This window comes from Ammospiza nelsoni, chromosome Z (genome assembly GCF_027579445.1).
Source record: "Ammospiza nelsoni isolate bAmmNel1 chromosome Z, bAmmNel1.pri, whole genome shotgun sequence".
Taxonomy (NCBI): Eukaryota; Metazoa; Chordata; class Aves; order Passeriformes; family Passerellidae; genus Ammospiza; species Ammospiza nelsoni.
Genome location: NC_080669.1, coordinates 50374767 through 50446855, shown reverse-complemented (window position 1 = coordinate 50446855; position 72089 = coordinate 50374767).

Genomic DNA, 72089 nt, shown 5'->3' with positions numbered 1-72089 from the left:
GCTTTCCACCTCTGAGTCATCAGTCATCCAAATATGCTCAGCAATTGTTGTTATTCCCGTATAATTAATCTGTGGTTGATTTGAAATGAATTTGGGAATTCTCAGTCTGTTTTTTGCTTCAGAGATTCATCACTCTGCTAACACTAATTAGCAGAAAGATCAACAGCTTTATGGACCATGAAAATCAAGCTGTTCTCTTATCCATAGGTTGGCGTGTGCTGGCAGGACTTGGAAGAGGTTTTTCCCGTTCATACAGAGGAGCAATTGGCAGTAGCAGAATTTTCACAAACATTGGGCTGTATAAATTATCATGAATATTGTTGAAAATGGAGATTAGCTCATGAAGTCTCTAGTGTCAACTAGACTAATTGACACTATGTACCAATAGTGTCAGCCATTTGGTTCAAGTTGGTGAATGGGGGAAACTGAACTTGTACAATCATGTGACTTGTACCTTGAAACCTCTTTGGAACTGAGACCTTCCCATAATATGTAACTGCCTGTCATAGTCATGATATGATTAGTTTAATGGCAACATTTAAAAAATGGGTTATTTCTATTAATGATGGCCTTTTGGTGCCGATACGAGAAAGTGTTCTGTATTTACTGTGTACACAATCAAAATTTCTTCCTGCTATGGAAGAAATTATACATATTTACACCAGGAATATATGAATACAATACATGATTACAGCCCTTCAGAAAGAACCCTATGATTGCAAAGCTGTCTCTGGGAATGCGGCTTCGTGGCCTCTGTTGGCCTGTCCCCAGCCCCAAAAGCTGGGGTGCTGTAGGATGTGGGGTAAGAATGACTGCCCGTGCCAAAGCTCTGGCATCAGATGTGCCTTCACTAGGAAATTTTACTTCCTGCATTTTCTTCCCTTCTCATATCAGAACAGAAGTATTTCAAAATGGCTTTCATTGTGTCGTTTCAGGACTGTTTAGAAAGCCCTTCCAGGTGCAGCTGCCTGAGGGGGAGCAGCAGCCCTGCACGGGTGCTGACACCCAGACTGGGCTCTGGGCTGCAGAGGTGGGAGGGTGCAGCAGCCACGTGTGCCTGACAGAGGCACAACATGCTTCATTCATTCACTGCCTACCCAGAGCATATCTGGCAGTCTTTTCAATGGCCTTCCTCAAAGGTTTCCTTAAAGCACTATGCCATGTGTTAAACTTATTCCAGAATTAGTAGATAGTGGCAATCTATTCTATAATTACATGGATGAGGAAATGCAATGTGGAGGGTTTTTTGTTTGTTTTTTCAGTGCATTCAGTACAAAGCTGTCTTCTCCAGATGAAGTAAATATATTCTGCTATAAAATAGGCATTTTTAGATGGTTCTTGGTGTGCTGGTGTTTGACATGACATTAGGTTATGTTTGTCATTGTCAGTTACTTTCATCATTTAAGGCTTAAATCAGCCTGTGTAGTAGAGTTGATTTTTACTTCCCTGTGTGCCTAGCAAGATAATTTCCATATTCTTTGACGTGTCTGGAGTCTGCACCATGTAATAGAATGTGGTGAGAACAGAAGATATTGTATTCCTGTCTCATTATTTTGCCTTTAACTCCTCGATTGCTGCTTAATTGTGCTTGTATCATCAGAACATGAGAAGTTGATTGTTGTTGAGATCAAAGCAAACTGTAGCAGTAGAGTGCCTAATTAGCAGATATGTTTGCAAGCTGCCAGTTTTGAAGGAGGGAGAAAGAGAATTTAACCCTCTTTGGGACACTTATAAAAGCAGCTTGAAAATTGTTAAGAGTCATTTGTCATAGTGAAAAAACAAAAAGTGTAGAAAATTAATATTCATGTTAAATTTCTGAAGTTTGAGTTGTAGCTCCTTAAGAAGTACCCTAAGAGCTGTTGAATTAGCTGGTTCAAGTATGCTTAGCACTGAAACTGTAAAAGCATGGATGAAAGTCCAGTCCACATGCCTGGACTTAGCTATATGCTTGTGTTTAATCATCTGATTAACTAAATTTGAGGTTTGTGAGGCTGCAGTCCTGTTGTTGCTAGTACCTGAGCTTATTAGTGCAAAACTGACTGCAGCATATTTATAAATAACTATAATTGCACATCAGGAACACGTGATCTATAGTCCTAGAGACTTAAGTCTTCCTGTTTTCTTCCCTGTGGTCTCTCTCTAGTGGATGTTGTAAAGCAAATGATTTCACCACATACTTGCTTTATCCAAGTTGGTTGCTTTAGCAGAAATTGAATGCACAGAGAAATATTTGAGAAGAGGGAAAAAACACTTCCTCTACCTAATCCTTAGAATGAAGGTTGACACTTGAGTAGAAAAATTTATAGATGTTTTCCAGTGAAAATAGGAGCAGGATTTTCTATTGGGGAACTCTACCTTTTGAAAAATTACTGTAAGTGTGTCAGGATTTAATTATGGGGCATATCAACATATACATGATACAAAAGAAGGGGTCACAGTGGGTACTGTAGAGAAAATAGCAAGTTAACACATAATTTCATATTTATTTTAATGTCAGTTTTGGGTTGCTGGGTATGTTCTTCATAGTGCAATGGAAGATGTTTATTTCGTACCATAAATTCTGTCAGCAAAACCCCAGACATTGAGCTGGTGAAGAATTGTGAGCCGAGAGTACTGGCCACTGATTGAAGCAGTTGTTCACATAATGTTTGAATTGAGCAATAGTGAATTTTTGAGGTCCTTTGTGTTCTAGGCACAGTTTTGGTGTAGGTCTGCCAGTATCAGTTATCTCTGACCTCTTGGTATGCAGGATTCTTGTTTTTGCAAAATATACTATATGTTGAAAGGAACTGTTTCACATTATCACTTGAATGTAGTTTAGTGTGTTTGTGTAGTATCATGTGTGCAATGTGAACCTTAACTGTGTGTTTTTCTTATTGTTATCAAAGTTACAGAACTGGACCTTGAAATTTTTCTAGAGCAGATGTAAGCTCTAAAAAGGGATGAAAGGGATGCAGTAATATCTGTATATTATGTTTGTCTTATAGAATGGACTCGCAGTTTATAAATTTTGGAACTGCATGTTAGAATTATGGGAAAATAACCTATTTAAGATAAAGAAAAGGAAGCAGTAGAGTGTTCTATCTCTGAGCTCACTGATAAATATTACCCACTAATTATTTTGCTAAGTTGTATTTCAGTAGAGCTGTGAGATAAGGAAGTAGTGTCATGAATGACAACTTCAAACTGTAGGGTGTTTTGTCATGTAGTTAGTGTTGTCATTGGTTGGCTAACACTGCTATTGAGTTAGGTGTGTTTGGTATGGAAAACTTTAAAAACCCAACCAAACAAACCAAACTGAAAACCCCAAAACTATCCTTATCCTCCAAATGCAATTAGAAGTTTAGGAGATTTGATTGTGATCTCAAATGCATTTTAAATATTATATTGCTGTCACAGTACTTCAATAATAAATTGCAAATAGTCAATATAGCTTCACTGAGTATCTGTTAGCAAGGGAACTATGAGTAATTTCCTGATCAGCAAAATTTTGTACCGTCTTTTAAATGACTTTCAGTGAGAGAATTTTGTTCCAAGCATGAACCATTATTTCTGGGGTGTGATGACTTATTCCCGGTAATTGATTTATAAACAGGCTTGATTCTGCATGCCTTTGTAGTTAATGGAGGCTTCATTATATATGTATATATGTATATGTGTATATGTGTATATGTATATATGTATATATGTATATATGTATATATGTATATATGTATATATGTATATATGTATATATGTATATATGTATATATGTATATATGTTTATTTGGGTACAGATCTAAACAGATCTAAACCTTCATCCTGCTAGTTTGTGGTGCAAAACTTGATATGTCCTTTTCTAGTTCCAGTTCTGCCAATATTGGTGAAATTTTAAGGTAGGTCTACTGCAGTTTTTTTGTGGTTTTTTTTACAGTTCATAATCTCACCCCAAATTTTTGCCTTTGGTAGGCCACATTTATTTTTCCTGCATTGTCAGCCAGAATCATAGAATCATACAATGTCCTGAGTTGGAATGGACCCAGAAGGATGAATGAATCCAAGTCCTGGCTCTGCTCAGGACAACCCAAAGAATCCTACCATGTGCCTGAGGGTGCCACTGCTTCATCTAATTTTAGAAAGTGAAACAAATACAGAGCATTTTAGGAGATTTATAATACGTCAAAAAGTAAAACAACTATGGTGAGTGTAATAGGATTTTTTGCAAAGGCTTCTTCTACAGTAACAAAAGAATTTGTGATTGAGTCAGTTGTAATTATGGGTGTACCTGAGTAATGTTATGTTTAGGGGACAAATTGGCTGAAACAAAAATTTCACCTCCTCCATCAGACTGGGAAAGTGGCATTGTTCATTAACTTCAACCCTGTGTAGTTGAGTAATATGCAAAACGTGCTCCTTTAAGTTCTGGGCAGTAAATAAGACATTATTAAAATGGTAATTTATTGGGTATTTTGCTTGTTGGTGATTTGAAATTTAAGTAAAATTTGCTGATGTAGCTACAGTAGAAGAATGCAAAATACTGTGAAGTTTCCTAGTGAGGACTTCAAATCTGCCCACTCTTTTCTGGTTAACAGCTAATGGGAATGATGGGCTTTAATTCCACCTCTCCTCCCTGCCCCCAGATGTGAAAATACACCCTAAAATTTGCAATGTCCCCATCATTTTCTCCAGCTGGGATGTCTGCAGGAGTTCAATATGAGGCAGTAAAGCTAAGTGCCCTAACTTGAACCCTGAAGGTGGGAGGCTCTGCCTTTCACCTGGCAGGTGTCTGAGCCTGGAGTGAGGCTTCACTTACTTGTGATGGTGAAAGTGGTGGTACATTGCTGCCAGCTTTGCTCTTCACTTCCTACTGTACAGGAAGTTTGTGAGTGGCAGTGGTGTTATCAAAAATTTGGTAAAATATAGAAGTTATTAACACCAATATAGCATTAAGAACCAAGCATTCTTTATTTGTCCAGATGCACAGGGGAGTAGCTTTTCCCAAAGCCATGCAGTCTGAGTACAGGGAAGTTCCTGTACTGTATTTTACATACATATTAATTGATTGTCCCAGATTATGATAACAATTTCCCTGAAATCATTAATGTGTTTTCCTTCCCTATTACACACATATTCTTCTGTCCTGAGCGTCTCCCTGGTGGTTGTGGATCCCGCTGTTCCAGTCTGCCTGTGAGAGTTCGCAGGGCACAGGGGCTGCTGAACTCGCAGTTCTCCTCCTTACACAGCAGACATTCTGCAGTTCCATAGGCCAGTAGTTTTTGGAGAAGAAGCATTGTGTTAGCTCACCAGGTGTAGGCAATTTATCATCTGGTAACGGTGGCTGCTTTGGATGTGTGGGGACTGCTATTGTTTCTCTGGTGACCTGGTGGCAAGTGGTGGCTTCAATCTTCTGTTCACAGCAAGACCTGTCAATGAACCCAGCTCTTTGGGGGGTTTTCTGTGTTTGAAAATATGCCAGGGGTAAGAAGAGGGAGCAGTACCCATCTTTGTTTCTTTCTAGAACATTTTTATGATCGAGAGCACTCTGCAGAAGAGTACAGTTTTCTCTTCTGCTGTGGCTTGTTGCTGTTGCTCTGAGGTAGCTCACGCTCCATAGGCTCCCCAGAAAGAGGTGTGGAGTGAGTAACTCACTTGAAACTGTGCTTGGCAAGTCTGACTTGTCCAGAGCATAGGTTCTTTAGATAAGATCAGTTACATTTTAAAGTAAACCAGTGAGGGAGAAGTATCTAGCTTTCTGTATTTTTTTAAAAATATTCTGCACTTACATAATAAATACCTTTAGTGGATTTAACAAGATAATTAATTGAAATAAGCATTTTTTGGCCCTTGCCTTAAAGATGTCCAGATGGCAAGAGGCTATTTTGAAGACTGCAATTTCACAGCAGCTAACACAAACACATTGATGCTAGCTTCTGGTAAGTCTGTGGTACACTGTAATCATATGCACAGCTTTGCTTTGGACTAATTGTGTCTGTAGCTGCTGTCAGCCCCAATTCAGATTCTTCCATTTTAGCAAAGTGCATGCCCGTGTTGTTTGCAGTATTGTAATAGAAATCTGCTTCTACTATTTTAACAAAAAACATTTCTTGTAAAAACTTTCAAGATGCTTCCTCTGTATTTATTTTTACATTTTGGCTAGCTACAAATCAGACTTTCTAGCAGTGCAATCTAAACTATCCTAAGTACTTTTGTAAAGGTAAAATCTTACTTGGATGCCAAAACATTTTTTTAATAATATGCAATTGCCTAATTATCAGAGACAAAGTTATTTTTAAATTCTTAACTGAAACTGGAAGATTTGTAGGTATTAGATTTGAGCTCATTTAGTAGTTCTCATCTGTCTTATTATGATATGCATTTGAGAGGGACAGAGGAAGGAAAGTAGAACTTCAGCAGTAGGAAATATTTTTCTATTTAGAATAAAGCAAAGCCTGTCTTTTGTGACTGATTTTTGTGGAAGTATGTGGTTTTAATCTCTTTGTCCTTGTACAAGTAATTTTTAATTATACAGTATGTCATATAACAAATTGGTGCTTGCTGAACATAATATGAATTAATGATTATTCTATTTGGACCTTCAACAAATACTCATTACAAATGAATCTAGATATACAAGAGGCACATTCAAGGGGAAGATGCCACTGAACTGCAGTAATGTGTTACCTATGTTCACCAACCATGATGTAATACTATTAAATAATGCTAAATTATTGCCCTTACATAGTCAACTTAAACCACCCTTCATCAAAATGTGTTTTGATAAATGTGCTGGACTAACAAGGATTGCATTCAGATATGGGAAGTGATGATGTTAGTTTCTGTGTAGCTACTTGAGGCTGTCCTGATAGTTTCAAGCACAGAAAGCGAGACAAAGATACCAGCAAAGCTTCTGCAGAGGAACTGGAGGAAGTCAACAATGACCATTTTGGAAATGAAGAGGACAAAAATAGGGGACTTCTATCAGTGGACGACTCAATATCAACAGCTTATGAAAGTAGTATGAACATTACTGCCAGTGTATCAGTGGTCTGGGTGCTGGCAGTGTTCTGTGCTTTATATGGGCCAGAATACTGAATTAAGATGGAAGGGTTGCGGTGGAGTTGAAGCCTTCCTCTCAGTCCCTCATGAATGCCTCATGAATCAGTTCACTTAAAAAGGAAAACGGCTGCTCGGAGAATTAGGCTTGAAGGCAGACATGAATGCAGTGTGAAAATAATAATGTATTTCAGGTCAAATGTTTTGTGTAATATTGGCATTGAAGTCACTTAATAAGGGGGAGTGTGGATATGTATAAAATCAAGGGTTGTCAAAGAAAATGTAAAAGTAGTGAAATGCATACAATTATGAATGAAACTACAGTAAAAAAGTGTAGGAGTGCTATAAAGTCAAGGGAAAAGGGGAGTGGACAGTATGAGGGGTTTTGAAACTTTTTTTTATTATTGTTGGAGGAATTGAGGGAGAGTTGATGATTAACTCAGTTTAGGCAGGGACTGTTTTATCATGTAATGGTTAAATGCAGTAGGTTAGCTCTCTTCTCAGATAAGAAATTTATCTCTTAACATCTTTTTTTCTAAGGCCTGGCTAATTTTGACTCCTTAGAAAGCATATTTCTTATATGCCATTTCTGTGTTTAAAGGCCTGTGTACTATGAAAAGAAGAACTGGAGTTCTAGACAGTCTGCTTACCTTAATTCCAGTATTTTGTGAAAACTGTGATACCTTCAAGGCTCCTTGAGGGGGAGGGATAATTTCAGCATCACACATGCTCATGATTTCACTGGTAATTTTGATAGTGTTTACTGCCTAATTTATCTTTTCCACAGACACATCCCCAACATTATTTTAAATATTTCTTTATGCTAATCATGCAGGAAAAATAATGAAATATTAAGTGAATTCTTGCAGTGGAGATACTGACTGTATAGTGCTGAGTAAGTCCACTCTGCTTTCTTGTGAGTCAGGCAAAATATTACAGTTCAAGGAAGGCTTAGTACAAGATTCTGTTGTTGTATAGGATTGCATCTCCTCTAGCCTCTGTATCAAGATATCTTAGACTTTCTTTCAGACCTCTGAGCAAGATAAAAACAGAGTGAAATATAGATCACTGTAAAGGGAAAATAGTAAAGGTGGCTGTTAGAATGCCCTGCACTGATAAGATACAGACAATATTAGCTCTCTGTGTTTTGGATCTGGTGCACATTTACACAAAAAGTAAGTACAAGCATTAATAATAACACTTATTTCTCATATATCTTTCTCCTTCTAGACTAAATACAATTTTTGTTATTTAAACCTTTTTGGCTTGTTTTGACTTAAACCAATGTTAATTTGTGTAATAAATGCAAATGATTGCCTTCCATCATCTTTCTTGGGAAGCTCAAGTGGGATTCATATGAAATGAAAATTGCTGCAGTGTGGGAAGGGTCTAGTGTCCTAGTTCCCCCTGTGTCCTAGTTCTGGCCAGGACAGAGTTAATTTTCTTTGCAGTGCCGAGTGTGGTGGCGTGTGCTGTAGTCCTGGCTGCCAGGGCAGCTGAGCTTGCTGGATTGCTGAGCCCAGGGGTCCTGGGCTGCCGTGTGCTGTCTGGGTGGGCAAGGCCAAGACCCGAATGTTTCTCATTACCTCCTGTCTCATTGTTGGGGAGGTGAGGGAAAGGGTCTCTTTCTCTTGCTAACAAGAAGAACAGGGTTTCTTTCTGATCCTGGAGAAAGTGTGGTGGGCCGAGGGTCTGTCTGCCATTGGTTTTTCTTGTCCTGGACTCACTGAGCATTTTTGAATGTAAATAATCCTCTCTTTGTTTACATTTTTGTCTTTAGCGTTTTTGCTGTTGTTGTTAATTTTCTAATCACATTGCTGTTTCCATTAAAAGTCCTTGCCTCAACCCTTGATCTCTGCCTTTCGTGTGTCCCACTAGAGGGGGAGGGGAACAGCTTACAAGTTTATTTTTTTACTGGGAAAACTAAGCTTGGGAATACCATTCCTAAACCACAGCACTCTATGAGAAAGTCACTTGTTAACCAAAGAGTGATGATGTTCCCAACCTTTTCTTGAAAGGATCAGGTGAAGACTTACTGCTTTTCAAATATTGATTTCTATGAGGATAAAATGCCCTAATATTATGCTGCAGTGATGAAGTTGAAATTATTTTACATAATTTTCCTTATTGCCTCTAGAGGGGATTAATACAGAGTTTCTGAAGGAGTTATGCGTATTGTGTGTCTACTTGGCAAAATTGCCAATGCTTGGCAAAATTGCTGAAGCATTTTTATGATGGCTTCTTTGGAGCTGTCTGGATGTTACTGGAAGTCTGGAAACCTATGGATCACAGCACTAGGAAATGTTTGATTTCACCCTTCTCAGAGAACTTCATCTCACCAGTGTCTGACAAGTAGAGTAAAAAAGGAAGGAAAGAAAAGGCATAGACCTCTTTTTATGTAGAAAGCATTAAGGAAGCAAAACATACCTATTTAAATGGAAGGTTTGTATAACTCAGTTTTTTGCAGTCCCTTCCTAATTCTCTTTTTTCTGTCCAGATGAGAAGGAATTAACCTTTTGAGGTGACAGATATAAAGCTCTCTCTGACTGCATATGTCACTGGTATATTTGAGGATTGACATAAATGGAATATCAAACGTGTATATTACAATCAATGTCTTAAGCTCTTTATGGCACCATTTTAGTTGACCATGATAGGAGCCTATGCTAAAAGGGAACCAAAATTTTGTATAAAGAAGCAGAGAGAGCAGATGGAAAGTTAATTCAGGTTTTCCAGTTCTGGGAAATGTTATCTTAGATAAATGGGCAAGAAACTGCAGCTTTGTTGTACATTTTTCTTCTAGATTCAGGCAGGCTGTTAGCAAATTGGGTGCAAAAATGTTTATGGGTTCCGCTTTACCGGTGTAACAAAGAACAATAGCACATTTGGAAGACTGATTGGGAAGTGTTAAAAGACTATCCTGTGCTGCTGCTTGGGAACTTCTAGCTTCCAAAAGAGTCCCAGAGACCTCAGCAACTCTCTGTGGATCTACTGTTAAAATAAAATGATGAAGCTGAGGCTTTTGTTTTCGTGGCAAACCTGTGCCAATTTACCACGGTACACATCCTGTGTCAGTGGTCAGGCGCATAGCCACTGCATAGCTGTCTTAGATGACAAGCATAATGAGGTGAGGTTTAATGATTTCAGGAAACAAATGTTTAGCCCATGTGGTCTGGGGATGTTTTTCATTTGATCTGTTCAGTCAAGATCTTGCATTGTGTTTCTAAATTGAGATTTGATTAAAAATAAGATTCTGAATTGTTGCTTTGCATCAGCTTGTTGGTCTTCGAAGAGAAGACAGTTGCTTTAGTAATGTGATTGTCCCACTTTTGCACAGTTTGCAGAGATAAGGAAGAACTTAAGGTGACATATTGCCAATACCAGTATATAGCTTGTTTCTTGCCAGTGGCTGAAAGTAAGCAGAAATTAACAGTGTTGATTACATGCTTGTCATCTAAGTACAGTTCCTTGAATATTCTCCTTGCTGCTAGCTTGTAGCTCAGGCTTCATGAGCTGGAGATGTGGTCTGCCTCATTAGTACCTGTAGGGAGGCAATTCTGAGTGGTGTCACTCTGTGATGGGGAGTGTGGCCCTGTGGCCTGTGTGGCCCTGGGCTCGCGGTTTCCTGCCCCCAGCCAAGTGACAGCTCTGAGCAGAGAGCACGGGCACTGAGAGCCTGTGAGCACTCCTAAGGAATGGTTGGCCTGCACCTTGGTCATGTCCCCTTACTTGGGACACTGGATGAAGATCCTTGGGAATTGAGTGGTATGAATTAGGTAGATTATGATGAATCTGGAATAGAAGCAGAATAGTCCTCACGCACAAAATTGTGTAATTGTCCACATGGTAAGTGTCTTATTCCAATAAGTCTCATTTAGTCCCTCAGACTCAGAACCTTATTTCTTCAAGGGGAAAATAGAGGAATATTTCTTAATGTATTTTTCTTGTTTTCATTTTTGACTAGCTTTCAGATTTTAAGTGTCAGAACTAGCACTCTAGATATTTGCATCTCTTGTTGCTTTAATTATGTTTCTATATAGGAAAAAGATACAGTTTTGAGAACAGAGAACTGTATCTAGTGGAAGGATGATGCATAGGACTAGCAAATGAATGGAATTCTGTTGGAATCAGCTCTGGTCAGGGCTGCAGTGAATGATGTTTCCCGGTGGCAAGTGTGTTACAGTGAACCATCCATTGCATTGCCTCAACTGCAACATCTCATATTTTAACTTACTCTTTCTGAACTTGACAGGCAAATATTTGCTTCCCAGTGCAACTGGACAGCAGCTGTGGCAACCTATAGAAACCACTAATCTTGTTCGGATGCGCTACCAAACATTTGGACAGTCAGCACCTTCACTCACTGCTAGTTTGGTAAGTAACTTTTTTCAATACTAGATATGTACCAAAAATTTTTTATCTCTGTGTCTCTTGGTGGGAGGGTGGGGTTCAAACCAAAGTCTATTTCCATACCAGCCTCTCCTCCTTACACTGCTTTTTTGAAGAACTTAATGCTTGCCTACACACATTACTTAATATGTTGAGTGTGGCTGAATAACATTTATGGTAGCAGTAACTCTGAATTGGGTTACTGGATTTTGCATAAAGCCTGAGCTGAATGTTGCATTAATATAGCTGCTAGCATTTAAATAGTTTATTTCCTTAAAAAAAGGCATGCTATTGCAGGCAACTGTCCTTTCTCCTGAGCATTCTTTTGTATCAATGTCTGTTTCCACTTCTGAAAGTACTTAGTCCTCATGACGACACAGATGTGTGAAGCAAGAGTTAAACGAAGTCTTTTGGATAAAAGTATAAGGGAAGAGAAAGGGGCAGAGATCCATCATACACTTGACCTTTCAGCTTTTTGGTTTCAGGCATCTGTTTCATGCTTTGTGTTTCTGTGTATTAATATCTTAAGAAGTATTGGAATTTAATGCAGGGCCCTGTGTACTAGTCTATACTTTTCTTTAAGGAGTTGTGGTAAAATGTTGCTCGTATAAAGAAAGAAAAAAATTATTAATGCTTTGCCTCCCCTGTCTCTTCCCTTTAGCTGGTCATTAAAACTTTGTTGATCTCTATCTACTTTCTAGGAGAAGCTTATTTTGTGATTTGTTTTGGATGTTTTTTGAACGCAATATTCAGGTTGAAGGCAGCTATGGTCAGCCAATGTTGAAGAGATACCATCATGGCTCTTTTTCATATAGTATTGATAGGTAGATGGCTGTTTTCTCCATGATCTATCTGAAGTAGTATTTCACTTCAAATGCAACAAATCTTCACTTATAAATCCAATCTTGGTTTCTGCTTGGTGGTGTTGGTGGTGCTGTTTATGGCTCTTTAGGGCAGATATGGCTTTTAGACTCCACACTGACAGCAAACAGTTAATTCTATTGGAAGTGCTATGCTTTGAGTCCTAATATTTTCCAGGGAATTAAGTGTCAACCTATGAATTTTGTTAATTGTGAATTTTGTCAAGGAAGTATTTGGATTATGTGTAATTGAAATGAAAAAGAAAGTAGATGAATGGTCAGAAATGAATTTAAATTGCATTAAACCCACATTTTTTCTTGTTTTCTGTATTTGGGAATAAAAAAATATTTCTTCCATATTAACTGCATTTAAAAAGGGCTGTGTTGCTGTTTGATGGTCTGTTTCTATCTGCACGACTATTAGGGGGCATGCTGCTAGCAATATTGTGTTTTTGTTGTGCTGTGATGCTTAAACTAGAGGAAGAGGAATATGCAGCACCATTTTGACAATAATGACTTTTATTTTTGACTTTAAATGGTCATAAAACAGTAGACTAATGAAAAATTCAGTGAGCCTTCCTTCCTTAAGGCCCTTTAACTCATCACCTATATAATTTTATGGCATATCTGTCTGCCACAGATTTCTTCCTTCCTGTCTCTCCACATCTTTTATCTGTGCCTGACTGCAGTTTCTTTCATGCTGATGCAAAAGCAGGCAAGAACCGTCTAAGCAGATCTGAGCAGATTGTGCACAGGGTGGAGGTGCAGGTTTCTCAGAAGTGTTTATTTCTTATCGGGAACTGCTGATCAGACTTGCCTCCTAAGAAGGTTAATGTTATTGTCACATAGGCAGAGCTCTTCTCAAGCCTCCTTTGACAAATACTTTGCTGTCGGGTTTTGAATGACTTTGGTCTTTGCTTAAAAGGGGCCATAAGTTAGGGCCCCTCCTTGCATACTTTTCTTTTCCCCTTGATTCCATGATTTGGTAGAGTTGAATTTGTGAGGCCTATTGGTAGATTCTAGTAATTGGAGCTTTTACTTTTAATCATGCTTAGGAGAGAGTTTACTCTTATTTAAAAGTGATTTTTATGAAGAATTTTCATGTAGCTGGTCACAGTCTGAGTTGAAATTACTTTAAATGTATTGCCTTGCTCATCTGAAAAATAATGAACCTGTTATTAGTTCTTTTACCAGACTGGTCATTCTCACTTGGGTTGATACTCAGCTGATACGGATCTGACTGAGTAGTGATTATGAGCCAATGCAGACAAGAATGACAACTGAACAGGTCAAAGATACATGGTAGTACTTAATGCAGTTGCAAACAGGGTACAAAAAGCGTAAATTTTTTTTCTTGTTCTGTCAATAATTTATTAAAAATTCACAAAATCTCTCACTGGTTCACAAGTGTAAAACCTTTCTGTGGGAAATTATAGATTTTTTTTACAGGATATTGATTAAAAATGGGCTGTAGGTTGTTGCTTTAGATACAGTTCAATAGCTATGCATGATTTACTCCTGTAGTATAGGCAGTTGGACTATAAATTAAAAATACAGTTTCTGTGTAGACCCACGGAGCTAGTTTAAAGATGTATAGGAAAAGGCTGATTTTGTGATGAGTGGGTAGTGTATGGCATTTGATGTGGACCCTTCATTCACAGAATCACAGAATAATCTGTGTTGGAAGGGACCCAAAAGGATCATAAAGTCTAGCTCTTGGCCCTACAGAGAGCAACGCCATAAATCACACCATGTGCCTGAGAGCATTGTCCAAATGCTTCTTGAACTCTGTCAGGCTGGTGCTGTCACCACGTCCCTGGGGAGCCTGTTCCAGTGCCCAGCCACCCTCTGGGTGAAGAAACTTTTGCTAATGTCAAATCTAAACCTCCACTGTTACAACTTCAGGCCTTTCTCTCGGGTTCTGTCACTGGGCACCAGAGATAAGAGATGAGCGCCTGCCCCTCCTCTTACCCTCATGAAGAAGTTGTGACTGCAGTGAGGCCTCCCCACAGTTCAGAAGCAGCTCCGTCGGAGTTGTGCTACTCTTCAATTTCTCTCATGAGCATTTTGAACTCTCCATGACAGACAGTTCTCTGGTGGTGACACAGACAATGGAACTCTGCACAGAGAATTAGTGTGGGCTTAAAAACATTAAGAAAATGATGCAGAATATCTTCAATGCTGAATAGAAATGGAAAGCTCAGTTGAGGAGTGCTTCTGCTTTAGGCTGTTTTTATGGGTCATGTTGGTCTGGTCGGTCTCTTCCTCTCCATGGTCAGAAATAGTTGCTCCTGGAAGGCAATTCAGTGTGCATCTCAACGCTGAGTTTTGCAGGAGTGTAGGAAAACTGTAGTAGAGCTAGTTTATCTCATTCCTTGCACTGTAGGTTGTCAGTCATCTCACTTTACTTCAGGCATCTTTTCAGGGTAGGATGGATTTGAAGTTAAAAGGAAGTTGCTGCCTCCTTCAGTGTCCAAAGTTTAGGGGTCAGCCTCCTGTTCTCTACCAGTCCCCTGCCACTCCATAAGTATTTTCAAATATTGTTTGTAGACTTACTGTTTTGACTTTTCCATTCATTACTGAGAGGAATTTTTGGAAAATGCTTCAAAACAAATTGAAATAAAGGCAATTTTGTTAAGTTCTCATTGTAATAAGCTGATATGCTTAAAGTTATGGTAACAAGTCTGAAATTCAGCAATTAATTACTCTTTTATAGGCATAAAGGTATTTTGTGGGACACAGATTGAATGAAATTCTTTAACATTTTCTAGTTAGCTTCAAATATAAAAAAAATAGAAAGCATATGTCTATGATACATAATGATAAATGTGTAGATGAAAGGAAATTAATTTGCACAAATTAATTGGGAAAAATTTTTCAGATTTGGCTTTGTCATTATTTACTGTAAACTCCTTATGGACTTTATTGATTTATTGCTTATTTGGCTGTATGGTGGTTTTTTTTGCTAATTAAAAAAATAGTAATCTCTTACTTTAAGGAGCAGGAAGTCTTGCTTTTTGTTTATCTGATTTATATAAATTAAAAAAAATCCTTCGTGTCACATGAAATGTTTCTCACAGTCCAGAGAGCTTTCTGAGAGAGCATATTTCATGAGTACTTTATGGTAACTTGCTCTATGAAATATTAATTTAATAAAAATACTATAACAAAGATCCTCAAATGAAACATGTAGATTGTAATACACTTGGCTTTTAAATTCAGTCAAGACTGAATGTGTGATTTCAGTGTTATGGCAAGTATTGAGCTTAGGTTGGCTATTCCTTCTGTTGTGCGAGATGAAGTAGGTTAGACTCAGAAAAGCATATGGTTTCTTCATGGAAATGTGAAAGATGCCAATGAAATAACTGTTAGTTTAATAATGGATCGTCTTTTAGTACTTGGAAATAATTTCTAGTAACATCAAAACTAGAAAAGCAGTAAAACTGGCCTTTGTGAATGGCTTATGCCCTTTCCTACTAAGAAGTGAAGAGATGTTTTGTCTAGATATGACTGGAAACATTTGCTACTTTTTAGCATATTACTTACTTTGTATTTTACAGGGTTTACCTCTTGATTTCTTCCCCCTCCAAAACAGACATTCCTCTGCAAACTGCCTTCCCCAAAACAACAGAAGACTGAGTTTGGAAACATCTATACTTTGGTTGCTTTTTATTTCCATTTTGTCAGTGTTAATTTGTAAGAATGGTCTTATGGAAACTGGAGGGGGCTAATTATATAAAGTACTTGTTTATAAGTTGGATTGCTGAAAGGAAGAAACATAAGAAATGTCCAGTGTCTATGAAGAACAGTTCTACTTCTTCAGAAAGAGCTTTCCCTCTTCCTCTCTTTTTAATAGTATAATACTGAAAATGAGTAAGTGTGTCTTTGTTAAATATGCCATTAACTTCAGCTAAATTGACATAATGTTGACAGTTATTATGGGAACTGTTTCAAAACTAATTATGCTAATTAGAACTTAACTACCACTAATTGCATGTATTCAAACAGCACACCAACACCCTTTTGTGTGTTTTATTCCCCAGATGTAAGACAGCCATTTGTTGTCTGAGAAGCTGCAAGATCACTGCATAGATAATAAATGATAGTGAACAAATAAAATACATTCTTTAGAAGCACTAATTGGTTAGATAAGTGAGTGACAGTATCAATTGTGCTTAGCAAACCCAAGTAATTTAAAAAAGGCTTTTATTTAAATGTTTTATTTTGGAATTGAGGAAATTTTTCAAATTACTAATTGTCTGTGTTCAGTTTTATATAATGAATATCAGGTGTAGCTGAATTTATTTTTAAGTAAACTTCCTTGAAAGCAAAAGGGAACTGCATCTGAAACTTGGGTTTCTTTAGTTCTTCCTGTCCAGGGGTTCATATTTTCAATGCTTGAGTGTGAGCAGGTAATTAATACTCTGACAGTTAATGCAGTGCAAGTACAAAGATGGCACAAAGTTTTGTGAGAAGCACAAAAACTATATAATATTGCCAAAGTAGCCAGTCTTGGTTTGTTATCTCTAATCTCCCCAAAATAGTTAGCTAGGCTTCAGAAACACAGAGTCTGAACTGAGGAAATAGCTTGAATGCTAAACCACTGTATAAAGCTGAAAACCATATTCTTATTTAACTTAACATAAGCTTAACATCTGAGAGTAATTACTGAAAATATTTTTAAAATGTGAGGTTTTTATTCCTATGAAATGCTAAAATTGTCAAGTAATGATAGCAGGTTTTCTATGCTTCAGTTGCTTCTAACTTTTAAGACTAGAGAGCTGTTCTCCCTTGTGCACTTTATTCCATTTATTCCTTACCATGAATATGTCTTTTAACAAATACTTAATTGCAGTTCTAATCCAGTAGATACATCTAATTTAGTAGTCGCAAGAGGGAGGTGAACATACATCTTCATAGAAATGCCTATATGATTTGTATTTGTACACAACAAAAGGCCAGAGTAGACATGGTCCAGAGCTGTTAAACTGTAATACTCTGATGAGCTGATGCAAGAAGTTGGTGACTGGGTATTCTCTTCCATAAATACAAGTATATCTCTACTTGGCTCTATCATTGTTTTCAAAATAGTCATGGTGTACTTAAATTTACTACAAAACTGTAGATTCAGCTGCTTGACAGAATTCTAGATACCGAATCCTTTCTTAAGTCATCTGTTTAAAATTAGTGGCTTTATTAATTCTTATACTTTCTTGCTTGTTCTTTGGTGTGGATAGAATACAGATGTAATGACAGCTGGGGTTAACATTTCTCCCAGAGAGAGCTTGTGATTTCTCAGAGTTGAGAACTCTGAGATATACTTTGTGCTGCAAATTATCATTAGTTAAAGAATAATGGGAAAAGTAAGTAAAATAATAATCTCTCAGAGAAGACTATCCTAGATTAAAAAGTCCTGTGAGCATATGCAGTGCGTTTTTCAAAAATACCCCCTTAATAGGTCACTTCCTATCAGCCTCACTTAGCTTCCAGCTGTCAGGATGTACTGAGCATGAGAGAGAACTGAAAGGAGATATTGCACAGTTTAATAGAGGTGAGTGTAGGTATAACCCTCTTCTGTATCCTGTTAATGGTACAGAATGAGTAGAGAGCAAATACATGTAGGAGCTAAGCAGGACATCCCTGTTTTGTATGAGTTTTCCAGATGTCCCATATAGTAGTCTTCTTCCTTCATGAGAGACTGAATGGTGAAAAGGCTCACTGGGACCAGTTTCTAGTTTTAGATAATCAGCCTAGGGCTGTTAAAATTTTTGTTGGCTGAGGATATCTTTGTTCTTCTAGTGTAGGACCCACATGGTTGAGATCTGTAAGCTAGATTAAATATAGTGCATCATCTCTGGAACTGAAGGGTCTGCTGTGTGTTAGTAGTGCTCTGAATAAGGGCTTATTCTTGTCTGCTGTAATATTTGAGTTGTCTCTGTGTGGTGTTAGTGATGGTTATCTTAAATCTAGAATTGTGTTGCCACTATCACTTAGAAAGTGGGAAAAGTGGGAAGTGTTACCAAAATGAGGCTGTGAACTTTTCACCCAGGTAGAATTGGCCACATGAGAGACAAAGGGGTAGTGGTGTTTTGCAGTAAACTATATAACCAGAAGAAGTCAATGTATAATCATTTATAGTGTTTGAAGTTTAAATTCCTTTCTGGGAATAAAACTTCCTCGGCTTGTTGTTGGGCTTTACTTAGGGGATAACTGCGCAAAATGATAACCTGTGATTAACAAGGGACAAAACTCAAGAATATAGTGAATTTCTTTGACCTTAGACCAAAAGGTTCTGCAGCTCCTTAGAAGGTTTATAGATGTGGAAATGGAAGGGGGATAAAGAGGTTGGGAAGGACATGGAGAGCAGGAAGAAACTGGAAGACTGACTGACATTTGGAAGGATCGAGGAAAATTTAGCCACAGTACTGTCTCAGGTTCCATGCTGTCTTCTGTTCCCTCTGGTCACAAAAAGCAGACTATTGTGAATTCATTGTCTGTCAGTTAGCATTTTAATTGAAACACTGATACATCTACAGTTTGTAACATTTAATGAGAAAATAGTAAACAACAAGTTGCAAGGAGATCTTCCTTTGCTTGAGGAGTTCTGTGCTCATGTACGAATCTAATTTGATTGGTCTGATTTCCAGTCTCAGAAGTAGATAATGGAAGTTTAAAATAATTTCAATCACAGCTCTGTTTTTAAGATAAACTGAGATAAAGTGGGCATGGGGAATAATGTGATGAGTGTAGGAAAACTGCTGTCTATACTTCTGTCTGCATTCAGGATATGAAGTGAGAGGTGTTGGTAACCTCAGACTTGCCTGTGTGGTGTGGGTGAGTGTAGTAGGTTAGGGTATTGTTTGGTGTTCTTATAAGGCAATTATGATATCTTTGACTGTTCTTAGCAGTCTTAGGAATTTGGTACTCATGCATAATTAGAATAGGTTGATTAATTAAAAAAAAAAAGGTGGCAGAGGACAAGATACTGTTCCACTGACCTGAATTTTAATAGCGATACTCTATATTGTTAAGAAACTTAATTTTTAACATTGTAAAAACTTTATTGCTAGTGCTGCTACTGCTATGAAACTTGATCCCTATTTTGCAGTTTCAGTTAACAAAAATGAAAATACTAAAATTCTTTGAACTTCCTAGTAAAGTTTGGCTTTTTAAAATGATGGGATTGTTTGGAAGCTGATGAGATGTATTCCTGTCTGCTAATTTTTTTTGCTGTGGGGCTGCGTCCTTATATTAAAGGATAATGAAATAGGACACAATTCTAAATTGGTTAAGTAACATTTTTATTTCCCTTCCAGTAAGCCGACATGTTCTTATGCCTGTGGTACTTGCAAAGTGACTGTAATGTAGCAGAGGATGGAAGCAGACAGTTCGGAAACAATATCTCTCATTCCTCAAGCTGAAGTACTCCCATGGTTCTGATGATAGCTGTAAGTCTCAAAACAGAGAGACTCAAACTGAGTTGAATGACACTGCTGACTTACAGGCACTGGAGTAGGGTGGGGAAATGTATTTTTTCCAGATCTCTGGTGGGAATGAACATTCCTCCACATTTATTTATTTAGTTAGTGTTTTTTAAGTTCCGCAAAGGTATCTAGCAAGAATTTTTCTGAACACAACAACAGAGTACTTTTGCATTGGATGGTGCATTGCTACTTTTGATCTCTTACAGTTTAAGGTTTAACAGCAGCTGCTGTTTTACTGACCTGAAACTTTAAGTGGGTTGACCACCACAGTTGGCTTTGACACATGCTGCTGGGTATTTGTAACTCTGGTTTTTAGTCAGAATGTACTTTCGTGTACATTCATGTGAAACCAGATGTGTTACTGTAAAATGCACTTTTGTCCTGTGGAGGCAGATGGGAATGTGGACTTTGGTATTTTTTACCACACCTTACCTCTTAGTATTCTTGCAGTCTCTCCCTTGTTCTGGTAAATGGTGATTTAATTGTTCTGGCTTCACTGGTGTGATGCGGTCAGTGCGTTTGCTTACCTCTTCTATACCCTGCCACAATGGACTGATGGTTTTTAGCATGAAATCTGTTGTCACCTCAGTAAAACTAGAAAGTATTGTTTGGGGTTTTTTTCCTTTTATCACAGTATGCCCAATTGTTGTGCATATGTCTCTATCCAATTTATTCAGATTTTTAATAAATAATAGTACAGTAAGATCATTGCGTCTATTAAGAATTTTCTTTCGTGGTGTTGTGGAGATTAAGAAACTAGGTAAGTGCTCAAGTTGACCCAATGTCACTTTAGTCAAAGATACAATAATCAGCAGGAGATTGGTTAACTGCTACTCTCTCATGGATACATTTAACCTCTTGATCATTGAGAAAGAGCTGCAATTATGTGGTACAATGGAAGATACTTAGTATTTGGTCAGTTAAATTCAGAAATGATGGTTGGCTTTGTAAGCATGGAATAATTTCAAAGTAATAATATGTACTTGGCTGATCACAGATTCCTTTTGCTATCTGTTGAGTTGTCTATTTGAGAGAGGAAGAAGGTGGTAAGAAACGAAGTTGAATTATGAGATTGCCTGCTGTAAATGAGGGAGAAAAAAGGAAATTAAGTAAGAGAGCTAGCCTACAGTGAATTTGGATCTCTGTGTATTTCATTATTCTCATAAAAATTTTTCTTTCCAGTAAGAGCATATCCTGTACAAGCATTCCTAGCATGAAGTTGCTTTCCCAGAAAGTTGTAACTATGAATAAATCTTTTTGGTATGCTTGTTATATGTCCTCTGCCTATTAAATATGGGATTACAACTTGTGATCATTAGGAGAAATTCCCTTTTATTCCAGACTTCCTTACTTTGCTGATTTGTAATGGAACTTCTGTCCATAGGGAGTCAAGACTTCAGCAACATAAACTATCTTCTGAATTAATTTGAATGTTGAAAAGTTTAACTATTGCTCTCTAATGAAGGAGAATGTTTTTGTGAAGCAGCTGGACCATGTATAGTGGTAAGTATTGAATCTTATAGTGGAAAAAACAGTCAAAACACACTAAGAAAAATTATGTGTCCTTAAGAGAAAGTACATTAATTATTATCTCATTGAGAAAACACTGCAAGTGTTGAGATTAAATACTTCTAAAAATGAAAAAGGGACATCAAAATAAAGGAGACTAGGTGCATCATTGTTCAGGGTAATCCCAGAACAAGAACTGACACCTTGCCAAAGTTTGAGAATTTTGGTTGGAGTGCAACTTGCCTACTATTGATTTCACTTGAGTATTAAACTTCTGAGTGTCTAACAGGTATTATTCTGAATGTAATTGCTATTACTGTTTTGCCATGATTTTTTTTTTAAGAATTTGTTTCCTTTTCCATTTACAGGATGTGAAATATTCTACTGAGCTGATTGTTAGAAAAGCCTCAGCTCAGAGGGTTTTTTTAACTCTGAAAACATAGCTTTATCTGTGGCACTTCAAATTCTAAGATTAAAAATGGTGTAGCTTCTGTATGTTTGATGTAAGTTTTTTTTTGGGGAGATACTGAGACAAACAGTTCAGCAATTATTGAAAGAAAGAGAGAACATTATATGTGTATTTCAGTTCTTGTTGAAAGGAGACCCACAAGAGATGAGTACCTATGAGTACCCGGACTGTACTCGCGATGTGTTTATCTTTTCAGAAAGAAATTTCTTTTATGTTATTGTGTAATTATGGAAGATATAGAGAATTGGAGGGCTGACTGCCTTTTTTAATTGACGATCTAGCTATGCATTTTCATGGAGTAAGAAACAGTATTTGATGGAAAAGGCAAAATGGATGAAGCTGGCATGTCTGTTGTGTACTGTCTTCTTGTATGTGTGCTGTCACTGAAAGAGGAATTGATTAACTTCTTTCAGTAACTTGTTTGAAAAATTGGTTTTCTTCTGCAAAAGTTATTTTTCTTGTAATATTTTGATGAGGGATTGATTCCATGGGGTAACAAATGAGCCCCTCCGAGTGAGTGAGCCCAGAACAAGTTGGTGCAAGGAGGATTTTGTCCGGCAGGTGGCAGAGGACGCGGTGTGTACCTGCTCTCCATGTCCATTCCTGCGTGTGTAAGGGGGACTGTTGGCAAGGCACACCTGCTTTCATGGGATAAGTACTTCATTTTCAAGAACCTTAAAGTACAAGTAACAGAATCAGTAATGTTTTCTTTTATTAAGAAACAGCAGCAGTCAACTACTTCCTTAAAAGTAATAAATTGTTCCGCCCATCAGGTGTGGTTTGCAAGTTGTGTAGGTTTATCAGCTCTAGAAAAAGAGAATTAGTGTCTTGCTAACTGAGGAATCTTGAATTTTCCCTGCTTGTGATATGTATCCTTAGTAATATTCAGTGAGCATAATAAACTGTCTCTTAATGGAGACATGAACCTGGTAATTGGAGTGCATCTTGGACTTTCAGGAAGCCAGTCTGTCTTACCTGAATGTGTGTTTGTGTAATGTGGCGAAGTGAAACACAAATTAAATGGTGCCCTATTGATCCATGCAGTGATTATTGCTCAAAAGTCTTTACTTGTGAAGTATAGAAGAGATGTAAATGGAGTAATACATTTTGTGTGTGTGGGTAGGATTGTAATATTGAAGGAGGATAGAGGAAAAAACTGGTGAGAACTCATGGTTTTATTGTCAGGCCAGCAATGGCTCGTCAGTGCTGTAGCTGGGGACTCAGAGGTGCCTTGAAAACATTTGGCTGGTGGAACATGTCTGTTTTCTTCTGCGAAGCAGTGGGTTAACATGTTGCACCCTGAAAGGGGGCTGTTGGCTTCACATGGAGCATTTATTCTGTACTTTTTATAGGCCCTCAGAAGGAACATCAGGCAAATGTATGCAGGAGCAAAAAAGGCTATATAGATGGAATAGTGTAACCTTTCCACTTTAAATAGTCAAAATATGTATTGCTCGCAGTGTCTAAAATTGTATATGAGTTACTGGGCCTTGTTAGTAGTTGATTGTGACGTTGGGGATGTAACATGATTCTGTTAAATTTATTAGTTTCTCAGAATTTCAATATCAATAAGTTGGTTTTATCAATCTCAAATTTAGGCATGGCAACTTTAGCTCCTAACATTCTTAGGTGTGAGAATTGCTTTCTCAATTTCTTAAAGCAATGTCCAGTTTCATATGATATCGTTGTACAGCTTCTGTGGGTAAATAAAGTCTTGGAAAATAAATAATGAAAACTGAGTGGTGGATTTTCATTACCCCATTCAAGAAGTTTGTGATGAAGCTGGCCTATATTCCTGCACTTACTGAATATCTTAAAAACACTTTCCTGTTAATACTTGTTAACCTTGTCTGTGGTTGTATAAGAAAATTCTTGAAAAATAAATTGCAGAGCTACAGTTCTGTTTTCTAGTCTAGAGGTACAGACTGAGAAGGTATCTGTGGCTTTGGGTGGATTTCAGCATTGCTTGCTTGGTGACGGTGTTAAGTGTTGGTCTGTCAATTTTTGCTGCTAATTTTGATTAAATGTCTCACTTCTGGTGCTGTAGCCAATTTCAGTGACAGTTCACAGATAAGAAAACTTCCAAAACTTGAAGGAACAAGAGGCAGATGGATAGGATTGTTTCCATAGCCCTTTTCTCCTCAGGTAACATCAAGAACATTGCATTAAAGAAAACTCATGGGTTGTGTAGAAGTAGAGAGTGACACTATAATCCTTTGACTTACTTAAGATGGTTAGATGTTGAGCTGTATAGAATTCTTTAAAGGTAATCTTCATTTTGTTTCACTTCCCTTCTGTTTCTCTTCTATCAGATGGATTTAAAAAAATATATGTTCATCTCTCATCTCCCAGCACCACACATGGATTTCACTTTCATGCTTCTGTGACATCCTGTGATGATGATCTGGTATCCATTAAGATTCTAATGAAATCCCTTTTCCCCAAAGCATTGTGAAGTGACAGTATGGATGGTTTGGTGTGGATATATATATGGGACAGTTGAAAACTTCTGGGTGATGTTTTTAGAGATTTTTTGTATGTGTGTGTAATAGAAAAAAAAAATGTACTGTGTCTTCATAGGGTGTTCAAAATTCAGTGTAAAATACTCAGTGTAAAATTCCTTTAGGAACTGAAACTATTTTCAGAATACTACAGAACAGGAATGTTGTCTACATTATTTCTTAGTCATATGCAGAGTATGATTGTGGAACACAAAAGTGGCTCAATTTCTTCTATGACCATTCAGAAAAATAAACTTGAGCTCCTTTGTGGAACTGTACTGTTGTCTTCCCTTGACAGTTTATTCTTTAAACTACTACAGAAACACAGAATAACATGGCTGGGAAGGGACACACAAGGATAATTGAATCCAACTCCTGATCTTGTGCAGGATACCCCAAGAGTCACACCATGTGCCTGAGTGCATTGTCCAAACTCTGTCAGGCTGGTGCTGTGACCGCTTTACTGGGGATACTGTTCCAGTGCCCAGCCACCCTCTGGGTGAAGAAACTTTTTCTAATATCCATCCTAAACCCTTCCTGACAGCTTCATGCCTTTTCCTCAAGTCCTGTTGCTGGTCTTGAGACTGAAGAGATCGGTACTTGTCCCTCTGCTTCCTCTTGTGAGGACATTGTTGACTCTCTCCTCAGTCTCCTCCAGGCTGAACAGGCCAAGTGCCCTCAGCCACTCCTCATCCTGCTTCCCCCCAGTGCCCTTCACCCTTCCATGCCCTCGCTGGACACTCTCCAGTGCTGTCCTTCTTACACTGCAGCACCCAAAGTGCCCCCAGCGCTGGAGGTGAGGCTGCCCCGGTGCAGAGCAGAGCAGAGCAGGACAATCCCTCCCTGCCCGGCTGCTGATGCTGTCCCTGATGCCCCACAGGACACGGGTGGCCCTCCTGGCTGCCAGGGCACTGCTGGCTCATGTTCAGCTTGCCATGGACCAGGGCCCCAGGTTCATTACTGTGGGCCTGCTCTCCATTCAGAACCACAAAAGCAGTGTTTGCAGGAGTTAGTCTCAAACCCATTGTAACTACAACATCCAGGGGAACATGCTATGGTATACTCTAATAGTTCTCTCATCTCTAATGTGCTTAGAAAAAGGCTGCATAAGAATTAATGTTAATCACTTCCAGGTATCTGTAGTTGTAGTTCACTTACCTTGACTTGTGAAATTATGGCAGTTGAAATACTTTAATTTTTCTAGTAAGTTAGTTGAATAGCTTATCAGTGGACAAAAATACAATGAGAAGCTCCCTTTTTACCTGTGCTGGAAAAAAGTTCTGTTATTTTGGGTAGCAGGTTATCAGAATAGAAGGAAATTATTTCATTGCTTGTTATCTATTCTAAGCATATGAATTCTCACATTTAGGAAGAAAATAACTATTTTTAAAACTCAGTGATGGTGATTGCATGCTGTAGAATATTTAAGGTATAGGAAATAGCCCTGACAGAGATAGATTTAGGGGCAGAGTACAAATGAGTTTTTTCATGGTGCATAATTAATATGATTTATCATATGCTACCACCATGTGTAGTATGTGAGTGGCAGCCACACATGGGATATGTGTATGCATAAAATTAAATTTAAATGAAATCTGCATTGTAAAACTCTAGTTACATATTCATATATAGTTTTGCATGCTTAGGTTTTATCTGGTTGATTGGCTGATTTCAGTAATTACAGCGATTTCTAAATTTTCTTGTTTTGTCAATCAGTATTATTTTTAAAGTGAAGCTTTATGATTAATGCAAAAAAGTGGCAGTTGAATGAAGATAAAAACTTACTAGATTTATGTAATTGTCCTGAAAACTGTCCTCTACCATGCTTCTTTGCAGCTTTAAATAAACATGGGCTTAGGAGTATGTGTGTAAATTAATTCTGAAACATCCTTCACATTTAATCAGGTCAAATGCTTCATTTATAGGGGAGAAAAATTTTTGGCAAAATTGGAAGTTGATTACTGTTGTCCTAAAATGATTTTGCCTTTCCTGATGGGGGGAAGTAAAAAAAAGTTTTTTCATTCACTGTATACATTTTCTTTTGTGGTGCATGTACAACGGAATTGTGCCTTTCACCTACAAGTGATGTGAAAGAATATGTGAGGTATTTTGCTGTATTTCATATATATAAATATTAGGATAATTATATTAAAATGTTTCAAACAGCATGGATTTTTCTTCTAAAACACAAATTCTTATATGCCACAGTCTTACCTGCCATGGTTTTGATGGTGAATATAACTGAAATAATAGTCTGAAAATAATGAAAACCTCCAGAAAAAAACTGTGCTATATGCATTTTTAAACATGAAGATGCACTTTTGGCAATAACTAAAGATATTCATAAATTGTGAGAAAATTCAGTGGATGCTTTCCTTTTTATGTACAAACATCTGCTTTCAGTTCCTTCCAGTACACCTTTATAAAATGCAGCACAAGCCTAGGAAAATGCCTCTTCTAGAATTGATAGTGAATGCACTTCTCACTGAAAGATAGTTTTATGCTCTTCTGCTTGGGATTTATCTCATCTTCCACTGGAAGACAGTCTTCTCTTTGTTTCATTCTTCTGCCTTCCAGTATTACTTAGGTATTACTTAGCTGTACCAATGACCTTCAGCATATTGCAAAACATGTTACACTTGCACTCTGTAGCTGGGTATTTTCTTCATGCATGCACATCTGTGCTCTTTGTCTGCCTGTAATCCTTTCTGTAAATTGTTCTGCTATGAAATTATAGCTTCAGTGGTCCTTGAGGGGTTTTGTTAGGTTGTGGACTTTTTGCATCTGTGCCTGTCAGTGACACATTACTTGATGGTACGACTTTCTTATACTGTTGTGCCAGTACTGACCTCTGAGCTAGATAGCATGGGGTACTTTTAATTCATACATACACAGTTAAATACACAGTTAGGCTGAAATGATGGCTTCAGTACTTCAGTATTACTTACTGAAGAACTTTAAAGAACTGATAAATTGAGCATTGAGAGGTTTTGTATTTCAGTGATTTAAATAAAACTTTTGCAATATGAATAAAGATTGGGTGTAAAAATGCAAACAGCCTTGCAGCTGAAACTTGCAGTGTGTCATGAGAGACAAATGGTAAGATTTTGCCTCTCATCCTTGAAACTTCACAGTCTTTGGTTAATTATTTTTGCCACCCTTACTGGAAGCATGCAACAGCATTTAGATTGTCATTCATTTACCTGTGTTGTTTTTGGAAACAGAAACACAGAAGAGATCCTATGTGAGGACAACATGGATGCAAATGATTTGGACAAAGTTTTAAAATGTTATAAGAAGAAGGAAGATGACATTTTGAAATAGAAAAGGGAAAACAGGAATATTGGGTGGAATCCATAGGAGATAATGTAACATTTTTTCCCCTCTGTTTCAAGCAGGTGAGGGGATCTAGTCACTTTTCACTTTGATTCTGTAAAGCAAAAGTTTTCACTAGGGTCAGCATGCTGCTTAAAGAGATACTACTCTTGAAAAATAAATTCAGGAGGGATGAGTAGCCTTTGTTACAGAGGAAGGCAGGATAGTTGCATATCCCCTTCTGGCCTACAGATTTGTAAATCTATCAGTGTGCTTGAGTTTCCTTGTCTCCCTCTTGTGGAAACGGAGTTTTGATCAGTGTGAGTATCTCATTTCGTAACTGAAGTGCGGCTCTAATCCTGTAACTGAAGTCTGTGGCGGCTGAGTTGTAAGCCGCTGACCAAATGTGATGGATGCATTTGGAGCTGGAGACATTAAGGGACAGGGAAGAAGAAACATGTTCAATTAATGTCACTGTGTAACTTAGATAAAAATTGACTGCTTTTTAGAATGATACAGAGAAATGTAGCTTAATGGCAGAAGTTATATTTTTTTAATTGTAACAAGTGTAAAATAATAACTTTAATGCATTTCAATTTTATGAAGAAGAGTTGAGGGTTGGGGGCAGGGAATACAGCAGCCTTTTCTTTCGCTGTTCTTCAGATAAGCTCTTACTGCTCAGCATTATCTTTTCAGCTATCCTTCATTTTTTTTGTTCTAAATGCCTTTGCTCCTGGCAGGTTTTACTATTATGGAATGTACATGGACTACTTCTCAAAATGATGCAATATGACAGGAAATCAATATTTCTTTTTCATACTAGATTTAAGGGTGTGATTGTCATAGCCTCATCTTGGAGTGTTAATGGGTGAATAGCTAATAGTATGGTGACAGCCTTTGTTGGGGGGGGGAAATCGGTGATCTGTTTAACCAGCAGCTTGGCAGATATGAAAACTCCCACTGCTGTTTTGCTCCTTAAAATCTGTGCTTTCAGACGTAACCTTTAAGGATCTAGCACCTAGTTTTTGACGGAGATGAGTTTTTCTTGCACCAGTGGAGTCGGCTGAGCTGATGAGAGGCCCTCGGGCGACAAGCCCAAGGTCACAGCCGGACCTGCTGGCCGCGGTGCCTGCACCCCTGAGACAATCAGTCCTCTCTCCGCGGGTTCTCCGCAGCCGCACTTGGGAATCCAGTAGGGCGCGGCTTCTCCCACGGTGCCGCTATGGCCCTGCTGCCGTTCCCTCCGGCGAGGCAAGGGAAGCTCGTTCCCCGCTCTGTGGCTCCGGGTGCCCGAGCGGCCGCGGGCGCTGTGGGGCGGCCCCGGACTGCGCCCCGAAGTTGCCGGGCGCGCACCTCGCGCGGTCACGTGCGGCGGCGGCGCCAATCGGCGCGGGCGTGATGTCAGCGCTCGGCAGCTGCGGGGATGCGGAGCGGGCTCCGGGCGGTCCGGCATGGCCAGGCGGCGCCGCGCGGCGTGAGGGCGGCGGAGCGCCGGCATGGACGAGCCGGGCATCCTGCGGAGGCGCGGGCTGCAGGTGGGGCGGGGCGCGGCGGGGCGGTGCGCGCTCCCGCAGTTGGGAAGTTGCCCTCCTCACCTGCGGCGGGGCGCGGTGCCGGCGGGGGGACACCTGTGGGCGGGCGGCGGCGGCGGCCCGGCTGCCGGGGGCGGGCGGCGGGCTGGTCCGCGGAGCCGGCGGTGCAGCCCGTGCCCGGGCGCTTCCCGAGGAGCCGAGAGCGGTGGCGGCGTGGTTCTTCCCGGCAGCCGCGCTCCGGGCCGGGCACCGGACGGGCATTACCGGGGGGGTGAAAGTTTGTCGGGGCTCGGCGCTCCGGGCGGCTGCGGCGCGCTTTGCTCAACGGCGGAGCGGGCGCGTCTTCCTTTCCCGGGCGGCTTTGGGCTGACTTTTCCGCTGGCGTCCCTTAACTCTAGAAAACCCCGTATCCCAAATAGAGCGAGGGTTATGACACGGTGTTGGTGCCGTATGTTGTTTGAAGCAAGACTCAAACCGTATACTCTTCTAGTATAATGCCGCTCAAATAATTAGAATGTGCGCAGTTATATACATATATCTATTGGCAGAAAGTGTATTAGTAAAGAATATGTGACTACAGGCGAATAGACGGTCTAGTTACTTTTTAAATGTTTCACCAAAATGGAGCACCACCTCAAACTACATCATTACGGCCCATTGTTCAGAAAGCCCCTTTTCTCAAGTAGCTCTCAGCGATGAATGTACTTCCTTTCTTTTGTTTTCCTCCACATCTGCAATTTCAGTGGGAGGAGGGTGAAAAGGAAAGTCTCCATGCATTTGGGATCCTTATTCTTAAGTAACATAAACTCCCATAAAACGTTTAACATGCACTGAACTCGCACAGTTCTGAACTTTTTGGTAAGGCACCCTTTTTGATCAGTGCTTTCAACTTGGTGCTGATCCAGTGTCACAGTTTTTGCTAGACAGAGGTGTACAAGTCGAGTCTCTAGCACATTGTTATGTAGCATATGGAAGTCCTCAAATTCTCTTGGGCCTTTTAAAGAATCCATTAACTTTTCTTTAACTTTTTGTACGATAACACTTGCCTATGGAAAGTAAGTAACTTTCATAAAAAAATTAATTTAGTCAGTCCTTATATCTTAAATATTTTCTGTCATTGATAGCCAGGTAGGGGGGAGAATCTCTGCTGCAGATTGAGACCGCGGATGACAGCTTTTAAAGGATGTAAGAGTTTCAAGAGGTATATCTTCGTAGTGAAACCGGATTTCCTTCTCTTAAACCTGCTCTAATCCATTTAGTAGTGTAAACCGGATTTCTTCCTTTTGAATTGAACTGCAGTCTGGTCTGATTAAGTTAAAACTTAAACCTTTGTGTGAAAGAAATGTGTTGAGTTCTGCAGATGTTATTTTTATTTTATTTTCTGTAACTTTAACGAAACAATTTTGAATGAATACCAAAAATATTTTACAGCTATTTACAGTCACCTGAGAGTATTGGGAGCTATTCAGTGACTAGTCCAAGTAGCAGAGGGGCCTATTCACGCTTGCAGTACCTGCAGTTTTTGAAGATGTGTACTTTATGACTGTCCTTAGCGCCTGGTCTAGAATGGAGAAAATCAGCTAGTGGTCAGAAGTGTTAAAATTGACATACTGTCATTTAGAAAAAGATGGGAGGGATAGAAATGCTGTTTACACTTAAGTTGTATTCATCAAACCATTAAAGTGAATCTGTCTTTATATTGTCCTCTTGCTCTCCTATGTTCTTCTGTTGCTTCGTTTCTGTCTTCATCTGTGTTCATGCAACTAGCCTAGAGACTGGTATGATGATCTTGTGAGCTGGAAAGCAGGTTATATGACAAATGGTGTAGCTGCTGTTTTAAGTTTTGTTAATAAATACTAAGTGTCTGAGTTGTTTACTTTGCTGACCTTTTGATATTATAGTACATTCCAAAATAGTGATTTGGTTATTTTATAGTCATAGTATATGTTTTTACCATAAAAAACCACCAACCCTAAATAACTCTCCACTCTTTGTTTCCTGTAGGAGTAATCCATGTATTTTGCCCCTTATTCTTTTTCACGTTATTGATACTCTCATGTAAAGACTACTGAGTATGTTCTGAAAAAATAAACAAAAATCCCCCAAGAGAATAAAAAAACCCCAAAACACCCCAAAAACCTCAAAATGAAGAAACACCAAACCCAAACAGACAAACCCCCCTGCAACAAAACACCCACCTCCCCCTCCAAATAGCAAAACAGTGACCCCCAAAAATCAATGGAGGAAAAGAAAAGGAAATTTTGCGAGTTAAGACTGTTCTAAAATACCTGTGATCTTAAATATAAGGTCAGATAACTTCATGTAACTTTGTCAGTTCTCTGGGTTAGAAGTAGAAATGTTAAAAACAGGTAAATCTGCTTATAAACTGTGTGCTTTCTTAGGTGAAGCTGCATTTAAATTAAACTGAGGATACAATGATAAATAGCATATGCGTAAATTAAAAGCAAAGTTGGTATAACTGCTGGTTTTCTTTTTTCTTTGTACACAGTTTGCTTCAAAGCTTGATTTACAGGACACACAAACCATTTCCTTTTAGATGGGAACCTGATGTAGTTGTGTTTAGTGCCTTGTACCATCGTGCTGTGTTTAAAAAAAGCCAGGAAGTAGCTTGAATTGAATCTCAAAATACAAGACTTAAGTAAATATGTAGACTTGGATAAATCTTGTTTCAGCTTGATATGTAAAAGATTTTTAGTTGAGGCTTCTGAGAGAAACAGAACCTTTAATTGGTTGCAACCTGGGTACACATATCTACTTAATCTTACTACAACCTTTTTCTTGTGTCTAGCTGTGTATTTGTATTCATGGAAGAATAGAGGCATCTGAATCTGTAGTACATGCTCCTTTTCAATGAGCAGATTCTGAAGGTTTAATTGCAAAGAACACTTTTTTGGTAAGAAACATCAGGATAAAATTGATAATTTCTTTCAACTTCTAAGTTTTTAAAGTGCAGTTTAGTATGGATTGAAATAACAATTTCTTGCAAATAAATTTGAAAAAGGTGAAAACAGCTAATTACTTCTTGCACATTATAATTACATTCTTAATTGCAGTCTGCTAACAGTTTATGTTTGTAGTTGTTTGACTAAGTAGTTACTTCCTATTGCCTTAAACTAACGACTCTGAACCCAGACATGGATGGTAAAGGTAGCACATATTTCCCTGAATCTGTAAGGATATGGGAATGTGGGAGAAACTTTACTGCCAGAAGCAGCCAGCCTCAGTCATGCTTCTAGTGCTGATTAAGCTTTCACTTCGTCAGAGAGATGCTTTTTGGGCCTTCACTTTTCCTTTTGCTAATTTCAGTTCTCCTTTAAGTGGTCTGTAAACAGTGTCTTGTAAATCTTTGGGTAATTACATGAGCTTTTTTAATTAGACTTGCAGAGAAATAGACCAACAGCAGAGAAAGCAGATGTATACATGAAACCTCTCAAATGTCAAAAAAATGCTGTGTTTATTTCTTTTCTTCTCTCTAGGTATATATACACTTTCTTTTTCAATGCTGGAAAATTTTCATAGGGAATCTAATCCTTCTTTAAATTCAGGATGACTGCACTGCATTGTTTGCAGTGATATGATTATAGTCAAGATGGAAAATTCCACTAGGAAATCTAATACTTGCATTGATTTGAGGGGGCAATGGGTATGAAGTAAAAGTAATTTAATCACAAAATTCAGACTTACTGCTGTAGAAATGGAAGTTGGCAATGTAAAGGAAAATGTGGTGTAAATAGAAAGTTGCTATTTTTGTGGACTTGAGAAAATCAATTTATACCAATTCCATGTTTTCCTAGAAAGGCTTGCAAGGGGCACAGTCATTATGTAGCCTTGACTGCTCCTTTCTTCTGTCTTCAGTACAGGAAAACAGTTATTTTTACAGATAAATGTTTTGAAATGTGGTACATAAATTGCCGAGACCTTTGCAAAAAGCCATACCTTACAGACTTCTAAGTGCTTGCTTATTGGCTTAACTGGAAATGCATTTACTGAGAAATCAGAAAGAAAGGAAAGAACTTCATGGAAAAAATGGCCTTACTCACAATCTCACTAAGCAGGTGAGATTTCTTTGGAGAAGAAGGTTTAATGAAAAGAATTCTTTCTGAAATACTGAAAATTGGCGTGTGAAGTAAAGGGTTATCTTGGAAGCCACACTCTATAGGAGAGGAACGGAAAGAGGTAGGCTGTAACTATCTCTTCTAAATGCAGTTTGTGTTTGCGCGCTCTGCTGAGAAAAAAAAGATAGAAGTTGAAGATCATTTGTTGGAATTTGGCCTGGTGTCTCTTGCACAGTGAAGAAAAAAGGGTGTAAAAGTCAGTCTTACAGATAAGGTTCTGGCAGGGTTCTTAATTTTCACTGGTTTGAGTACTGTGTATGTCAGTGTTCTTCTGTAGCCAAGAGAGACCTTACCCATTGTTTATGCTGGTGTTTCTGTATTAGTGGAAATGGTTTTACAGTATCAAAGATGAGTTGTGTAACTGTGAATCAGGTTTCATGTATCTCTCTGCCTCTCAATGTGTGTGTGTAAGAAAAATTTTGTGGAGGGCATGGAACCAGAGAAGAATTTAAAACAAACAAACAAAAATTGCAGTTTGCAGTGGACTCAGATTAATCAGTTAAGAAGCAGACAGATGTAACACTTCCAGTGTGGTATGGGAATAGCTGTGTTTCTGCACACTGCATTAATGCCCTGCTTAGTAGTTGTGCCCAGACCTGCCTGAAAGGGGCCATACCTGCAAACTAAACTTCTCTACATTTATTAAAACCTCAAAAATTTTGGAGTAATTGAGCTACTCAGAACTACTTAAATTGTGACACTTGCTCTTTCATTTTATGAGTGCTTTGCATGAGCAACATGCATAGATGTAATATGTAAAAAATCTCTAAATTTTTTTGGTGTTTATTTTTCTGGTTAGAGCTATATTTATTTTTGAGTCCTTCTATACACTGTTATAGAAAACAGGGCATCTTAGGTACTAAGAGGTACCTAAAGTTAAAATAGATGGTTTCTTGGCTTAAATAGTGATAGGCAGAGATAGCTGCCATTAGAAAGCTAAAGACCAGCCTTCTGAGAGAAGAGATACTGAGATAAAGAACATATTTCCTCTCCTTCTTAGCTGTCACTTGTGCAGGCCTAATAGATTGTCCAATCTCTTGATCAGTTTATTCACCTCTACTTTCCAGACATTCATGCATTGTTACATGTTTGTCATATCCTCTAAAACACTTTGTGCCAGACATATTTTGCTGTTATTTGAGCTGTGAAAGCTTTTCTGAAAGGGTTCATCTTTCAGATTACCACCCCCCTGCCCCCCACTCTGTCTTTGCTTTTCTGTATATTGTGGTCACTTTATTTCGGAGTCCAATATCAAAAAAAGGAAAGAGAGCACCATGCTGCATTCAGAGCTAAAATATTTGGCGTGGGGCCAAACTTGGTGCCTGTAGCCCATATCACACTTCTTACTAATGCCTTCTGATAATTGTAGCAACATTTCTTGATAAAGTCTGTAATATGTCACAAAGCTGACTGACTGTTTTGTATTAGATTTAGAAGGTGAAACATAAACTTAACATTTCTTTGTGTCAAATCCTTTGGTGAGCTCAATGGTAGAGTCTCTAATGATTTGAACTGGTCACAGTTGTGTTCTAAGGGTCATAAAATCAAGCAGCTTTGGCATCCTCTGTGTACTTGTTAGCTCCTATTTCTGAGTCACTTGGCTTATCTCCAAAATCTACTTGTGTGGATTTTTTAAATTTTTTTTTCCTTCACCTGTTTTGTTGGTAACAGTAGGAATAATAGCTGCATCGAGGACAGTAGCTTATTGAAACAGGGTTTTTTAAATAAAGTTCCATGAAATGTCCTTGGTTTGACAAATGGTTTTACTTACTTTGTCACAACTAATGAAACTAGTAATTGTCTGTATTTTCTTTTCAAATCTTTTATAAGTTGCTTCCTTTCAATGTGATGCAGTTTTGATTGTGATGCTGGTTCGTGTGTCATATTTTACATAATGATTTTATGTTTGCTTTAACCAAATGATAAACTATATTTGCTTTAAAAGTCAAAAGTTTTAGATTTGTTAAGTTAGCAGTTTTCTCAAAATTGCCCACAGGCTTTCAGATGCTATTAATTCCTTCTATTAGACTGAGGCAGTATTTGCTTCAAATTGCTTGTAACACTACCAATTATTCATTTGAACATTAAAATTACATAAAAATCTGTAAGTTACTGCTATGATTTCAAAGCAAAACATTCAATACTGCAATTTCATAATTGTTTTTGATCTCATTTTCTTGGCTTTACTTTTCCTCTTATACACGTAGCACTAACTTCTGCAATGCTAACCTTATTCTCTGTAGGATCCTTGCTTCATCCAAGGTAAATCAGAACATCATTGTCTTCTGTCAGCAACTCTTGCTTTCTGTAATCTTATTCAATTACTTTGTCTCAGTTTGTAACTCGTGTTCCTCTTGGATTCCCTTCATTCAAGTACCCCTTGGTTTTAGGTCTACAGTTTAGTGCTTCTCAGTGGCATACAACAGCTGGGATTAGAGACAAAAAGGATACTTGCACTCACTGTCTGTGCCCTTGATAAAAAACAAGCTCTTCAGAGACTTTAGCAGCGAAATACCAGGTTTTTACAGTGCATATTTTATTTGGAGTACTTTGTCCTTTATGAAATTCCTTTGTTTTGTGTATATATGCTTGGCTTAGTTTCATAAGGATGTTATGTAACACTTCTATGACATTTGCTTATCCTCCCCAACCAAGACATTATTTCAAAGCTATGAATGTGCACATTGAAAAATATTACAAGTTTAAGCTTTACTATCAGAAATAGGAGATCTGGTTTTAGCAGCACAAAGTAAAATATTCCATCATTGTCTGGGTTCTGTAAAAGAAAATGTTGCAAGTGATCAAATCTGAAGAAAACGTTTTAGTAATCAAACTTACTGGATGGTCCGTGATTAGAAGATGAGCTTTTGGTAACTAGTAGTTACTGTTATGAAGCAATACATGTTTTTTGAATTTCACTTTCAGCTGTCTGGAATCTGGAAATAGTTCAGCATATCTGCCCTGTAAAATTGACTTGAGTGCATTGATATGTTTTGTAGAAATAATGTCATGTCTTCTGATAGTATTTTAAGTCTTATAAAGCTATAGCTTGAAGTGTGCATGTTTCTGCATGTGTTTTGTGTATTTGAATATTTTTGGTATTCTCTAAAGATTAATCATGTTATATCAAATACAGAAACATATCTGGAGATGTTTTTCAGCTAATGTAGATTCTCTCCTGTTCCTCAGTGTAACTTTCTCTTTCTATGTGAAAAGTAAGGAAAATGTGCTAATTGTATGAAGGTGTGCGCTTGCTTTAACTTCTGAGTTCTTTTGATATGAAAAGGGTTTTTTAAGGTGTTTTACCACTTTGCTTTAAATTATGCCACTAGAAGAATACCATTTCAGTTGCTTTAAAAAAAGCCTCGTGGTATGTACCCAAGTTGTGCAGATACATTAGGGGAATTCAGCAGTCAGAATTTGTGTGCAGAAGAACCTGGAAGTATTCCCCAAACTCTTGTCTTTTATGAATACAACACTCATGAGCACAGCTGGAAAATTTAGGTTATGAGTGGAAAATTGATTTTAGGACTTCAGTGCCCCTTGGGAACCCAGCTTTTTAGTTTTAAATTACTTATTTTTTTTGAGCTTTTAGTAAATGTTGAGAACTTCAATAAGGAAGGAATAATATAAATGAAAAATAAGAGCAAATGTTTGTGACAAGAGTAAGAGCTACATTTCATGTTATTCTGATTCTATATTCATGTGCTCGTCTCTTTCAGTTCTTCAAGACAGAGGGGTGTATTTGTGTTTTGACATTGAAGAGTATCACAGTTAATTTGGTGTAAGCAACATAGTAGTCAGGTGTGGTGTATTATTAGACTGACAATGATAAGTAGAAGGCTTTAACATTCAAGCATAAAGAGCATTTTAATATTTGTTACTTTAGTCATGGGTATTTGCTACTATCTGGAGGCAACAGTTCAAAATTGTTTTTAGGACAGGGTAGCCAAAATCTATGATTTTTTTGAGTTGATTTTCAGCAGAGAAGATTTGAGGTTGAGCGTATCACATCTATGACTTGAGTAGGGGGTATTACTGCATTTACGTGCTTTGTTTTGTGGTTGTGATAAGATATTTAATCCTTAACAAATGTATTTGTGTGAGGTAACTGCAAAGACCTCTTTGCATATGACTGTGATCTTCTGAAGAGACTAGTGCCTGCTAGACTGCAGCAGCATCTTGACTGACTGTTGCTTCAGTGTAATTTCTCAAACAGTGGTTGCCTTTCTTGCTCTTGGGACTTTGCAATGTTTTACTCCTTACATTTCAGCACAATTTTTTTTCATGAGTCTTTGGAATTTGTTTTCTGTTGCATGCAATTTGCCTAACCAGCAATGCCAAATTTGTTTTTCTCCTTTTTGTCTTCTGGCATTCTTTCTTACATTCTCCTTATAGTCACGGGAAAATGCTAGTCTTATCTAATTGAGATTGAAGATCAGGGCTTGAATATTTTTGAGCATTTGTGAGAAGACTTTGCAACTGATTTTTTTTTTGTCTGATTTTTTATGGTGTTCGGGGGTTTTAGAGTAGAATAACAAGAGAACAATCACCTTTTTTGTGCATGCATTTTGTTTTCTACATTTCTGTTCCTGTGTATTTATTTTTGTATGCTTAGGGCTGATGTCTTTTAATGGTTCCTGTAGCACCTTATGCCTCTTCCTTTATGTTAAGAGGAAGAATGGAAGCTTCCAGTTAGTTTTTTAGCACTGTTTCAAAATGTAGTAGTGTATGCTTTTTGATTGCCTGTTTCACCCTAAAGACACCTTCAATTACTTCAATGTGATTTCCTTCTGATGTGAAGTCTATCTGATAAATCAATACTAACCTCTTCTGATGCTGAATTCAGTAAAGCTGGTCTGGCTTATAGGTTTGTGAAGTGTGTTTTCCTGTCTCCAGGCTCTCAGGAGATACATGGGGAAGATTTCAGTCACTTTTAAATGGATGAGTTTCTGCAGAGGAGCTGTTCTAGAAAAAAGGTGTTATTTAAAGCACCCATTTTTCATGTGTGTTCTCTCTAGTACCAGTGAGGAAATGCAGTAATCAATGAGGATCCTGTCAAAAAATAGTTCTTGCCCTTTTCTCCTTCAAAATGGCCCAATGTTCTTTGTTCAAGTGCTGTAATGGTTGTCTGCATAGAACTGGATGTGGTTAGGGAGAAGAGGGGAGTTCCATAACTAGGAGTGCTAATGGGAGAGTGTCTGGCACACTGATGTGTTAGACTGCCAAGCAATTTCAGTAAACATGTTAGTTACACATTTTTGTTACTCAGAATTTAACATCTGTTGCTGTGCTGCAAGAATGCGATACAGAAATTTACCTGAGCTGATTTTTTCGTCTGCCAGTACTTTCTGTTGCTGACAACTTAATTGGTGCAAGATGCATTCCTGGCCTTTGGTTCGTGTTCTGTTTGGGAGATAGTTTTCAAGGATTTGTTTTCTTACCATTCAAAATTGAAACTGCACATGTGTGTTGCTTTTTATTGACATGATATCTTGCCTTGGCTGTAAGGATTGTCAGTTGTGCCATAATGTGACATTGTTTGTCAAATAACTGACAAACAGTTATGACTGGTTTTCAAATTCCCTAACTATGTAGAAATCTTTCTTACTTAACTATGCTTTTTTTCTGCTATGAGATGCCTCTGAAGCAGAAAGAGCTTTCCTGATCAGCCTATAAAGCTTGGCTCAGAGCCTAGTCAAGTATTACACCGAAATTCAAATTTTGGGGCAGTGGACATCAGCAGGAAATGAACATCTTAGTAGTTAAAAACTAAGCCACACCAACACACCCCTCCCCCCAGTAAATCCCAAAACAGTTTGCACTTGCTTGAATCTAAAGCTGAGAGAAAAGGACTGTGTGTTACAATTTATAACATGGTCCTGCCCCCACACTTGGCATGCTGATTTGCCTACTGTCTGCTGCTCTGTTTTACAAAAATGAGTAGTTTGAATTCAGCATACTTTGAAGTCATGGAGACTACGATGCAGGATTATACTGCATTGTTTGTTACCTCTTGCACCAGCACAAGGGCGTGTAGACATTTTTGGATTATGCTATGTTATCAGAAGGATAAGTTCCAAGCTTCTGAACACCTTCTGGTCTGTCTTTGCCTAAATTGATTCTCATAGTGTCATCATCAATCTGTTGCATTATTTGCATGTCACCTTGAGTAATTCAGCTTTTCCACACTGTATACCCTTTAAGGATTGGTGAATTTTCAGTATCATGCCCTGTGGGGAGAGTATGTTCTGCTGTCTAGTTTTGTGAATTTTTGTGAGAACAAAATGTGTACAGCCTCCCTCCCTTTCTGCACATCCCTGCTACCTCTATCTCTCATGAAGTATCAAATTGTTCTAATACGATGAATTAATCTTTATGAGAAAAAGGCCCCAGTGCCTGTAACGACTACTTTTTCCCTCCTGTTTCATTATGAAAAGCTGATTAACCAATCTGCACCCATAACACTCAAAATTTGAATAATATACCTTTTGAGTCTCCCTATATCTTTTGTTTTTTCCTCTTTCCTAGTCTCATGTTATTGCTGAAACAGGAATAGCATTTCATTATCTCTGGTAAGTTGAAACACAGAGAAATTTATTTGTACAAGACTGCAAGGCTACTGGTGACCTTACAGCAGATAAGACATAACTTTATAACAGATAGAATGTAATAGAATAAAACAGTTGTCAAAATTTTATCTACTTACACACTTCAAGGATTAAGTATGAAATGATCATAACTGGATGGACCCAGTTTAATCACCTGTAGCTTTTACCAAGCATGTATCTGATAGAGATGGCCTTGGTGATGTTCACAGATCTCTTCAGCAGGTAACCTGTGGCAGGAAGCTGTGTGTAGGAAGAAATACTAATGCTGATGTAGCGTGCTGACTTTCTGAATTGTGTAATATAATTAATAAAAACATAACTGGGTAATATGGTAAATTAGTGTTGCAGTGCTGCTGTTGAAGGTTTTAGTAATGTGAAATGACTTGATTATGTAGCCATCCCACAATATTTACTGCTTCCTTTGCTATATCCTAAAACTACTGAGCTATCAGAAGTTGAATGGCATTCTTTGTTGCTGATATCTTGGCCCTTTTGAGGCAAGAAAGAAAGAAAGATAAAAATCAGACTAAACACATCACATTCTAACACATAATTTTTGTTCCTAATTTTCTTATTTGCTTTGTCCTTTCTTGTATTTTTGCTGTACCCTCACAGCTGTATTTACATAGCCCTCCTAAAGAGATGAATTATAACAGAGTAACATTTTAACATTGCAGTAGAAAAAAAGAAAAAAGGAATCTTCAGAGCAGTTAAAAATATACAGTGTAGTGGTTTGGTAGTTGAATAGAACAGCTGCATCTAGTGTGAGATGCTATACAACAGGAGGTAGATTGCCATGTAAGGGAAAGTAACAAAAAGTTTAGATACAGTCTTGGCTATGATGGCAGGTCTTGGCCATAAGTTTTACTGTAGCTATTGCTCAACTCAAATGCCAGGATGCTCAGTCATCTCTGTAGGACACCTCTATGTATCAGTCATAGATACATAAAGATGTGGCAGGGACTTGATGGGCACAGATGTATCTTGAGATAGCCCAGGGCTAGTCTTGGGGGAGGAAGCATGTTTAGAACGATCATGGTTTGAGGGCACCTGAGGAGGTAATCTTCAGTATGACACTCATTAATGTAAAAACATAGAAATAGCCTTGTCAGCATAAGGATTTGTCCAGTTTTATGTGGATGGAATTGTGTCTGTGAATTATTTTTCTTCAGTGCTAAATACTTGCAGATCTGTCAGAGATGAGCTGTGGTGTTTGTTGGTGAATTCAACTCCTCAGTGTGGAATTTTTTGCCACTTATTTCAGATTTTGGTCTGGCAGTCAATAAAAATGGAGAGGAAAAAAAGAGGTCTGTGGCCACTTCAGTCTGGAGGTAGAAATCTCTTCAGATAAGACCACATGCTTTGTCACTTGCTATTTTTGCTTTTCTCTTGATACTGCTGTTCTCATGAGAACTGCCACACAGTGAATGGTAGCTGCTCTTAATGGAAACTGCTTTTGGTATCTGTATTAGAGCCTGTACATAGCTGAATTAGCTACCAGCCTCTTCAGCCAAAAGCATATTTTCTCCTCACAGCTATTTTCAGGCTTCTGTGACTTTGAAATAAACTATGTGCAATACTTGTTGCCCCTGTGTTGCCTTTTTTTTTTTTTTGGTGGGGTGTGTGTTTTTGCTTTTATGTAGGTTTTCTTGTTTTGTTTTTTCTTACCCCAAGATGTGTGTTTCCCACAAGATTATTTCTTGTATTACTCACCTGTTAAATGAAATAAGCCTCTGTCTCTTTCTGCTCCCATGCTGACTTTTTGCATGCCACCTAACTAAAATACTAAAATACCGTACCACAGAATTATTTAGGATCCTTCAGTTTTTCCTTTAGCTGTCCTTGTTGATGTGAATTGTGTAGGCTTTTACAAGTTTTCTGACAGTAGTTTTATTATATCAACTTATAATAGCAACTGACTGCTTCCTCTCTCAAGGACATTCATCCTTCAAGGGTATCATGGATCCACTGTATGTGCTTTACTGCTAATAACTGCAGTGACTCTGAATGCTTAAGTCTTTTCAGCATGTAGGTTTTTGTTGGCGTGGGGTTTTTTGGGGGGATTTTTTTTGTTTGTTTTTTAAAGATTGCCGTGTCTTTGTGACATTGACTCTGGTTTGTCTGCCCTTATTAGACAACCCTTTATGGAAGAGTACCTACTGCTGACATTGGCAGAAGGTTTCTGTTTTTATCAGCTGAAATGCAGTACTAAGGAACATGACATTACGATGCAAAACCTGTACAGTCTAATGTCTCTAATGCCTTCAAATGCTCAATATCTAATTTTTCCATAGTGAAAGAACCAGCTTCTTTCCAGCTTTTTTTAATCTCTTGTTGATCTTAGTTGAACCTTCATGTATCCTGATGATAAACTATCATCCCTGCATGGGATAGTATGCATGAAGTCTACCCTGACTGTTTTGGGCTAAAAAGCAAACTGTTAATATATTCTGATTCAGGATGTTGTACTGGCTGGTGTGATTGAAGGAACAGCCCACATAAACATTCAATAGTCTGAACTCTGACTTTCCTTTTTCATAGGAGTAATCACATCAATTTAGGTACACATTTTTGCTTCTGAAATGGTATTGGTGCTGTATTGGGGTTTTTCCTGTGTTAACTGTGTTCGTGCTAGCTCTCAACTGCTTCTAGAAAGCATTCTGAAGGAGAGATAGGAAAGAAAGAAAAATGTGAATAAGGGAAGAAGAATTCCTTGTTTCTCAGTTAAGTACAGGATCCCGTGTTAGAATAGCTAATACCCATAATATGGGAGAAGGTAGGGCTTCTGAAGTTCTGCACTTTTGCTAGCTTATGTCCACGTTAAGCTGACTCTACCATCGTTTCCAAACTATGACAGAGAGGAGACCCTTTTCAGACTTCTGTTGGTAATTATATAAAATTTGATGTTAGATTATAATGGCAAGGGCGTTGAGAATTTTTAAAAGAAATTGTTAAAGAAGAAGTGTAAAGGTCTTCTTTACCTTCTTCTTTACCTCTCACCATTGAACTTACTGCTGATTTTAGTCCATTACACCAGTAATGGAATGTTACCAAAGTACATTGCCATCAGCAGAACAGTCTTCTGCAATTGTAACCAAGTGTTAGGCAAGTATTGGATAACTACTTTTTCTGTAATGCTGGTTCTATGGAGTAGAGCTAGTTTGCACTACTGCTGTTGTAGATTTGGTGAACTATGATATTATCTTCCTGTGGTGGCTGTAATCTTTGATTATTTCCACCAGATCTTTTTGAGCTCCAGGGCTGATTCTGTTATGTGATGTCATGCCAGAAGTAGAAGCCTTTTTGTTAAGGAGGTGTAAAAAACTACTTTTATAAAAATGTTTTTTGAAAAACAAGTCTTGAGATCTTGAAAAATATTTGAGTAGCATTATATTTTCATTTAAAAAGCCCTGTGAATATCTTTTCAGAAATAGGAGCAGGTCTGTCTTATATTTTTAAAATACTGTGACTTTTTTTTTCCAGGGAAGACTCTTAAAAGAATTGTGTATTGGTTCCAAAAGAAAAAGGAAAAAAAACAAAGTCTTGTAAATTTTCATCCTCTGATTCCTGTGATTAGAAGGAGGCTCTTCACCCATATCTTCTCCCCTTCAGACACATACCTGAAATAACAGACTGTAGAGTTCGTACTTGCTACAGCAATGAGGGGCTTTCAAAATTGGAAAGTTTCTGGAGAGATTGATGCAGTGTATTTGAAGTGTCTTAGGGAAGAAACTAAATGTTGCACTTCTGACCGCTGGATATTAAGCAGATAGAGGATTTGGAACCTCTGTCTCATATCCTGGAAAAATCTCTTGTTGTATTGCACGTGTAATGAAGACTATCAGTTTCAGATTATTTTTCAGATGAATGCTCTTTCAGGTTCTGCCTTCTAAGAGAAAATACTTACCTTTCACCTGTGTGAGCCTGGTCTTTCTCAGTTTTCTCAGGCAAGGACATTAATCTCTGTAACGTAAAAGTCTCTAGAATTTAAGGTGATTATTGCAGGTCTGGGTAGACAATATGAATCTAAAAAAAAATCTTATTTTGCTAGAGGAGATTTTGATGTTTGTGTTGGAAGCATAAATCCAGTTGGATGGGGGTTTTGTGTTTAACTGCTTAAGTTGATATAGAAAATGTAAGATAATGTGTATACTTTGGGAAAGTGAAATGAATGTTTAACTTTAATATGTGTATCTGAAAATGAAGTGTATGTATGTGTGTGCATGTGTAACTGTGTCTATATGTGGATTTATAGGAGACAGCATTATTAAATGTGTGTGAATAATAGAAACATATAGAAAAGCCTTGAGAGGCTGCTTTTTAAAGCAAATGCTTAATTTTCTTTCTGATATTTGTAAAGTGGTATTACTTGAATTGATGTCGTAAAACTTTTTCAAAGTTAGTGAAAATACAGTTCAGTTAAATACTCTCCCTCTCCCTTCTCCAACATCTTCCATTCCATCCCCTCCACGATCCATTGCCCCCCTTTCCTCTGTTCTTCCTCTCCTTTCTTCATTCACTGTCAGGAAGGGACGCCTCAGAAGAGTCATTTCAGCTCAGCGCGCCACCGTCAGAGACTAGTGGAGCCATCAGCTACAAAAGTGAGTGCCTTCATTGAAGGACTATTTCTAAAATGGAATGTTGCGTCAGCAGAGGGTTTGTTGCTAGAGAGAAGCTCTATGTGCTTGGTGGGGGATTTAGTTACTTTTACTCATCTGCAAGTAATATAATCACTATCTCTAAAGGTGAACTTCAGCACTGGATTGATTGCTCCTCAAGTGCAGCAGTTGTTTTTTAAACTTTAAAGTTATGGGGAGATTTTGTTTGTATCTGCGAAGTGTAATGGAAACTCTATGAAAAGTTCCACTTCACTTTTATCAGTTTGTGTGGTGTCTTTTTGTAAATCCTTGTGCAGTTCGTTTGTCTCATTCTTAAACTGCAGAAGGTTTTCATTGAATAAAAAATTGGCAAGGATATGGAAATAATCAAACATTATTATCAAGCGCTATGAAGCAATACAAAGTTTCAGTGTAAAAAATAGACTGACATCAAAAGATTATATGAGCAGATGCAATAGCAGTACTTGCTAGTTCATAAGGCTGTTCCACCTTTTTAGAGTTGTACTCAGAAAACTTGATAGCTTCACTGAGGTTGATTTTACTATGTAACTTTTAATGAAATAAAATATAGTGCACATTTTAGAGCATCACTGTTCACCTGTATTTATTTTGTGCTACTTTTTTGTGATACTTCAGCAAATATGAAACTGTGTATCCATTGCTATCACTGCCTGGAAATCCCATTTTTCACTTTATTTGAGATACTGAAGAATTGATTGCAGTATTTACATACAACTTTTGATATAGGTTGAAGTAAGTCTGTGATAGCAGTCCTGGTTATGAAAGAAAAGCCCTGGTTCTCTGTTTTGTCTTATATTTCAATTAGTATTCCAAGTACTGTTGTCATACTGATTCCTTCAGTTTTTATATGTGTTAATTCATTAGGTATTAGTAATGTTGACTTTTTCCATTTCTTTTAGCATGTAGCAACATTATCAATACTAAGATATCCTTTTGGGGGTCTGGGGAAGGGCTTTTTGGGGTTTAAAGAAGCAAAAGTAAGTCAAACACACACATATACCGCAAAAAAACCACCCCAAAGCATCTCTATCTGTCTGTCTATCTATCTATCTATCTATCTATCTATCTATCTATCTATCTATCTATCTATCTATCTATCCATCCATCCATCCATCCATCCATCCATCCATCCATCTATCTATCCACACACACACAGATGTCAGCCTATACTCTTGACAAGCCACTTTCTGTGTGCATTACTGTTTACTAGAGTCAAGTAATTTCTGCAATGTGTAGAGCCTCAATGTGTAAAGGAAAAATGTCTGCTGAAGTGCAATTCTGTGGACGTAAGTGTGCTAGGTTTTGCTCCCTCCTCTTACCTAGTTTACCTGTGTTTTTTCACATTTTTAGTACCAGTACCCTACTGTATGTTTGAATATACATAGGTGTGCTGTTGAAACCTCAGTGTGGTAGCTAAGAGTAACCTTAGTATTTGCTCTTCTGTTTTGTGTGGGACAGAAGGACCAGAAAGGGTCTTGCTTGGTGTTTTTAGAGTCCTAAGCCAGTGTCCTTTATTTTCTTTGCTGTTGGGAGAACATCCTGATGCACTGGGAGCATGTCAGCAGCTCAGCTCTGCTAAACCAGCATCCAGATGGGGGCTGTTACCACAGACCACATCAGCTCCACCTCTCCCCTTGCAATGACTGCCACCAGTTTCAGCATGACCAGCTGCTTAGAAAAAACTTCTCAGCACATACTAAGAACACTGCTCTGGTTTAGTGTTTTGTTTTGATTAAAATATGTCTGGAGAGAGGAGGAAGGAGAAGAGAAAAGAGGAAAGAAGAGGGAGGGGAGGAGAAAAGAGTAGGCAAATATGAAGCACTTTTTGAGTGCCAGTGGGAGAGAAGAGAAAAACTGCAAGTTCATAGTTCTCTGTGATCTGCAGGTCACTCACATAATCTCCCTCACTATCCAGGCAAGACACTGGTGAAAATCTGGAACAGTGGTCTTCTGAGTCCTGTTCTTTGGTAACATTTCACTGAGTGGGCAGTACTTGGACATGGCAAGCCTATAAAACTAACAAGAACCTGTACCCATATGTGCTACCAGCCATGCCTTCTCTTCCTCTTCTCTGTTGCACATTTCTCAGTGAAGAATAGGTGCCAAGCTTTATGTCCTAGGTATCTGCGCTTTTCTTCTCACCCACCCACCCCCTTGCTGTGTTCTTGAAATCGACAGTTGAAAGTACTGTACATCCCTGGTCTGGCTGAGGTAATTTGAGCTATTAATTTCTTTGTTTCCTCATTCTTCCTGCATGCCTTCTCCCTTCTTTTGTGCATGGGTCACAGGCAGGGGCTTGAATGATGTACTTTGGGCTCATGGAATCATAGAATTGTCAAAGTTGGAAAAGGCCTCAAAGATCATCCAGTCCAGTTGTTAACCCAGCACCATATTCACGATTAAACTGTGTCCCCAAGTGCTGTATCTACACATCTTTTAAACACTTCTAGGGATGGTGATTCTGCACTTTCCTGGGACCCTTGTTCCACTGCCTGACCATCCTTTCAGTGGGGAAATTGCTCCTAATACTCAATCTAAACCTCTTGTGACATAATGTGTGTCTAATACTTATCTGGGTTTCGGATCTGGGAGATGTCATGTTAACTTGTGGCCAGACCCCACTCAGATGGGCCCAGCTGATGGAATGCAGAATCTGGATTTGGCCTTGGCAGCTCACCGGAAAGTTTTGGAGTAGGGATATTGCCTGGTGATTATAGGACAAGATGGCATAGTTTGCTGCTCTACATGGGACATGTCCTGGAAGTGGACATGAGAAGTGTGAAAAGGTGATTTTCAGGACTGTTGGGGCTGTACTGCATTTACTCTCTATGGGCTGAGACTACTCAAGAAAAGAAAAGAAGACAAATTGTCTTGAAGCAGGTATTGCAGCTGATTACGTACTGGTTGGAGGAGAAACTCTGAGCAGATTTGGCTGGCCAAAGTGTGGCCTGTGCATGGTTAATCTGATTAACTGATTAAGACTGATTAACAAAAGGGGGGAATATGGTGTTCTTCAAAGGCTCATTTGTGTTCCAAGGATATGCTTCAGCCAGAGTGTAGTCCTCAGTATTTACTATTCAGATCACTATGAAAGTAAAGTAGGGAAGTGCTGTTAGCACAGGGCTTCAGAGAGACAAACTATGTCTCTCCTTTGTATTCCTGTGGCACTTTGAGAACTACTGTTGCTGTCACTCACTTTCAGACTGCTGCAAGTCAGTAGGAGTGTCATCAGAATTCATCTTTTCTGTTGTGTGGCAAGATTGCCCTTACCAGTTGTTACTGTGACAACCTGACCAGAAAGCACTCCACCTCAAGGAATCCCTTTGCAAGGCAGCTGGTGAAGAAAGCCCACAACTTTCCCTCATGAAGTTGTAACTCAGCTGGGAAAGTTGAACTCCAGTAATTTCAAAGGGCAACATCAGTGCAGCCTATCTCCCAGTCCTGCCAATGACTTAAGCTGCATCCTTGTCTCCCTGCAGACACATCCGCTGCAGTGCCTTTTGACAGCCGCCTCTACCACTTGGGCCTACAGATCATTGATCATTCATTCTTGAGCTATGGGGGAGTGAGGATGCTCTCCTGATCAAGACTAGGAATATGGTTGAGAGTCAGTTTTGCAGGTATTTCCAGAGTAGGAAGCTGTAGAAGGGCGAGTCTGGCAAAACTTCTCCAGCTGTTTGTTTTGTCGCACTCATTTGTTGCCTCAGCAAGAGCTACCAGTTGTTCCTGGTGGTACAGGTGCACAGAAGCCTCATGGTCTTGTTATGCCAAACCAAGGACTATTTTGCCTGCTTTTGGACCAAAGATGGCAAGTTGCCATCAACAAATCTCACATGCTTTTCTTTAGGCTAGTTAGTTCAGCTCTCCTAGTTTAAAAAAACACACTACACACACACACACACACACACACACACACACACACACACACACACACACACCCCCACCACCACAAAATCCCTCCAAAAATAAAGAAAAAAATTAAAACCAAACAAACTTCTTACTTTGAAAATGTTGTTTTGTATCTTCGCACTGTAAAGACTGGTCAGATCCTTTTTATTCCTTTTCCCTTCCTGTGTAGCAGCTGTTTGCCCAGGTGGCAGGATGTAGTGGAAGCTCAGCTTGCACAGCTTGCAGGGACTGTTGCCTGTGTCAGGGATGCTATTTGGGCTTGGGGCAAGATCATCACAAACTTGTAAAGGAATACTGGTTTTGTGTCTACATTCTGCTGGGCTTTGTTCTGGCATTTAATTCTGCATGTCCTGAGTTTCCTGCATCTGTCTCCTAACCTCATGGTTATGGGGGAATAGTTGTATTTGGGAGACTTGGAGGCAAGGCAGTGTGTCTCAGGACAGCAGCAGCAGTGCTGTGAGTCAGAGGACTCTGAGTTACAAATTACCCAGAAGATCTTTCATCTGTGGTCATCTGATTGCAGTGATTCACTTGTGTCTGCTTGTCCTGGACCCTGATGAAGTGCATTTCTGGGTCAGTGATTTGGGTGACCCAAAGCAGCAAGGAACACGCTGTAATGCCTTAGTGAGACTAATGTTTCCTGAGGGGAGAGGATCTTGGCCTGTCCTGTCAAAAGAGAGTAGAGTTGTTAGGTTATGGTGCTGTGAACTTGGACAGCTATGAGCTCATGTTTGATCTAGTGCAAATCAGGGAAAGCTAAACTTCAAACAATTAGACAGTCCTAGAATGGTATGGATTGGAAAGGACCTTAAGATCACTTGCCATAGGCAAGCACGTCTTCTTCTAGACTAGAACTCCATTCAGCTTGGCCGTGAACATGTCCAGGGATGGGACATCTACAGGTTCTACAGGCTAGCCTGTTCCAGTGCCTCACCAGCCTCACAGGAAAACCTTTTCTCCTAATTGTAGGAGCATCAGGGGGTAGGACAGTTGGGACGGACAGAGATGAAAGATCTCTGAAGCCAGGTCGTGGAACTTGTGGTTTATTGCAAAGGGTATGTGTACAGGGTCCTGCTGGGAACTGCCAGCCACAGCTTGGAGCAGGCCTGAGAGAAGAGAGGGGTAGAAAGGATGAGAGGGTAAGAGGGTAAGAGAGCAAAGTTCCTGTTACAATACAATAAATCTTCTTCTGTGCTGAACATTCTAATTCTCACTAACCAATCTAGTACAATATACAAATCCTATGGCATTTACATGCAGCCTATAAGAATCATTACATTACCATATTATGTTACATTTTAAACCCTAAAAACTCCTCTTTGGACCCCTTCTGCTAAGCTAGTAGGGTCTGCTCTGACCCTTGGAGCTGTCTGCAAGTAGAGGGTGTTGTTCCATCAAAAGGGGATTACCTTCAGTCTGGCCACACCATTGTTTTCCAATTGTTTTCTAACTAAGGAATCTCAAAGCTTGCTTTCATTTCAATCTTGCTTATAGTTTCTATATTCTCAAAATTTTTTGCCAGACAATCATATTTATAAGGCTTTCCTGTTTCATCTTCCCCAACACCTAATACCAAATCTAAACCTGCCCCCTTTCAGTTTGAAGGCATTACTCTTTTTCCTCTCACTACATGCCCTTGTAAAAAGGTGTCTCCATTGTTTTTAGACTCCGTTCAGGTATTGAGTACCTGAAATCTTCTGTTCTCAAAAATGAACAATCCCAATTCTCTCAGCCTTTTCTTCACAGGAGATGTGCTCCATCCTTCTTGTCATTTTGATGACTTCCTCTGGACTCATTTCAACAAGTGAATATCTTTACTGTGCTGGGGACCTCAGAACTGAACATAGTATTCCAGGTGGGGTCTCACCAGAGCAGAGCAGAGCAGAGCAGAGCAGAGCAGAGCAGAGCAGAGGGACAGAATCCTCTCCCTGGCCCTGCTGGCCGTGCTGCTTTGGATGCAGGCCAGGACACGTGTGACTTACTGGGGTATGAGTGCCTATGGCTGGGTCATGTCCAGCCTCTCAGCCACCAGCACCCCCAAGTGCTTTTCAGCAGAGCTGCTCTCAATGTGTTTGTCCTGAAGCTTCATACTGGGAGTTGCCTCAACTCAGGTGCAGGACCTTGCATTTTGTCTTGTTAAAACTCATGAGATTCCCATGGTCCCACTTCTCCTGCCTGTCCAGGTCTGTCTTGATGGCTTCCTGTTCTTCAGGTGTGTCAACTGCACCACTCAGCTTGCGGAAATCTGCAAATTTGCTGAGGGTTCACTTGATTCCTTTGTCTGTTGTCATTAAGGATGATATTAAATAATGCTTAAGGACCCCTGAGGGACATTGCTTGTCTTGTATGTTGGGATTCTGAACCATAGATCACTGCCTCTGTGTGCGACTGTCCCAGCCAATTCTTTATCCACATAACTGTCCACCCACTGCACCCAATAAATCAATCTGTCTCCACTTTAGAGAGATGGATGTTGTAGGGGACTGTGTCAAAGGCCTTAGAGAAGTGCAGATAAATGATATCGGTAACCCTGTCCTCGTCCACTGATGTAGTCACACCATTAAAAAAATGTGAAGTATAAAAGATGCTGAGACACTGGGGATTCTGACTTGTCTGCCTGACCTACAAAGCAGAGTTGGCTCTCAGATTACGTGGAAGTAATATAGATGTAATCTCTAAATAGCTTTTGCTGTATTACATTGCATTAATATATTTACATTAGCTTGAAACAGAAGCTTAATATAAAGGGTTGCTGGTTAATTTGTTTGCTGGAGCTTCTTAGTGTGTCACAAATGTGGACACAGCTAGACAAAATTAAAGAAAGTGCTCTAGTAGCTATGATCTGTAAGACAAAATAAAACATGCATTTATAAAGCTGTGAAAGTTAACAGTTAAATAAAAGCCAATTTGATATGGGAGCATGAAATTGAGAAAGAGTTACAAGGGAAAGCATTCAGACAATTTTCGAACTTTTTTGAGTTTCACTGCATAAATAAAGCTGCGTTCAGATTAGGGTGCAGGTATAAATTAGGAACATCTGTCTAACAATTATGAAGGTTACTGAGAATTTTGTTAGCTTGGAAAAAACACTGTAGAAGAATGAATTTAATAAACTCCAAACTGTGAAGAGAGAAGACATTTCAGCACAGATAGTTTGCTTTTACACTCATTCTGGTGTGAGTACCCTATCAATTAATTACGCAGCCAAGTAATCCCTCAGCTCACACTGAACAATTTCTGCAGAACATTTTTTTAAAAAATCTGATGCTTGCTTGCTTATAAAGTAATTTCTGAATTTAAACCAGTAATTTATTGTACATTTTGAATTGATAAAATTTTTCTACAGCTTTTTTCTGTCTTAGTGGCTCATGATTTGTAATTGTAAAGAAATAGTTTGCTGCTGAGAACCATGTTTCTACCTGTTAAACCTAGACTGAAGGTCTTAAATAGTTGAGAGGTCTCATTAAAAATAATAATTTATATATGGCTATTGATAATAAATAGCTAGATGGATCAGCTGCTATTTGGTATCTTTTTAGGCTCCACCTTAAGTATATTTTAAACCTAGACTCCTAAAATTTTACTGCTTTTTACCATAAAATCAACACAAATCAGAGAATCTTATTGTTAGAGTAGAATATTAGTGCAATGTGTTCATCATAGGATCTGCTCATATAAAAAAGAAATCATCTAGTAGGCAAGGGAGTGCAGAGAATGAAGCACTATTCCCTAGCACTACTGTGTGGCAATAGCTGACAGAAGGTTGATTTGATGGCCAATTGATTACTAGAAAGTTATGTTTACCAAAGGTTAGAGAGTCTGGTAGGTGTATAAATAGAAACAGAAGATATGTTACAGTCAAATATTATGGATGGATCCTCCCTGGCAAGTTAAAATTGTCTTCCTTATAAAATTATTCTCCTGGCCAAGTCAGTGTGTCAGTAGTGTAATATTCATTGCACTAGATAGGTCTACACCAAACTGGGGGAAAAAATCCATAGTACTCCTTTTTCTCCTTACTAAAACCTTAATTCTATACAAGGCAATACCAAGTTATAATTAGATATTTTCAGCTGTTACTTCAGAGATGTGTGATCTCCATCTCTGTGTTGCTTGCATGCTTCCCAGTTGATTAAAAATAGAAGTAGCTGTGGCAGAAATAGTATTATAAATAGCTTGGCTAGAATAAATGCTAGTATTTATGCAAAAAATATTACAGAAATTTCAAGTCAGTCTTAAAATACGGTTAAATTAGTCAGCATGCAACCTCATTTAGGTGTGGAATGCATAGTATGGACGCAAAAAAAGTGGTGGAGTGGGACCAAATAGTGATCTATATTTTGAAATATTGGCCTAGAACGGGGGTTGGGGAATGTTGGGTCACACCAGAGTTGGGAAGTATTTCAACCATACTGAGGTCAGGTTTGTGTCTTCAAAAAGACAGTTTGTTTTTTTTTTCTCAGAGAACTATGTTATTCACAGAATCATGTAGTTTAGAAAAGACCTTTAGTGCAAATCTTTGACCTGCTGACCAACTAGTGCTATGTCCAGTCATTTCTTGAACACCTTCAGGGATGGTGATTCCACCACCTCCCTCGGCAGCCCATTCCAGTGCTTAGGAACCCATTTCTTTCTGATGTCCAGCTCGAGCCTTCTCTGATGCAGCTCGAGGCCATTTCCTCTCATCCTGTCTCTTGTTGCCTGGGAGAAGAGGCTGACCTCCATGTGGCTACACCACTTGTCAGGCAGTTGTGGAGAGCGATAAAGTCACCCCTGAGCCTCCTTTTCTCCAGGATAAACAATCCCAGCTCCCTCAGCAGCTCCTCATAGGACCCACTCTGAAGATGCATTACCAGCTTTGTTGCTCTTTCCTGGATACACTCCAGTGCCTCAATGTCTTTCTTGAATTGAGGAGCTCAGAACAGCACAGGATTCGGGGTGTGGCCTCAGCAGGGCCCAGCACAGGGGGACAATCCCTGCCCTGGCCCTGCTGGCCACAGCATTGCTGATCCAGGCCAGGATGCCATTGGCCTTCTTGGCCACCTGGGCACAGCCTGGCTCATGTTCAGCTCTGTCACCAGCACCCCCAGGCCCTTTCCAGCCACTCTGCCCCAGCCTGTGGAGCTGCCTGGGGTTGTTGTGACCCAAGGGCAGGACCCAGCACTGGGCCTTTGTTGAACCTCACACCATTGGCCTCAGCCATGATCCAGCCTGCCCAGATCCCTCTGCAGGGAGTTCCTGCGGTCCAGCAGATCAACATTCCCACTTAACTTAGTCTTATCCATGAACTTACTGAGGGTACACTTGGTCCCCTCATCCAAATCATGGGTAAAGATTGAAACAGCATTGGGTCCAGTTCTGAGCCTTTGGGAACCTCACTAGTGACTGTCTGCCAATTGGTTGTGGCACCATTGTCCCTAAAATTGTTTTCATCTCACATGCAGTAGGCCTGTTCACACACGGAGCTGAGGTATTTGTTTCTTTCATGTTTGTGCTTAGATTAGAGCTTTGTGGTAAATCTGAGAAGCTAACACCAATTCTTGAAATTTTACACTGTGTATCTACTTTGGCGAACAGCGGCATGTTGACTACAAGTTACCTACTTCTTGTATTAATTAGTATTCTAAGTTCTATTGGTTGAATTATTCCCTTGCTTCTCATGATGATTAGCCTGCATGCTCAGTCTTGCCCTTCTTTGTAGTCAGTGGGTTTCTTGATCCCTGAATCAAAGGTCACAATCTGCTGAATTGCCTTTTACCCTGTTGTCTCAGTGTACAGCTGCTGATTGAGCTCAAGTTCCCCGGAGCCTGAGGACAAGAGGCTGTGAACTGGCACCAGTCCCTTGCACTACAAAATGCATGAGGTTCTGGCACAGCCTGGTGACAGCAGAGAACAGCAGGAGCTGATGACTCAGCTCGGAAAGGCCCCAGACTTGCACAGGCTATAAAAGGTCCTTCCTTGTGAGGCTGTGAGGCCTGTTTCAGGGGTAAGGCGAAACCTGTTCTACAACCCTTTTCTTATTCCATGTAACTCTCTGAGCAAAGCATTATTTCTCACCCCTGCAATATCAGCACCATTCATCACCACTCTCTGGGCTGAGCCAGCCAGCTGGTTTTTAAACCAATGAAAAGTGCACTTGTCCAAGGCGTGGGCTGACAGCTTCTCCAGCAGAATGCCTCAGGAGACAGTAGGCTCCAAAGACTTTGCTGAAGGGAGACTGTGTCCACAAACTTTTTGTGATCCCCCCAGGCAGGTCACCTGATCATGAGAGGAGATCAGGTTGGCCATGCAGGGGCTGCAGTTCCTAAACATATGCTGTCTGATCCCTTAGATGTCCTGTGTGTGCTATGTGATAAGGTCATCTGATAAGCTTCCTGGTCACTGAGGTACATCACTATAGATGTACTTATTTTACCTACTTACTGTTGGTAAGCATGGGAAGCGTGGTTTAGATGAATGGACAGTGGGGTGGACCAAGGACTGACTGAATGGCAGAGCTCACAGGGTCAGGATCAGGGCAGCAGAATCCAGTTGGAGGCCTGTAGTCAGTGGTGTTCCCCAGGCATCAATACTGGGCCCAGTCTCACTCAGCTTGTTTATCACTGGCCTGGGTGAAGGGATCCAAGGTACCCTCAGCAGGTTTGCTGCTGATCCAAACTGGGGATGGCTGATACACCTGAAGGCTCTGCTGCCTTTGGGCTGGGCCTGGCTGGGCTGGAGAGTTTGGACAGGGAGAACCTAACGAGGTTCAACAAGGGCAAGTGCAGGGTCCTGCAGCTGGGGAGGAATAACCCCAAGGAGCAGCACAGGCTGGGGCTGCCCCACTGAAGAGCAGCTCTGCAGAGAAGGACCTGGGAGTGTTGGTGGACCACAAGGTGACAATGAGCCAGCAGTGTGTCCCTGTGGCCAGGAGGCCCAGTGGGATCCTGGGCTGCACTGGGAAGAGCCTGGCCAGCAGGTCAAGGGAGCTGATCCTCCCCATCTACTGGGCCCTGGTGAGGCCACATCTGGAGTGCTGTGTCCAGTTCTGGGCTCCTCAGTACCAGAGAGACAAGGAGCTCCTGGAGAGGGTCCATTGAAGGGGCACAAAGATGATGAGGGGTCTGGAGCACCTCTCTTAACGAGGAGAGACTCAGAGAGCTGGGCCTGTTTAGTCTGGAGAAGAGAAGATTGAGAGGGGATCTCATCAATGCGTATGAATGTCTCAGAGGTGAGTGCCAAGAGGATGGTGCCAGACTCTTTTCAGAGGTGCCCAGTGATGTGACAAGGAGAAATGACACAAGCAGTTTAACCTCAACATGAGGCAGGACTTCTTTATGTTGAGGATAGCAGAACGGTGGAACTGGCTGCTCAGGAAGGTCCTGAAGATGTTAAAAGCTCAGCTGGACACGATGACTGGACCAGATGATCTCTGGAGTCCATCCAATCCTAGCTGTTTTGTGATTCTGTTATCTTCACTAATGAAATTAGCATGGAAGATACACTGGTGCTTTCCATGACTCAGATAGCTTGGTGGTGTGACTGCAGAAAAAGGTGAAAGCTGATGCATTAGTCTGCCAGTTTAATCATATAAATCAGTATATGAACTGGGAGGAATTTTTTATACTATTCCCTCTTGCAGACTTACTTTTGGACTTGCTTGTCTCCTTCTGGTTTAAAACCATCTAGTAAGTGCAGATAAAAACTATTGTTGTCTTTCCTTTGCTTTTGTTTTATGTTGAATAGATACAAATCTGAAGGTGTATCTTCTATTCTTTTTTTATCTTTATATTTTGTGAGGGTCTTCTGAACAGGTTGCACAAGAAATCTGTGCCTTTGGAAAGTTCTTCCCATTAATTAGCAGATATTTCATGATAGAAACTTGCAGACGAAGATATTTGACAGAGATACAAATTCGAGTAACCTTCACTGATCCTGTTAGACCTTATTAAACTGGTGTAAATAGGATTATCAGTCAAAGGGAAAAGGAAATTTAAGAAATCTAATGCTTGCAAAACTTAATACAGTTGCTGATGTGATTTACTGTAGTTTCACTTGAAACAATCATTTTGCCATATTGAACAAGGGAGGGGAATGAAACACTCTATAAAATGGCAATAAATGAAAAAAACTATCTGGGTCCTAATCTCATTTGATCTAGAGTGTTTGTAGTCCAAATAAAAACTATGAAATATACCTGACTTTATTGGTAGCACATAGAGAGGCACCAGGTAATGATATAAATTGTGGAAAAGTATTTATCACAGTTACATGTTTGATTTTTTTATGGAAGAAGGATTGTCTTTCCTCTGTGTTTTTTAGCTGAAAATTGTGTCTAGGTTGAAACAGTGCTTTATGTCAAGAGTTCAGAAATTCTTACACACAGTGGTACAGCACTAGCCTAGTAATTAATATTGTTTTATCAATTATTATTCCAGTGAAATTGTCAGTATTAGGAAGTTGGAGTTGTGCCTCAAGGTAGTTGCTGCTAGACATCAGCTTCGTCTCTGCATCAGAGATTTTAGACCTAAGATTGATAGAGATTGATACAGTAGATTTGTGTGTTGTTGAAGACATTTTGATGCTTTCAGATAAAAATAAAAACAGCAGACTCATAAGGTTTGTGTTATGTTCCCTTTCTGATAGGGAAATGAATATTTAAAAAGAGCACTGAAATTCCCAAATTACATTTTTTCCTGTCTTCCTGTGGCGGATACTCAAAATTGAGATTGCAGCTAATTAGAGAACCTGGATATATCAGCAGGGAGAGCAATGTAATATCAATATGGATCATGGGATTTTTGTTCTATTATCTTTGGAGCAGTTGAAATAAGTTTTGCTTGTTTTGGAGTGTGTGTTGACTAGTAATTGAATATTTGTGAAACAGTTCATGCTGATGGTGTCCTCTTGCCTACCATATAGGAAGAGGAACAGCCTTCTGCAGTTCAGTAGCAAACAAGTGTGGCAAATGGGCAGGACATGTAGAAAAGGCCCGTGAGTAACTATGTTTAGACTGATCTGGTTTAGGGGATCTCCAGACTTTTCAGGGCATTTAAAGCTCTGTAAGAAACCAAGCTTCAGCTGAAATTGAACAAGCTGAAAAATCAAATGTTAGGAGAAACATGTGACTAGAGTTTTGAAGTGAAAAAATGAAGTGTGCATTATAACTAACCTGTTTTCAGAAAAGAGATTAATATTTACCTAGTTGGTCTCCAGACAGTCTCACTTTTTCCAGTGTAGCCCTTGCTTGAGAACCTGAAATTTTCTTTCACATCAGTGGAGTATATTGCTAATAAGTTGTGTGGGATCAGCTGAACTGTTTAAATGTGAATTTATAAAAACTGATTAAAATGTCAACACTAAGCAAAATCTCTAATTTTGATACTTCTAGTTGCGTAAGGGGCAGAAAATCTGGTGTCATAAGCAGAGCAAATATAAAGTATCCTTTTTCTGCAAAAGAGATATCTTTTGAAAGTGAAAATATAATGTTTTGTCATTGCTGTTCCATGTGATTTTTCTGGGTGAAAAAGTGAGTTACTTGTGCCCTTTATTTCTGGTTTTCCCCAAGTATGTCCATTACATGTGAAGAGCAGCTGCAGAGCTCAGCTCTACAGGTCTGAGGGTGGGCATTGTAGGCACAGTACTGCTTTGACTAAACTCCATGATTCAATTCTGCTGAGCTTAAAGCTTAGTTCCTCTTCTGGCTTGGTCTCCTCCAGCTGATGATTGTGAACATGTTAAGGTAGAGCAAGGCCTGTATTTTGCTAGTGCTAATCAGTCCTGGATGAAAGAACAAATGTATTATGACTTTTTGTGCCCCTTCCATCCTGTGCAAAATGACTAACAGGAACTGTTGCAATCAAAGCCTGAGTGTAGGCAAGTCTCTTCTGCTGAAGGCAGCTTAATCATTTTATCATTTAGTTACTGATTTCAACAAAAGTCAGCAGGAGCTTCTGGATTGTATAATGCAAACATGATTTGCATCTGGGGAAAGGAAGGCATCCAGATCCTTGTGGGCATAATGGTCTTTAGCAACCATGTTGACAAGAAGTTCATGCTGGCCCACTGTGTGCTGTAGTAGTTTTTTTTTTCTTTTGCTTTTTAATAGTAGGCAAAATCCTTTGTGGATATGCCCATATAAAAAGCACTGCTTTCTGTTTGATGAAAGAACCTACAGATTCAAACAGAACTTAGAGAAATCACTGGCTTCAGTTAAACCATGGATTTAGGGATTCTGGTTATCTGTAAAATTGTTTATATTTTTTCAGGTGAACACTTGTACCAGTAGCTGGGATTTATGTCTTGTACAACTTTTTTTTTTCCTTTTTAATCTCCTTTTCCCTTAATATATGATAACACTTTTAAACTTTGTTGATGGCAATATTCATGTGAACTTGGCAGCTGGAATCTGTTGAGTGTTGGTGTTTCAAACACTTTGCAGTCCATGCATTTTCTCCATTAGTCATGTGGTGATGTACTTTGCCAAGGGGTGAAATAAACTGTAGGACAGCAGATCAGAATTAAGCATAGATTTTCTAACACTGTGTTAGATGAAATGATTTTGTGTACTTGGAGGTGGAGAGTTCATTCAGAGTTTTCACACTTTTTTCTTAAAGAAACATGGTTATTTATTTATTTTTTTTAAATTGAGCTGACAGTGCAACATAGTGGGCAACAATCTCTTAAATAACATTTTTCTGCTATGTTTTAGTGTGAATTATTTGAAGTAAGGAAAGATCATACCACTAGAAAATGAATGCAGAGATTTACAGAGTTAATGTTGGCAACAGTCAAATTGCTGTCTTTTCAGAAAGGCTTGTGCTTCTCATTGAAAGGGGTTTTTCACCTTTTACTATTTATGGTAGATGCTCCTAAATAAACTGTGCTGCATTGTTGTCATAAGGTAGTGGCGTTGATGTGTTCTGCCACTGCTGCTTTTCATGGAGAAAACATGAGATCCAGCAGTGATAATATGCATAGTTTGCATAATTCCTAAATGCATTCCTGCTTCTCATTTGGGCAGGAGGTTACTGATTTGTAAGGGCTTTTTTGTGATGATTTGGTATGTCCTTGAAGCATTGAGTATTATGGACTCCACTGGGGTAAACTAGGCTTGCCACATTTTCTCTGTTATTCCCATAAATGGTATGTTTGTAGCACTTCTGATTTACTTATTTGTTCACTAACTTTCTTTTTATTTTTTTTCCCCTGCCCATGTCAGTTTGGTTATTTTTTCTCTTTCTAACATTGAAAAATGATACTCAAAACTACTTCGAGTTTAGGTTACTACTTCTTTTCAGATTCTTTCTACTTTCTCTGAATAAACTGTTGTAGTTCTTTGTCTTCTGCAAAAAAAAAAAAAAAACTGAAAAAAACCTCTTGTAATTGTCCTTCTTTGTTTTCTGTTAATTTATTTCAAAATTTAGTTGGGAGTGTTATTGTATTGTATCCCTAAACAATATTTAACAAAGTAAACAAAGTTCTTTTGCTTACTAAATGTTATTGCCAATCCCACAATTGAAGAGTCTTCAGACTATAGTGTATTTCATAGGAAAATCCTTACTTTTAACTAATGGAATCCTTCTGAAATGTTTCATCTTCCATATGGATCAGTCTTTTTAATGCTATATGAGAATTTCTAGAATACGACGCAAAACACATTTAAGTGCTGTTTACTTAGTTGAGTCTAGTTTATTATAAATCTTAATGTTGTATCTGGTTCATCTGTAGAAAAATAGATTATTCAAATTGCTCTTGTACATGATAAAGTGATGGCTTTCTTTTTGTTATATGGTTTTTATATATAGCCAGTTTGGCGTTCTTTTTGATCCAGTTAATTTGCATTTAAATTGATAATTTGCCTAGCACCTGAATATTGCTTTTACATCACATCTCAGAACACAGAACTGACACAAAGATATGTTTCTCCTTTGGGATACAGTCAGCAGTGCCTGTAACAAAAGCAGGGAAAGTTAACTAAGGAGATAAAAATGAATTGCATAGAACACACAATATTGAATTAGATAAAATGTGTTTTTCCTGGCCAAGTTGGAGCTTAAGTGCCTCTTCACTTCTACAGTATATTCCCGTTACAATCTGTGGTGGTGTTGCTAATTTGCAATTTGAAGTTTGGGGATGTGAGGGGAATAACTTACCATGCAGAATAACATATTTAAATTTTGAAATGCACAATTAAGAATGTGCAGGATTGAGAATTAAGAAGCACTGTGTTTTGTCTCAAGGAGTTTTTTGCTGAATGGAGTCTTCCTTGAGTAGTGATAACTACCTTCCAGAGCTTGCCAGTGCAGAAGTGGCAATTTTTGTTCTTGGAAATGCTTGTGAAGGGATGATCTGTGATTTCAGTCGGTGAGAGTGCACAATAAGCAAGCAAAAACCCTGGTAAACTGGTGGCTGTGTCTGAATGAGTTGAAAGAATCTGTAAACCTTCAGCTAAAAGACAGAACATCAGACTTTACTGTAAGGCATGGATACTGCCAGGTTCCTTGGCAGCAAGTATGGAAAAGGAAAGACAGTGATTTTGACTTAGCCCGTGAAGAAAGTATTGGTACAGTTTTCCTGAGAAGAGTGGATATAGAATTGCATCTTGGACAAGTCTAGAACTCAGACTGCTTAGAAGGAGGTATTGCAAACACAAATTCACTTAGGTCATCTGAAAGGTGGAGCAGTTTTATATTTACATCTGTTTTGACAGAAATCAGATGCAAGTGAAAACACCTTGACTGACAAAGAAAGACCTCAATGTATTTTCAGCATCTTTTTGAAAATTGGTTAATCCTGTGTTCAACTGCAATTTTTAGGGTAAATAGCCACTCCTAAAATTCCAACTTGATGTTAATAGAACACTATTTCTGAGGCAAAGGCTTGCTATTCCTGGAACCAGGAAACACTTAAGGTTGTCATAGAAACAAAGGACAGCTTTGCCAGAGAAACAAACTTAGAGCAGAAGATGCACATTTGGTGTGAGACACTAACACTTGTAATTTGTTGTGGTTGATCTGTCACAGACGTCACTGCTCTGTGATCCAGAAGAACCAAATGCCTGCAAAGTTGGAAGCAATAAAATAAAAAGCGTAACCTGCCACTGCCTTGCTTAGAAAGTATTTAGAATGGATTAGTGCAATGACTTGATATATTAATCTTATAAAGAGGGCAAGATTAGCTTGTAAAAAGCTCTTGCACAGTGTAATACCTTTCTCTGATAGATCGAAACAATACTTTACTTTGTCACTTGCACTGTTTTATATTCTTATTGCCACATCCAAATGCAAGATCTGCTGTCATCCCCCAGCTTATCTTCAGCAAAAACGTAATAATTACTTACGAAGAAATCCTTCAAATTCGTTCCTCAAAGCACTAAGTCTTGCTGTCATTGATGATGATAAGGTGAATTGTGTGCCATTGCTGATTTTTTTCCTTCCTGCTGTTACTAATGCAGTGAAATGTTACAATTTTAAGCTGTTAAGATCTAACACAGGTTACCAGAAAGCTGTCAGATATTCAAAATTTATGATGGATGGGTAGAGCAATAGTGTTAAAAAAAACCCCAACTCTTTTTATTAATCTTATTATACTTAACACCTCACCAGCTGAAGAATGCAACTGAAATTTGTTTTGAAAAGGTGCACTTTTCCAGACTACTTTTATGAGGAACTTGAAACTCTGAAAGACTTCTTGAATATTTGGAGATTGTTGGAAGATGAAGCAGATTTACTGTGATTGCAAAATCAACCTTGTATTAACAATATGAGCTGTGTCTTTGGCAGTTTATGAATGTTGCAACTTTTTACTGGTTGTTTAAAATTGAACCAGTAACAAGCAGTAAGTTAATGACATTTTTTCTTCCTTGCATATAGGAGACAAAATTCAATATTTTAAATTTTCTCTAACTTGCTGATAATCTTTATCTGGAGTGTGAAGAAGTTAGTGTTTTCTAAGTCTGACCTCTTCTGTTCAGATCTATTTATGTTGGTTTTTTTTCTAAAGGTAGTAGGATGGAGGCTTTGACCCAAAATGTGTTTTATTTGTTCAGTGTGATCTGTTTATAAGGCTGAATGTCTGAACTGTGGTGAAGATACTGAACTTGTGCATGCTGAAGTACCTTAAAGGTGTCTAGGACCAGGGGAAGAATCATAATTATTGAAATGATCAAAAAGCATTATTCTTGTCAAAACATGTTATTGATAGTAAAATGCACAGAGTAGAGAGTTTGAACTGATTGACAGCTGCAATTACATTCAGTATATTACCTGGTTCTTAATGCTACATTACAGCCATTTAGCACAGCTTGCACAGATCTCTTAAACTGGAGGCAAGGTTTATTATATTTTGTGACAATAGTTTTTGAGACACACAGGGCCTCAAGGGGTCTCTGGTCCATTAAATCTGCTTTATTTTCTTGCAGTGGAATGAAACAGCCCTAAAACCAGCCTAACTTGAATTGGCCAGAGGAGGATTCCATATAGGGCAAGGGCAGAAGAGCACAGTGGGATCCTCTGGGGCAAAGCTGGTGACTGAGAACCATGCAGAGCTGTAGCAAAGGCATCTTATTATCTTTTTAATGCCCCCAGGTGCTTGCCTGCTAAGTATGTGATCCAAAGGTCCTGACCCTGCTAAGTTTTACCTTCAGCAGTCTGCATGCTTTGGATGCTGAGCAGTGGAACGAGGGCAGACAGGTCTTCTGGGTCTTCTGCTGAGACCTTCAGAAATGAAACACTGATGTACCAGAAAACTGAAGTTGATGCAGGTCATCTGGAGTTTAACTGAGATCTGAACTGGAGCCTTGCAAGGCTGAAGAACTGAGTGACTTTTGGTTTGGCATCATTTGTCCCTCTTTAAAGTGGCTGTGACAAAAGTAAAAGTGTTGTCTTTAACTTTTTAGTACAAATAATGTTTTGTATACCTAAGAAAGAAATTATTTCTCTAATCTAAGCTATAAGCTAGACCTAAGTCCCACGTAGAGTGTGTTTATGCTTTTCCCACCTGTTTTGCATAGAGCCAGTTGTGGAGCTGTGCTGTACTATTGCAAAGCTAGCACCATGTTGGTGAGCCTTCTCAGGAGGGAGAAAGTCTGTAGTGACATGGTCAATAATCTGTTAATTCCTTCAGGCTGTGGAAAAATCTTTGGGGTGGATGAGTCCTAAGTAACACCAAAAAATCATGTAGGAGCTGTAATAATTTAGTATGATCTGAGAGTGAAAAACATGCTTCAGTTTACTACATTTTAGTTTACTTTTTTTTTTTCTTGGAGGTACTCCAGCTGGAGAAGCATGAAAGAAGTGACTCATTTCAACATCATGGTTGTAATAGATACGAAAAATGAGGATAGAAATATTATCCGGGAAGGACATTTGTTTTATTTCAGTACTTCTTTTGTTTATATGTATATTGTTTTAAAATCCAGCCTTAGAAATGCAATGTTTTGTAAATTGTCTTGTATGAGTTATGTACAAGTGTTTTGCTTTATTTTTTCTGTTATACAGGGGGTGGTCTTGGTAGTTTTAACATCTTTAACAGTGAGTCATTATTCTTGTGGAGCTTCATTTGATAGTCAAAAGTAGTGCTTCATCATGGCATGCATGAGAATGTGCCAGGACACTAATGTGACTTCAGGTGTCTACAGAAGCCAGTGTCTCTTATTTGCACTGCTGTAATAATGATAAACTACAACCAAAACACTCCAACTGAATAAAACAAACAAAAAAACCCCCACACAGATTCGTAGGAAACAAATTTACAGCACGTGTTGCAAGTCAAACCCATGTACAACTCTTGCTCATACCATTTGGCAGCTTTCCCACAAGCATTGTCTATTACAGTATGATAGTGCCTACCATTACAAGTTATATGTTAGAAATAGAACACAATGACATTGTAAATATTAAAGAAAAAAACCACAAAGGGAAGTACGTGGGTTCTAACTTGCGGTAACATTTTGTTCATGATGAATGTGACATTTTAAATTGAGGGGAATTACTCAGCTTCATAATGCAATATTGTATGCAGGTGTAACTGTTCTTTTGTACGTAAGCACATGTTATGCTAAAAGATGTTGTTTTAAAATGCAAATTCTGAACAGTTGCTGGAACTTCCTAGGAAGTACGAGAATTTGATACCGAGGCCCCTAATCCTGCTCTCCTGTGCCTTTGCATTACGATGTCTAATTGCATTGTTTCACACTATTTTTTCCTTCCTCATTCAGTGAACAGGATGGGCGGTACTCAGGAATTGAGCTGCTACTTGATATTTTAGTCCTTATCATTCAGTTAGCAGCCCAGGCTTTATTTACTGCACACCATTTAAAACTCTCTAAAGAATACATAATTATTCATTCCCTTAGGCCTTTTATCTAAGATGCCTGGCTGAACTATTTTTGTCCATTTGTCTCATATGTGTTTTCTGGTCAATACCTATAGCTTTATCAAACCACAGAAGTTGAACTGCTCTCATTGTCCTGATTAGAGCATATCTGGGAGAAAACTTCCAAAAGGGGTTCCTCTAGAAAGCACATTTAAGCGGGCCCTCCACCAGCTGGTTTGGGAAGAAGATTTCCTGGGAGAAAAGTGTTAAAAAACTGTGTATTTAACAGGCAGAGCATTCAGCAGCACAAAAATTGAACAGTATTAAACAATAAAACCTCTTGCCAATCTGAAGAGATGACAAACTCAGAAAGCCTCCTCTGTGGGCTGTAGCTCAGCTCACTTAGTCTCTTATCAGGCCCTCTGGTGCTGGAAATGCCACAGCCCCGGCTTGGCCCAGTGGGCCACAGGTGCTCTTCTGGGTGCTCAGTCCAGAGCAGGTTTAAATGGTTCCAAGAAGAAAAAAAACTACAGTCCAGGAAACTTGTCTGCCTCAGCTAGCCAAGAACTAACTAAAAGCAAAGGAGAGCTCTGTCCCGCTGTCTGTCCGTGTGCAGACAACACAGTCCAGGAGCAGAGTGTGGAGGAGTGAGTGCAGTGTCTGAAAACAAACAGATGAATGGGGATACAATTCAGCATCATAAAGTCACCCCAGGACACGCATATGCAACTTATCTTTCAACAAGGATGATGTCCTTCAAATTCAAATGTATCTTGACTGTGTATCCTCTAGGTCAGACAAGTTGTCCTTTTATTTGAATGCAGTTGATTCTCTCTGCTGGGCATGATTGGAAAGATAATGCTTAACTAATGTAGCATTTAGGTTCATGTAAGAAATAAAAAAAAAAAAATTAGGGCAATTGAACAATGGAACAGATTGCCTGGAGAGGTTGTGGGTGTCCATCTTTGCAAAATGTTCAAAATTATGTTCAAAATCCAACTGGGTGTAGTTGTGAGTAATTTGTTGCAATTGCCTCTGCTGTGAGTAGGTTAAACCAGAGGATCTTCAGAGATGCCTTCCAGCCTCAGCTATTCTGTGATTTATGCAATAGATGATAGTATATACTTGTAGTATATATATTTTGCTTGTTTCTGATAGGCAAAACTTTATGGATCTTGTGGCTTTCTTCTACACTAAAATAACAGAAAAACGTTTGTTTTGCAGTTTCTGTTTGACTAGCAGGCTGTCTTGTCAATCCCATAAGAAGTTGTTTGACTGTTAAACCGTAATGTGACTGACTATTTAACTGTTCTCAGCAAAAGCTGTAGAAAAGTTTGTTGTTATGCTAGTACTTTGCAGAAGATTGTAATAAATTGTAATTATTTATTGTGGACTGAACTATTATGTACTTAATCTTTCTTGTGTTTAAGAATATAGTGTAGAATGCTTGGTGGCAATGGTCACCTGTTCAGCTTGTGATCCTGTTATTAACAACTTTTGAGTACTGGAAAGAACTTAGTTTATCTTTATCTTTGGTTATATTTAACTCTTGCAAATTTTAATAATGTTGCCAGTGCATCATAGCTGACTGTAAGGCTTGTCCATAAGATCTGTCTATTGCTTGAAATACTTTAATATTGATGCTTCAAAAAGGTACAGACTTTTCCAAATGCTGATGTTAATATTTCAAATAAGAAAGGAAGGTGGTACATGTAACATCTTTCACTGTCCCGATATACCACTTTTGTCTCTCTGCTACTGATGGGATGAGAGGATTGTGGTACTTGTCTCAAAAAGACTACCTCAAATGAAAATATTTTATTGTTAATACACTGTTACTTTTTTCTGTTGCAGAAAGAGTTGAGCCTTCCAAGAAGAGGAAGTTTGTAAGTATATGACGTTTTTTGCTGGTGTGCTTAGATTGTAGTATGTATTTTTGACAGTTTTAGAGTAGACTAGTTTTCTTTTCAGGGCAGGTAATATGGCAGTTAAATGTGGCAGTTGTTCTGCCTGAGAATACATACAAAGAAATGAAAATTGTAAATGAAAACTTGTGGGTTGTGCAGTCACCATTTTTATGCTGATCTTTTAGAGATGCTATTGGGATTTTAGAGAAGCTATATCAGGGATTTCCAAAGGGATGCAAAGTTTTTAAGTTCAGGGTATTGTTTTCTATTAAAGATTTTTGTTGTTAAAAATCAAGGAAGAAACATGTTTTCTTTGTGAATGATATAAAAGAAACTTGTCATGCTTATGGAACTCCATAAACAGTCCTGGATGAGAAGGTAGGAAAAAAGAATAGATGAGTTTACTAAATATATAGGATTGTTAAGCTACTATTTTGATTATGGAAAGACCATATATTCTTGTATAAATTGTTACTTATAATAATAAGTACTCAGATGCTGAGTTCATTTAGATTTCTATACCTTGGCTTTGATTCTCCAGTGGTTTTGAACTGTTTGTCTTTAAAACTTGCATTTTTTTATTTGCATCTGTTTAATTTCTTATTCTGTATTAGTAACTTGTTGAGAAAGTATTGGGATAAGAACATCACAAAATGTCTTAAGAAGCAAACTCTGTTCACTTTCTGCTTTCCTTCAAAAATAATACTATAAGATGATCTGTAGATTATTGGTGACAATTTTGAGTAAAACCGTGTGCCCTTGCACAAGAGGCCGGTTACTTGGTTTCAACTTGATAGTGCTGTGTAGGTTTTAGTGATGGCAGATGAAATATGTGAATAACTGAAACTGTAACTGCTGGGAAAGTGCTGTGACGTGCTTTGTTGTTCTGACTCAAAGAGCATACCAGAAGCCTGTACTTAATAGGATATCTGCTGTGTTGGAAAACACTCTTGTTTCAGGTTTGGATGCATGATAATTCTTATGGTATATAGTAAGCAAACCCATTATGTAAGAAAAATCAAGAAAATAGAAAACTAATTCCTTGACAAGTATTTAATTATTTAAGTATTTCAGTGACAGAGAGAAAAACAGTTAAAGAAAATGATTTTTGGTTCATTCTTTTGGTGTCCGTGCTTTATATTTAACTCAGTTAAAGTTAATGGCTAAACTGCTGTTCACTTCAGTTAGAGCAAAAAGTGGCTCTTAGAACTTGACCTTGCTTATTCTTGCTAGGATGTTTGACATTAGATGTTATTAGTTACTTTACTCCAAATCTGAAAATGACTGCATCTCAATCACCTCAGTTGCATTCACATACATACTGGTTTAGCTGATCACTGAGATACTAGTGTGCTTTTTGTGATGTTGCTGAGGCTTTATTAAACTGTAGTAGAGAACAGCGTCTTGTCAGCATAATCATATCCAATTATTGAAGTGCTTATGTTTCTGCAAATGCTTGTAGTGGGTTGACCCTGGCTGGGTGCCTGGCACACACCAAAGCTTCTCTGTCACTCCCCTCTGAAACTAGACTGAAGCGAGAAAATGCAGCGAAGGGTTCATGTGTAAAGTAAGAGAAGGACCGGGAGAGATCACTCACTAAATACTGTCACAGGCCAAACAGACTTGAATTTGGTATAGTGATTGAATTTATTACTAAAAGAACCGGGATAATGCGAAATAAAATAAATGCTAAGAACACCTTCTCACCTGTCCATCCTTCTCAGGCTCTGCCTTTCCCCTCTCAGTGGCACAGAGAGACAGTGAATGGAGGTTATGGACAGTTCATCACATTGTTTCTTCTGCTGCTCAGGGAGAGGAGTTCTTCCTCTGCTCTAGTCTGGGGTCTCCTCCATGTTCTCCATGAACTTCTTCAGTTTGAGTCCATCCCATAAGCAACAATTCTGCTTGAAGTGCTCCAGTGTGGGCCTCTTTCCACAAGGTGCCGTCCTTCAGGCCCAGCCTGCTCCAGTGTGGGTTCCCCACAGGGTCACGAGTCCTACCAGGACCTGTTCCAGCATGGGCTCCTCTCTCCATGGGTCTGGAGGTCCCTGTCAGGACCCTGCTCCAGCCCAGGCCTCCCACAGGGTGACAGCCTTGTCTCAGACATCCACCTGCTCTGGCCTGGGTCCCCTCCAGGGGCTGCACATGGATCTCTGCATCCCCTGGGGCCTCCATGGCTGCAGGGCCACAGCTGCCTCACCACGGTCCCACCACGGCTGCAGGGGAAGCTCAGCTCTGGTGCCTGGAGCACCTCCTGCCCCTCCTTCACCAGCCTTGGTGTCTGCAGGGCTGTGTCTCTCACATATCTTTATTCTAAACAGGATGACCCCAACGTCTGGGAATGATTGGCATCCTACTACATTGATTCAGAAGGCTGAACAATTGCTTTATTAAACTATATTATATTACACTATACTATACTATACTATACTATACTGTACTGTACTGTACTATACTATACTATACAATACAAAAGAGATACTATATTATACAAAAGATACATACTAAAGAAAAACTTGTGACTGTCTCCAGAGAGTCAGGAGGCTTCGAGTGATTTGTTAACTAACATAAAAAACCATCACCAGAATCCAATTACCAAATCACTTCAGGTAAGCAATCTTCCTAACACATTCCACATGCACAAAAACAACTGGAGCAAAGAATAGTGATAAGAATTGTTTTCTCTTTCTCTGAGGTTCCTCACTGCGATTTGCAGGAAGTATCCTTGGGAAGTTGTTCCTGCCTGCTTTCTGTGAAGAGAGCTGCGACTACATTTTGTTGCTCTGCTCTTCTCTGGCTGCAATTATACCTGTGCAATAACTTTTTTTTTCCTTCTTAAATCTGTTACCACAGAACTGTTAACATAATTTCATTGGCCCAGCCTTGGTGAGCAGCAGGTCTGTCTTGGAGTTGCCCGGCATTGGATCTGCCAGACACGGAGAAAGCTTCTAGCAGCTTCTCCCAGTAGCCACCTTCTAGCTCCCCTACTACTAAAACCTGGCCATGGTAACCCCAAAGTAATTTTAAAATTACTTTAATAGTGCTTAATTAAAAGGGCTCACACTGCTGAGGTTAGCAATAGCTGTGGGGTTATGTGCATGGGCCATGTTGACTGCTGTATTTGTATATTATATAAATGGTGACGTGAAGCTTGAATTTCAAGATGTGAAAAGTCCTGTGTGTTCCTTTGAGTAGACATCTAGAGGTCCTGAACAGTTCCAGGCAGGGACATCTCACACTGTCTTTTGGTGCTTCAGGCCCAGTGTCATGCCAAGGACGCATCTTTAAACAGGACAGGGAGAGCTATTTCAGGGGTGAGCAATCTTAGTATAGTTGGCTAAACTGAGATAAAGAATTGTGGTTGGCTGAGAAGTGAGCTTCTCCATGCTTGGAGCACCCCCTGGCTGTGTTGGCTCAACTCTTTCTCTGGACACCAGCAGAATTGATCCGGGTTGCAACTTGCTTCATGCAGTTTCTTTAGCATGTTAAATTGTGCAACTGCACAAATGCCTCTTTCTGGCAGCAGGGTGTGATGGCTTGGAGGCAGGATGAATGGATGAGAGCTTTCTCTCAGGCTTACTCTAGCAGCAAAAAGACTTTATATAAGCTTAGCCTGATTGTAAACCTGCGTGGCTGTTAGTATCCCACTTTGCAAGTCTTTTTGAAAACTGAATAGGAGTGTATTTTTGCACACTGCTACAATTGGGATGGGTTATTTATGTCTTGATGGAATATTTTTATTGATTTATTTATTTTCACCTAACACTTCCAACCCTAACCCTAGCTCAGTTGGTTAGATCATGGTGCTAATAATACCAAGGTTGTGGGTTTGATCCCTTTATGGGCCGTTTGCTTAAGAGTTGGCATAATGATCCTTGTGGGTTTCTTCTAGCTCAGACTATTCTGTGATTCTGAAATATCAAGGGAGATGCTTATGCTTAATGTTAAGCCAGACTCAGAAATACAGATTTAATTTGATCAGAATTAAGTGTTTCTGTTTGTGAAGCACACAGATCCTCTTATGAACCAGGGTGTGCCTGATGGCATTTACACATCCCTATCCAAGGATGTACACATGTACACACACAAAAATAGCTGAGCATAAATTTACCGGTAAAAAGGTACTGTAAAGCTTTAAAATACCCTCAACATAGTATACATATTTTTTCACTGAAAAGGAACATGATGAATTACATTAAAACAGATCATTCCTTTTTCTAACACGTGATGTGATAAATCATAAAAGAGGATGAAAGTGGATAAAATCCATAGATTGTGTGTATTAGGGTGGGGTCTAGGGGTGACTTAGTGTGAGTGCAATAATTGTGTAATTAATGGTTATCTGGCAAAAGTGATGGATGTATATAAGCATTTTTAAAACAGCATTGGCTGTGTCTTCTTGTTCATTTTATGAACAGAAGTTGCATTCTCAGCGAGTAGAATTATTTATCTTTGATTTTGTTTCCGTAAAGTTTCAAAACTGTGTCACATACACAAAAAGAACAAATAACCATATAACCACCTATTTAATTCTGCTGCCTGAGAAAGTTCTTACACATTGAGAAAACTGGCAGAAGAACATCATGTAGGTAATCACTGCTAGACAGCACAGCTTGAATTTCTGATACTAAACCTTGAAAATCTGACATACTGAGGCAGCTTCTTGTTCACTGTTTTTTTCCCCAGTGTCATTAATTTCAGGAAGTTCAGTTTTCTTCAGTTAAGGAATGTCTGAAATTTGTTAAGAAAAAATGTTAATTACAAAAGGAGTTGCAATGTCCGGATGAATTGCATGATCTAGGCTGCTATATGCTGTATTGATGAATTGATTTTAATTTGGCAATGATGCTACAAAGTTTTGAATAATTTCTTAATCTAGGGAGGGAGCTTCCTGAGGCTGTGCAATTCCTAGTGTGCACACATTTACTTAGGATCTGTAGGACTGGAGTCTTGGTGGGGCTTTGGGTGGAGTACACAATGGCTTGATGAACCTGTGCTTAAAGAATTGTAATGAGAGGCTGTTTTATGTTTGTCTTTTTATTTCTCTTCTTTTTTTTTTTTTTTTTCTTTTTTGTTTTCTTTCTTTTGTTTGTTTGTTTGCTTGCTTTTTGATGGGGTTTAAAGGTGAGGTATTGACTACAAATTAATGTTTGCTTTTACCTTAAGAAAATAAGCACTCAGGTTTTTCTGGACAATATATTTTTTCCTCTCTTGCTAGTAGTATCACCTGTATTCTAAATATCTGCCCTCAGAAGAAAAGAGGCAGTTGCTGAACATCAGGGATCTGCCTGCATTGCATCTTCAGTTAGGCCTTCTGCCATTACAGATTTTCCTCTGAAATTTTCAATATTACTGCCATTCCATTATGTAAAGTATAGGCTGACTTTCTGTGGATGTCATGAAGAGCAATCATGAAATCCCAGTGAACTACTTCTGTTTTGTCTCAGAGGAGGAAGGGAGTATTTTTTCCCCTAACTCTTTCCTATGAAATACAGACTT